This window comes from Siphateles boraxobius, unplaced genomic scaffold, assembly GCF_051911475.1.
Source record: "Siphateles boraxobius isolate OS27281-9 unplaced genomic scaffold, OSU_SipBor_1 41, whole genome shotgun sequence".
NCBI lineage: Eukaryota > Metazoa > Chordata > Actinopteri > Cypriniformes > Leuciscidae > Siphateles > Siphateles boraxobius.
In genome coordinates, this window is record NW_027509042.1 from 22,178,482 (window position 1) to 22,250,570 (window position 72,089).

General features: G+C 39.5%; 1 protein-coding gene across 2 annotated transcripts; it reads right to left on the reverse strand.

Annotated features, from left to right (window-relative positions):
• Positions 1 to 19,226: 19,226 nt before the first annotated feature.
• On the reverse strand, positions 19,227 to 51,719 carry znf644b (zinc finger protein 644b). 2 transcript variants are annotated; one of them, XM_077198935.1, is made up of 7 exons: positions 51,574 to 51,719; positions 27,809 to 30,534; positions 27,481 to 27,650; positions 27,102 to 27,408; positions 20,959 to 21,084; positions 20,759 to 20,864; positions 19,227 to 20,675 (listed from the first exon to the last, which is right to left on the reverse strand). In XM_077198935.1, exons 2-7 carry the CDS (start codon positions 30,516 to 30,518, stop codon positions 20,462 to 20,464), a joined length of 3,633 nt encoding a protein of 1,210 aa, XP_077055050.1. In that variant the 5' UTR covers positions 30,519 to 30,534; positions 51,574 to 51,719; the 3' UTR covers positions 19,227 to 20,461. The 2 variants fall into 2 exon arrangements, with proteins under 2 accessions (XP_077055050.1, XP_077055049.1); XM_077198934.1 differs by having other exon boundaries at positions 27,102 to 27,650; positions 51,574 to 51,717.
• Positions 51,720 to 72,089: the final 20,370 nt, after the last annotated feature.

Sequence of the window (72,089 nt, forward strand, 5' to 3'; positions counted from 1 at the left end):
TTTCCTTGGTGTGGTCTGGGATTCAGTCACAATGCGAGCCGTTCTATCACCCGCTCGTGTAGCTGCTATCCTTACAGCCACGAAAGAGCTAAAGCTAGGCCAGTCACGCACTGTGAAACAGTTCGAGAGACTGTTAGGTCTTTTGGCAGCAGCATCCAATGTGTTACCCTTTGGCCTGCTGTACATGAGACCTTTGCAGTGGTAGCTCAGGACCAGAGGGTTCTCCCCCAGGGGAAACCCACTCCGTATGATCAAGATCACGCGGCGGTGCCTTGGTTATATGGAGGAAACACTGGTTCTTGACCCAGGGTCCGGTGTTGGGAGCTCTTTGCCATCAAGTTGCTATCTCGACAGATGCTTCCCTCACCGGCTGGGGAGCGGTAATGGAAGGAGATCCCTTCCCTTGGAGATTCCGATCAGGAGAGACCTTCTGTCTCAAGCTGGGGGCACAATATTTCACCCCCAGCCAGAGATTTGGAAACTTTGGGTTTGGCCTCTGAAGGGGCCCAACTCATAGAGAGTGGTCTCTCAACCGAGGATGTTGAGACCATTCTAAGCTCCAGAGCTCCTTCTACGAGGAAACTTTATTTATTAAAATGGAGAGTTTTTAGTTCTTGGTGTCATCAGCGCCAGTGGGACCCTTTTAACTGTTCAGTTAACACAGTACTTGAGTTTCTACAACAACGTTTTACATCAGGTTTATGTCCATCCACGCTTAAGGTCTACGTGGCGGCCATTGTGGCTTTCCATGCCCTGGTGGGTGGTATATCTCAGGGGCGAGACCCCCTGATTACTTGTTTCCTTCGTGGCACCTTGAGGCTGAGGCCTTTATGCTCCCTTCGAGCCCTTAGATTCGGTTTCAGAACAATTTTTTACTCTCAAGACCATCTTTCTGCTAGCTATTTCATCCCTCAAAAGAGTCGAAGACCTTCAGGCCCTTCCGGTTTCCCCCACCTGCCTTGAGTTTGCACCGGGGATGGCCAAGGCTTTTCTATATCCAAAACAGGGATACGTCCCTAAGGTGCCGACCATGATTCCGAGGCCTATTGTGATTCAGACTTTCTGTCCTCCTTTTTTTACCTCTTTGGACCAGGAAAAGCTGAACCTTTTGTGTCCAGTGCGTGCACTGTACACTTATGTTCATCGGACTTCTCTGTGGAGAAGGTCCGATCAGCTGTTTGTTTGTTTTGGATCACCTAAGAAAGGTCGTCCTGCTTCTAAACAGACGGTTAGCAAGTGGCTAGTCGAGGCTATTTCACTTACTTACGAGTCCTCTGACCTACCATGCCCCTTGGCGGTCAGAGCCCACACTACGATGAGTATGGCGGCTTCCAAAGCCTTATTATGTGGCGTTTCTTTCCAAGACGTTTGTGATGCGGCAGGCTGGTCCTCACCGCTCACCTTTGTGAGGTTTTACAGCTTGGACCTGGATGCTGCCCCAGGGACCCAGGTGCTTGGCGATTTGGGTATTCTCGTTCCCAAAGTGTCGTTGACGCATCGCGAGTTCCCTCAAAAGGGAACGTCTCAGGTTACGACTGTAACCATAGTTCCCTGAGAAAGGGAACGAGAAGATGCGTCACCCTGCCATACTTCCTGCATCCCTGTGATAGGCTTGCTTCGGCAAATTTCGAAGCTAATGCCGGTTTGCACCTAATCTGCTTTTATCATATCCTGGTCATGACGTCACCCGCCCGTGACGATCATTCTTTCCATTGGACTAGTTGGCATAGATGCTTCAGACGCATTCACGCTGGGGGCGTTCCCAAAGCGTCGTTGACGCATCGTCTCGTTCACTTTCTCAGGGAACTAGGGTTATAGTCGTAACCTGAGACGTTTTTTAGGTATTTTATTATCTAAAATGAATATTTTTATTCATAAATATGTCTTCAATGGTGTACAAATACCTCTGCTAATTATCTGACTTATCCTCGTAAACGAAGAAATTATTATTTTTATATACATGTGACGGGTAGGTCCATGGAGGCTTCCATGTCGTTCCGCCATCTTGAAAAACTAAAATAGCAGAAAGGGTCAAAAAGTACTAGGCCAATGCGTTTCCACAACGCGTTTTCGTTCAGAGCCAGCGTCAAGTAACTGAAAGCAGCAGAAACGGAGGAGCAGTGCAGTGATAGGCGCTTGTCACTGCTCCGGCAAGTTTAAAAGGCTGCATTGCACTGTTATTATCCATACTGTAACATTTGTTTGTTCGTTGTGTCAAGTTGCAGTTTGTTTGAAATAACAAACCTGTTCACCTGAAGGAAAACTCAACGAAGTGCTGTTAGAAGACATCCTATCAGAAGACATCCTGTCATAGCTTTATGGTACATAACAGCCAGGCCCGCCGACAAGGGGGGACAAACGGGTCTGTTGTCCCGGGCCCAGGGTAGTGGGGGGGCCCAGAACTGGGCCCTCATTAAATTATGGAATAATTGTTAAAAAATAAATAAAATAGGCATATTTGTGGAAAAAATATCTAATATTTGAGTTACATAAAAGCTTTTTATTTGTTTTCTTCCTAATTGTCCTTGAAATAGTGGTAAAGAATCCCCCCCACCCCCAAAACAAAAATGGTTTGGCCACTGATCAAAATTTGATGTTGTCATTTGATTTGAAGTTCAATAGGATAACGTTACGCTCAAAATGTCCGGTCAGCACAAGTCCGGTGCTCAGAAAAGAAAAGAAAGGAGAAGAAGAGAATAAGAAAATAGAGGCCTTCGAGATGTCCTAAACAAATATTTTAAAAAAGGTGGTGACGGTGAAGCTGGAACTAACGTTAGTAAAGTCAACGTAGAGCAAGGTAAGAAACAGCGCAGCCAACGTTTTTGAGTGTTGTCGAAGACCCGGTACTTCGGTACCAAGTCGGTACTATTTTTTTTTTTAAACGTCACGCCACAGTACCAGGTTTTCTCAAACCCGGTACTTGATGAGCGTGCATGCCCGAAGCGCGTGAAGTTGCGTCCTCTTCATAAAAGTGCTGAGACATTGCGACCGGCGGTGCTGCTGATGTGGTAGCTGTAAATCCACTTGTTGATAAGAAAGGAGGAAAGAGCCACATATGGAAATATTTTGGATATATTTATTCATAATAGCGATGCGGCGCGCACGTTTTTACAGGCGCGCCTAAAGCCCCGTTCACACCGCCAGCGACTTTGTCGCTGTATGTCGCTAGGCTCTGTACTGTCAAGTCGCTTGTGGCCGTTCGTAGTGCTGTCGCTCTAATGTTATTGGTAGACTGCACGTCTGGCCATATCTATACAAAATACGATCACAAGTGATATATACAACTATACAATTTTAATTTGACTATGAATTAGGCTCAAAAGAAACAGTATGCTGTTATATGCTGGGAGAGTGTTTTTATATTACCACAGCAGTGTTCAGTAGATTAAATAATTTACTAGATTAACGATCGATCAATCAACAAATTAAACTGACTCATACTGTCATAAATTACTAAAACGTCATTCGAATTTGATGAATAATCGATTTTCTTGTCCCTAATAGACAACATACTGCTGGGGAAACTTTGAAATGAACTGCAGCAGTGCTACACTTGCATCATAAAACTACACCACTCGAACTATAAATGTATGAATTAAACTCACTGAGATGTCCACCGTTTCTATGCCATGCATCATTTTATTTGATCCATATATGTGGTTACAGTCAAATCATATAAAATAGTGAAATCGTCCACGAACTCTTCTGTCTTGCCTGCACTCGAGACGGTGATGTGAGCTCCACTGAAAGGCTTCTTTCCTATTGGTTGTCGCTCGCGAAAATCGCTTCTCATTTACATAAAGTTGAAAATGCTCAACTTTTGTCGCTTGTCTCTTGTCGCTTGACACGCCCACATTCTGTCGCCAACGGTCACTGTCGCTTTCCCAATGAATGGGATCATGTCGCTTTGTCGCTGCGTGTCGCTGGCGGTGTGAACGGGGCTTACGGTACTGATCCACTTTTGCGACACGACTGAAGCGTGGTGTCGCACGCCTCTCCACATTTGTAAGTTGATGGGCGTTCCTCAAGTTTACCGTTATGGGCGTGGTTTTGACCCAGCGGCCAGTCTAGAACAAAGGCCCCTCGAGAGACTACTTCTATTGGATAGACGCGTCGCGTTTGACGGATTCATTTGCATAAAGATGGGTATCGGCCAGCTTTTTGACGCGCAGCATTTTTCCCAAATGAAGCGCCGCCTTCCCGGGATGCTTTGCGGGCGCTTTAAAGTTGCGTGACGTCACCCATAGGAATAAAGCGGAGTGCGGCGCGACTGAAGTGTCGCACGGACAAGTGGATCAGTACCGTAAAGTTCATTGTTGCATAGCAACGACAGACGCCACGGGAGAGCACGTGCTCGTGGAAAGGTGAAAGCGGTGCGAACTGCGCTCTCCATGATGACGAGGAAGTATTAGCAAAGAATTGATTTCTAGCCCTTGCATTAGCTTTACTACTACATATATTTATGGAGATGAGAAATAAAAAGCCGGCTGAAATGCGTTACGGTCATCATCGGTGAACAGATAATGGGCCAGATCCGAGTCTATTTTTGCTGCGCAGCATAATTAAAAGTGAAAGCACCTTTTTGATGGACAAAAAATAAATATGATTTCACACAAAAAGTGCCCAAAATGCACAGATTTTGCATGTCTGTGTTTTAACAAGAACTGTAGTAGGCTATGTCAGAAAAGAAAATGAAGTCATTTATAGAAAATGTACCCATTTAAACGTGTTTTTATTATTCAGTTTGGGTAAAAGTATATGGTGTTTTATAAAAATAAAAAAAATCGTGGGGGCCCATCTAAGATTATCTTGTCCCGGGCCCGAGCAAGACTGTCAGCTGGCCTGATAACAGCTACCGTAGATACAACACGCATTTGAAAAAGCGAAGCGCTGGAGAGTACGATTCGTTTGAATGCAAAATACAATTTCACCGCTAGATGGGAGAAATTCCTACACAATGTCACTTTAAGTGAACTTAACATTATACTTATAGTTATACTATTTATATATTATTTTTGCACTTGCAGTGGGCCTATACTACTATGTTCAATTGTTATTTTTTATTCTTGAAAAATATCTTTAACTGTACTTTAATTTTAAAAACATTTTACTAGCTTCATGCATCCTTTTTTATCAACACTTGAATGTTTGTAAGTTTCATAAAGAAAGGCAACATTTTAAACAAAAAAGTCTACACTTTGATCAGATTCAGAACGATGATCTAAACACAGATGGAGTAGGTCGAATCCAACAACCCCAAAGCTTTACAGTCGTTTCCTCTTCATGTGTAACGCTTCATTTCATTTGGAAACATTAAGCAGTTTTGATTTACACGCTGTTTAATGTTTGATGATCACGTTATTTTACATTTGAGTGAGCAATCTTCTATCAAATGTTTCAGCTTCTTCTTCTCCTGTGTTTTGATCCGAAGATTATGTACTAGAAGATGTGTCATATCGCCCACTACCGTATAACAGTGAAAACATGGATAGCTGGAAAACACAGTCAATGGTGGGGAAAGAGTAAAGTAGAATTAAAGTAAATTCACTACCAGTGGACTAGCCTACACAAAAAAATTCAGATACGCAGAATTAGAAACATACCTGTTTTATATCAATATTTTAATCAATATTTTCAAACAATGTAAGTTTCATAAGACTGTATATGAAAAACTATGTAAAAAAAGTATATTTAACAGGCTACTCGATCAAAAGAGTTAACACAACTACAAGCCAAGTGTACAGTACTTTGAATACTTAATTATACTTTTAAGTATATCTCGATCAAAAGATTGATTACAAGTATAGGCCAAATATACTTGGACCTTTCTCTCAGTATCAAGTCAAGTATTCTGAAGTGTAATTTTAAGTATATTTCTTAGTATATAAAATGTAGACTGAAAGTATGCTTTCTTATTTTTAGTTGAAAAGAAGTATACTAATAGAACACTTTAATAAACTTATTTTTCGTCAGTTATGAAGGACTGATTTTAGTCCCACTCTCTGCCGAGACATAATTCATGAAGAGAACAGATGTCGGGAGGTTAATGTTTTTGATTACGAATGCACATGAATTTAAAAAATAATAATGATGATGTGCATGGATAAACACTGCAACATAAAAGAATAACTATATAGAATTGAATTTTGATTTCATGCTGACATCTTCAGGCTGACTATTTTGAGAGAAGACCATCTGTTGCGGAAATCAGCATATTTCAGATGTCTATATTTAAGTTTTGTAAGTTTTGTAAATGATGTTTTAGGCAAATCACCCAACTTTTGATTTTATGTGCCCATTCAGGCAGGACTAATATGTTTATTACAGATGTGGGAGTGTGTTTTTTCTACATGTGGGCATTACAAAATGTCATGTATTGTGGTTGTGTGCACCACCTATGACATTTATGACTTTTTAATTTAATATTGATTTAAAAATTGATTTTAAATGTAATTATAAATAAATAAATATATATAGAATATATATATATATATATATATATATATATATATATATATATATAATTAATATGATGCAATCCTAATAGAGAAAATAAATCTAGGCAAGTATCTGTCAGATACGTAAGATATCAAAATGACTTTGGTCGATTCTGTGGTTTTAACTTTCCTCGTTATTTATTTTTTTCATCAGATGCCATCCATATATTGAACAGGGCACTATGCAGAAGATTGGCATGCAAATGTATCTCAGGCAGGTAAAAATGCAACCTATAGGCTCATTACAGAAACGTGCCTAAGACAATTTTGCAAAACTTTAAACTCAATTTCTAGATTAAACGACCTTTTATCCTTCTGCGCACAATCATGATTACAGGGCAGATTATCGATTAATAAAGACTTATTATTGTGTGGTCCTTGCACAATACTATGGCCTCAAAACACTTTTTCTTTAGTGCATAATTTGTAAACTACTCCCTGCACATTTAATTTCTGAATCTTTACACTATACGTACAACAACCAACGTGATAAAGAATATCTCAATCGCTCTGTTGCCAGATTCGCTTTCATTTGTTTAGAATAAAACTAAATGTGCTCTTAATGCAACTCACTGGACATTTCACTCTGAAGTGTCACAAAACACTGAAAACTTGTCCCATCTGAATTTCCAAACAAATTGTACCTACATACTTTAAATATTATTCCAATCATTATTATTAGTTACCCCTTCACTAATGCGCCAGGTATGTTCATATTTTTTTTATTCATGTTTTTAGTTTAATCAAATCCTGCTCCAAACACTTAAAAAAATCCACTGGAAATACAGTAGACTGTGGATGGGCAACTTCAGTCCTGGAGGGTCACTGTCCTGCAGAGTTTAGCTCCAACCCTGATAAAAACTCACCTGCCTATATCTGTTGTGACGTCTGTCCGTGTTCCCCTGTCCTTTCTTGTGTAGCAGTTCCCCATTATGTCGTTTAGTCTTCCCAGGTGTTTCAGATTAACCACGCCCCCTTGTTATCTTGTTTAGCTTGTTTTCTTTTGTATTTAAGCCCTGTGTTTTAGTTCAGTCTTTGTGAGTTCTTGTTTTGATGTCGTAATGTTGAGGTTGGTTGTTTTGTTTTTGAGTCCTGTTCCTAGCCTGAGTCTTTGTCTAGTTTTCAGTTTAATGAATAAATTGTGTGCTGCATTTGGATCCTGATTCCTCCTTGCTTCAACCACACCGTGACAATATCTTTACGCCTGCCTATATCGTACACTGTTACACACTTCGGGTCTTCACTAACCCTGTACAATTTTTACAAAGAATAAATAAATAAATTGGGAAAAAAGGTATTCTTTTATTAAAAAAAAATCTTGTTATATTGTTTATAATGAATTGATTGAGGAATACTAAGAAGGTTGATGTCTTACTTAAAATGAATGAGGAGGAGGGTAGTGAATGATGTCTTGGGTCACTAAAGACCCGAAGTATGCATTTGGGATTTGTAGTTCCCAGAATGCTATGCTTGCAACGTAAAGGTAAATCTTGAAAATAAATAATATTGTATGCGTTTTTGATCAAGATGAGACCTGATAGTTTTTACATTGTGCTGAATTTACTTGAAATAACTATATTTTCTGATAAATGATTGCTGGAAAAAAAAAACATTGATGTAACTTCATTGATTTGTGTGGTGATATACATGATTAGACTGATTTACATGATTAAATCATGTCAATTCAAAGCACTTTTTCATAATAAAAATGTCTCATAAAAGGGACTGATGAGAGAACGTTTTGGTGAGTCTGTTATTCAAAAGAATAAATTCTTTTAGTTAAATTATTATTATAATTGTAAAAAACAAATGATTTTGCTATATCATATTCACTATATTGAATACATTCCTGATTTGGTGTCAGTTAAGCGCATTTGAGCCTTACTGATGGGGCTGTGCGGTTAAGAGAAGGTGGGCAAGCCCTAGAATTGGGAACCCGGGGTCAAGAGCTTCACACCAAATCTCACCAGAGACATCATTATCTATCTTCAACACACAACACACCAAATAAACACCAACCCCACTCCAGCAGTGACCAAAGCCTCATGATCTGTGCTCTCCACAATTACAATCTCAATCGCACCATTGTTACAATCTGACATACATTTTTTTTTTTTAAAGATCTCCAATCTGGTCATTTCCAGTGTCAGTTTAAGCCTCAATAAACTTTAAGACCTCTGATAAGTAGATCATAAAAGCAACATTCATTCAAAGAAACCCCGGTTTTGTAATATACAAGACGTTGACAAAGATGTAGGTAAAAAGCATGTCTTTTCCTGTGAGGTCCTTTCAGGTGTTCACAGTGTCTTACATCAATGACAACGTCTCATCAACCACTCAATGGCAATAGAAAGATACAGCTGTCGTAAAACATTACTGTGCTTTGTCATCGAAGATGCAAAGCTCGGTAACGGAGAGCAAGGATTAATAAACATGTTGTCCTTTGTGAAGTGAGGTGTTTGTCCCCTCATTGTAGTCTTTGTGGATGGTATTGATGACTGCTCTAAACAGCTACCATTGTGTCTCCTTTCATATGAGAATGCCTGTTAAATTGGTTTAGCACTTTGAAACATCTCATTCACGTATCTTTGACCAGTCACAGCATGAAAGCAGTTGTAAGGAACGTCAGACATTGACTGTGATTAAAGGCAAAGCAAGAGATGTGAAGCATCTGTCTCGTTCTCTCTTTTTGGCAGTGTGGTATGAGTTTGAACAGAGAGATGGAAAAAGCTTTCTCTTGACATGTGTCTTTGCTCTGGCCATGCTTAGGGAGAGAACGGAGCTTTCACACAAGAGAGTCTGGCCATGTCGAGTGTATGTTAGCCTATCAGTCAAACATGACAGCTCTTTCCAGACTGACTGAGAGAGATGAAAAGACAAGAGAGAGAGAGAGAGAGAATTGATGAGTCTGTTGAATCCATCCAATTCTTCTCACTGGTGCCCACACTACATGCTCAAAAATACCAATCACAAACACGTTGTATTCCTATCAGTCTTTTACTATGCAACACCACACATCATACGTCAAAAATATCATCACAAAAACAATATTTGGAATGTTTTACTCAGTTGCAAACAAGGTACAGGGGCTAATGAGATAGTGTCCACGATAAAGAAAAGGAAAAATCTAGTTTAAATTACATTTAATGACTTGTAAGGTTAAAAGTATAGCATTTTGTTTACACCTATAATACATGCGAGTCTTAATGATTATAAAAAAAAAATTTTTTAAAATATGTCAAGGTCTCAGATATTTAACTAGTCTTTGTATTAATTAAATAAATTATAATTCATAAATTGTTATGTTTTTGGCACCACATGACATTTTACGACCCAACTGCCCTGATTGAACTAACCTTCCTTGTCATTTTTTTTTAAGTCAAATTATCTTGATATTAAGAGACTTATTGATCTTGACAAACAGTTTTTTTCTGTTTCTGGATGTTGTATGTCACCCCATGACTTTGATTTGGAGTTTTCAAATATTAATAAGCATGAAGCAGTATTATTAAATATGTACTATGTAAATATGTACATATGCCAAACAAGTTTATTTTAAGAGTTTCATTCTTTAATAATGATTTTTTTTTTCTTTATTATGATATCATAACATTCTCATCATTAGTGCATTCAAGTCATTGTATGAATTGCAATTTTTAACATATTAAAGTTACATATAAAACATTATTCACAGGCTACAAATCTGTTACCTGTGCCAAACTGTAAAACCATTTCTAACATGTTATGCATATTCTATTAGATGTGCATCTGTTTTTGGAGAATAGAGAATCTTCACCTCCTGCATGTTCATATTTTACCCATTTGCTTGGAACGTTCTGGGTGAGAGCTCACACTGAGACCAATGGATTAGATAAGCGTAAAACTTATACATTTATCACCAATAATCACACTTCTCTCTGTGTGCCAATACTTCCAGACAGGAATAATGAGATGCCTTGCCGGGACAGGTTTTGAATGTAAAACCTCTGCGTGGATGCGAACATCCTGGGACTCTCGCGCTGAAGGTGAGGAAAACACTATTAGACAGCTGTAAAGCACCGTCAACAATTTACCAGATTAAAACGCCTTTCCAATCGATATATAAATAGTTACGATTTTGGGTGCCTACTGTTTCTTGCAAGAACTGCAAATTATAACATTCTGTGTGAAATGGAGAAGCAGAGTCATTTTGAATTACTGAAATATTTTCTCAAGGGTTGAGGACCTATACTTAGTTCAACCCTTTTAACTCAGCAGTGAACTCAAAACCCTTGCTCCTGTGGGGTCAGGGCTTGTTTACGCCACCTACTGGCAATGGGGTAAAATGCAACTGTTGTCTTCACATATACATTTTCGAAGGTCATTTTTAATCGATTGCTTTGCATTTACCAAAAGGACCATTTAGGCCAAACTGGAAGCGTGACCCAATATTTTCTGATGAACATGTCCATTACTTCGCCCACTAAATAGGACTTCATTTTCTAAAGCCCACCTTAATTAAAAGTTGTTTGCTATTGTGAAGCAATTTGAAATCAAAATTAGCTGGCGAATATGATAATGTAATACCTAGAGATTTGAGGCAATATCGAGACTAATCCCTAATATAAATTAAATCAGCACTTTATATTTCCCATAATCAAATGTTTCAAAAAAGTATAACACAACTTATTAGAAGTGTAATGTAAAACTCACATAGTTTATGATAAAAAGAGGGGCAGTATGTCTTTCTCTTTACAGAACGTCTCTGTGGTACAGTGGTTCTTCAGTATATATTGCTCTGAACTCCACCAACTGGAGACTAATTTGCTGCGTTTACAACCAGAACAAATGGGCAGGGTACTGCTGTGTGCTGTGTGACATACGGACAGCCCTTTCCCGCTGAAATGTGAATCTGAGGGACTTTATGGAAAGGTGTATATCACTTGCCACTTGATCATTAAAGATATGATTACCATTGAATGGGCTCAGACGGCAGAACATTCATTAGTATGGCAACAGATGGGGACGTACATTTTCCCCGCACATACTTCGGAAATGGCTCTTCGGGTAGCCATATAAATATGATGCACTGCTTCACGTCTCACTTTATAGAGGCACAAAGTCAAAGCAACTAGGTATTCACTACAGGGGACAAATAACACCATGTAGTTGGCAATCCTATCATGAATGATCTATTCCACACAATGGTATGGTTTACTAGCTGTCTTGCATATTTGCATTTCTCATATAGTGGGTTGCGAGGAATACAGAGTAGAAACATAGCAGGCAACACTGATTTCTTCCTTCATGGGAAGTACATCTCCCAAGTGAGAATACATCATTTTCTATTATATGAACAATTTTCACTGTCTGTGAAAATATAGGGCTGTAAAAAAGTGGGATGGGGTTTGACATGCACATCAGGAGAGCGTATCACTGTTGTCATATACATTGTTAAGCCAGACAAACTGAAAGCTCAAACCAATATTCATTACCATATTGATTGAAATAATTCATCATAGTACGATTTTAGGTTTAGTGGTTGAAGGGGGGTTGGGGGGGGGGCAGGCAGTAAAGAATTATCTAACAAAAGAACAGCATTGTACCACGGGGACGTTTCTCTGTTCCAGTTCATTGATGGAGTTGATGAAGTTTAAATGAAGCAGACACAGGATAAAAGTGAGGGTATTGACCAGCAGGCGCTTGAAAAAACCTGATACATACGCAAAAGCAAGATTTGCTAAATGCTCTAATCTTCAATCAAATCTAACATCAATACAGACAAAGTTTGGTAATGAGAGATTCAATGAAGCATGAAGGAGAGAGAATTAATTCCCTTCGCCTAAACTGGGTTCAACTTTGAAGCTTTGCTCTTTGGGACAGACAGTTATCTAAATGCTAAATAAGAAACGTATTGTACTTTTCACAGTATGCTAATCACTTGTTCATTTCATCTCCATTATTTGTTCTCCCGTAGATTTGAGTTGTTGATCTAGTGATTAGAACAACATTGGACAGCGTCTGGAAGTGGGCAGAATACTTAACAGTCAATTCAACAAGGCCCATGTGCCTCTAATTTAAAATCTCAATATTGTTCAGCCTGACTGACTCCAATTACGAACGTGACAAACTACAGATTGTGTGTCCATTGACTCCATAATATCGATCAACGCAAAAGCCATATTTAATTTTCAGTTGGAACAAATAATACTTATTATCAACATCAAATAAATACTCAATACTATTTATTAAAAATAGGCGCTAAGGTATTAACTGATAACATGATGTTAATTTGCATGACTCAGTTATTAAATATGCAATTAAAATGTAATATGAATATTGTAATTTAAATGATGGTTTTCATCTTTTAAATTATTGTATTAAATATTGTATTGAACCATGTATCTTTAGTGATGCTGTGTCGAGTGTGTTTTGGCCTTTTTCCAAATTTTGGACCTTGTATGTGAAGATGTTATATATAGCCTGAAAAATTCTGAAATGATAAAAATATAATTAATTCGTTGTCACCTCTTACAAACTCATGGCAGGTCGACATGTTTTGGCATGAGTCACATTTTTTTACAGTCCTAGAAATGTTTCTGAACTTTGGCAGGATTGAGCAATGATCACAGCTCAGGATGTAGCTAGTAAGTCTGGAGGTGACAGACGCATAACAGGTGACAACTCCCTGGACGAGCTGTGATATCTACACACACCGTGTCAGCTATATGACTCTTAACAGAACCAGAAAAAAAAGAACATGGAGCACATTGTAAAAAAAAAAAAAAAAAAAAAAAAAGCCATTTCTTTTTGATCATGTCAGATTAGAGCAGTTTAACTTGTTTGTCAGTGATTGCATAGGCTACCACCTGCAATGTTAGCCTCTACTCCAGCAAGTGAAATATGGCAACATTTTCCAGGCACATATATGCACCACCATCTTTTCAGTTGAATAAGACATATGTTTGTGCCATGCAGAGCTCCTCCATTTTTCCATAAATAACATGACATAGATAAAACCACTTAATATCAATGCCTAAAACAAAATGGAAAGGTTATTGAATGATATTTAAATTAAATACAAAACAATAAAATCTGTAAGTACAAAATTTTGCCATAAAATAAAATTTCAGTAAACTTACAAACACGTGTTATTAATTACCATTACTATCCTGTGCTTACATATTCAATTTACCTGTAACATAAATAATGTTAACACACACACACACACACACACACACACACACACACACACACACACACACACATATATATATATATATATATATATATATATATATATATATATATGTATATATAGCCTATATATATCTTGCTGAAAGGCAATAGCCTACTAGTACCTAGTCAAGCAGGTTCTGCTGCTTATTTGTGTTGGTAGCTATACGCGCGATGGGATCTCGAATCTGCAAGTAAAGAGTGTCTGTCAAACCCCTATCTAATCTGCATGTTTGTTTCTTAAACAGGGCGTGTTAGTTTCTTTCTTCAGCCCGGGAGATGTGCGCTAAAACAAACTGCGCTCTCAAAGCTCTGCGCGCCTTTGTACTACTGCGTGTGTCTTTCTACTGTCACTTATTCCCCCTCTGTTTCTGTCATTTGCTCTACTCACGTGTCGCCTGACACATTTCTCAACAGGAGTATACAGTTGGGTCGCAATTATATATATATATATCAACAAAGCAAAAAGCAAAAGAAAGCATTGCTTACGGTGAAGATATTCCACGTTTAAATGGTAAAGGATTAAACACACGGCAGGATGACGCGCGCGAGCAAGTTTGTGTTTGTTTGTTTGTGTGTTTGTTTGTTTGTTTGTTTGTTTTTGCACCGAAACAACAGGCATGTCATTGCAGTAAATGCAAAAATTATTTCGTTTTTCTGCGTGAGGCGAAGCTTTCTAAAATTAGACAGCACTATCCCAAGGTGGGGGATTGAAAGACAAAATTAAATATTTGGAGTTCATTCTGCATCCTCCTCCCAAATCATATGGTCTAGAATGTTTTGTGGCTATATTAAAGCAGGCTGTAATATATGTATAGATGTATATATATATATATGTGTGTGTGTGTGTGTGTGTGTGTGTGTGTGTGTGTGTGTGTGTGTGTGTGTGTGTGTGTGTGTGTGTGTGTGTGTGTGTGTGTGTTACATTAGGCTGCATATAGTAAATGCATTAATAACTGTACGAACCTGATACATTAATAGCATTAATCATATTCTTACTATTACTGATACACGTTCTGGAAGGATTGTGTAAATCGAAAAAAAAATAGGCATGTAGGCCTAGGCTATTTGAATGTTGCTTCATTTTATTTAGCGTTTAGATTTGTGTAAATCACAACTGCTGAACTACTACTAAATATTTTATATACTACAACTGTTTTAGGTGAGTAGCTAGATAGGTTAAAAGCCGGTTAGACAGACTCATCTCAAACGTTTAATGTTGACTCAACAATGCATCTGTAGCCAAGTGTATGTGGATCTTGCAGTGCAGTGACTCCTAGTGGCCAATATCTGCACTGCGTGGCCACTGCAGTTTTCGTTCCAAAATAAATAAATAAAATGCATGGCAAACAGAGGCTTCAAGACAAACTCAGCATACGCGATCTTATTTGATTGGCTCAATTCTCTCTACATTTCCATTGGTCTGAAACGATCAATTAACACTCGCAAACGGAGCTGGGAAGACCAAATTGGCGCCGCATTTTATTACAGAAGAGAGAGAAATCTTGCATTTTGATATGGTTGTTATTTCCCCCAAAGTGTGAGAAAAGCATAACATGTTTTTTTTTTTTTTCATCATGAGTTAACCCATTACAACCAATAGCCTACATATCGAGATTGTAGCCTAAGCAAGTTATGCACAGTTAGGTAGCCTAGCCTACAGCATCTATGAAGTCGCTTGGTCGATTAATTAATCTATTTTAACACATTACGATTTAGGTAATACACACTAATTAATCTTAGACCAATGGCACACACATGTTATATGATGATTTATACAGAGGGAAATATGTCGACTATTTATTTATTTTTAACAGGCTACATCCTATGTGCTGCTGGACAATTATTTGAACGGAGAATGTTTCACGCGTGATGTCTCATGACCGGGATACCCGTCCGACTCGTCATATTTGGCTCTTATTCTGCATTTCTTCCCCATTCCAACTCAAATCACTTTCATTTTGTGGCTTGACAAGCCTCCAATTTAGTGTGGAAAGAAAAGCAGGTCATGGTGCGCCCGGAGGGATGAGCGCCAGCTGCTCAGTGACCAGTCACACCTACAGCTCTGCAATAGGCCTACGGCCATTCATTCTTCAAACAGCCCAACAGCTTTTCAAAGGATTATTATTATTGGCCTATTATTATTATTATTATTATTATAGTTGCTGTTGTTGGTATTTTTTAGCTTGTTACACACCGAGCAAGGTATAGCTAACTGACACGTTGTTCATATTGAATGGAATTAGGCTATATTATGATTGTTGCTGTTATTATTGCCTTAACTTTATCCTCTTCTGTAACTCGAATCCAATCATCACATGCCGGGTTTATGTCAATATGTCCTATTTAAACAACGGTGACACATTAACACATTAAGTCGCTAGAATACAGAAACGCTTTAATCAAATTAAATAATAATCATCTTAATAATAAGAATAAGAATAAGAGTATAGCCTACAGATTGTAATGATAATAACTTATAAAAATAACAAATAATTGTGTTTAATTAAAGAATATAAAAATACTCAAAGATAAAGTTTGGCTTTTTTTCATTAGCCTAGGCTATACATAATTAATGCTATATATTACATTTCAACCTGTCCCATTAATTGGAAACATTTTAAAATAGACAACTGTAATGTCGTCATAATTGTACGTAATGACGTGTCTTTAGGGCAACGGATGATTAGGACCTGCTGTCAGCTGCTGAAATGAACCGAACCAGCCGAGCGTGCACAGCGACATGACTCGCTATTGTTCGAGGCTTGTCAACATATTAACCTGAATTCCCTGCAGTCATCCACTATACCAAATTAGTGCAGTAGACAAGGAAAGGGAACTCAGGGAAAAAAAGAAGGCGGACTAATTGAAAAACAATTGGCGGGAAAGCGCATTAATTAATAGGCTCTATGTACAGCATGTCAGATGATGCCCCGAGAGCTTGAGGCCTTTTGGGGAAAAAAACCGTCCATTAGAAATAATTTAGAGCGAATGGGCGAGCTAATTTCTCATTAACCTTTGTTATAAGACCTAGTTCCACATAATTAGTAATGATACAGTTGCAATTTCACCTTTATGTTTAAGAATAAACAGTGTTTAAAATCACAGTAGTCTACTACAAGAAATACATATATAAACACTGAGAGAGAGGATAGGATTTCCTGCTCCATATAAGCTGACTGTGGTGAACCTCAGACAAGCCACAGATATAATTGAATGTGACAAGGGCTAAAGCATATTTTTGGAGCACAAAAATGGTGCATCCGAAACAGGTTGCATCCTTGTCAAAATGTATTGATTTCTCAGGTTTTGTGGAGTGGTTGATGTCTCTCTTAGCGGTCAGCAGGAGAGAGTTTGGTTTAAGAGGGTTCAAATAGAGGGCTGATACTAACACCCCATAACGAGTCTGTAAAACTTGACTTAACGTATAGGCTGTATCTCATTGTTCTAGAGATACTCTAGAGGCAAAGTCCTCTAGCTTGTCTTTTTTTTTTTGTTTGTAAACTACACTTAATTTGCTGTGTTTGTACAATTGATTTCTCCAATGAATTTGAATAAAATGTAAAAAGTTATGTTAACTTTTGGGAGTAAGTACAACTCAAAACAGCCCTTGCTAAAAACAGATTGAGTTTTTTTTAGATATTTTCAAGCATCACATTAAAATCATGAGATACTTATTGATTACATTTAAGTTTATTATTATGTAAAATTATCTACATTCAGTGACACAAAATACACCTACATGCATATTTAATACTATCATTTTTATTATTTATTTTGTGGGACAGTGAGAATGGGTAGCAAAGGGGGGAGAATGAGAATGAACGGAACAGAGAGCTCTTGTGGCAACAACGAAGGTGATGAATTTCTCTTGGCCACAATCAGTGCACCTGGGTTTCCTTTGGTGTATCTAGAGGTAAATAATTGATGCGAGGATAAAAGTGATTGTGATGGGGAGTGAGACATTCAGACAAGGGGGTGAAAACCCGGCCAGAGCCCCCTGTACCATGCCCCCCTCTGAGCCTGAGTCTGGCCCCTCGTCGTTTGGTGGCCCCTCACACCGCCCCCTCGGACGAGCGCTTGAAGTGCAAATCTGTGTTCTGACTTGTTCCTGGTTGCTGTCAGCATGTTTCCCTCTTGTCAGTGGCGATTGACTGGGGGCTCGTCTCACCCTTGTGCCGGGACTGTAGCGGGATCATTGACAGGCCAGTGACACTGCCCAACCAGATAATGGAAACCTATTGATTTTTTTGTTCTCACACTCTCTCTTTTCTTTTCTCTTTTTCACAGAGGAAGTGTAGGCTCTTACACTTTAGGAATGACCGAAAGCAAAAGCAAGGGCACGGTCGACAACGGCGAGGGCTCGGTCACTGGTCCTGATCCCTGAGTCGCGCCTGCCACTTCAGAGGAGGGAAAAAAGTCAAGACAAGTGACAGTCTTAGGAGACAAAACACTAAGAAAGGGTAAAAAGAGTGTCCGTCAATCAATCAATCAACAGTATCTCCTCAGGTGCACCTGAGACTATGATCGGGAGATAAATGTAATGTGAGATAAACCCTCTCTATCTTTCCTGAGGTCCCTAGTCTGCCTTGGTCACAATTGCGCCAATGAAATATTAAGAACGTGCTTATCCGCCAGAGGGCGATTTTAATTACCACCTAAGGTTACACCATTAATATGAAATAGCATAGCATGCAATCTCTTCCTTAAACAATGTGGAGGTTCGATTTACCAAATAAAATATGGTGATTAATAAAAAGTCTCTTTCTTGTTTTCCAGAGCCGAGTCATTATGCCTCCTGATTTCAGATTAGATGTGCTCTCTTGCACACCGAGAAGTGATGACACTTGTATACTGTTTTAATGGAGGAATCTCCAGAGAGCAGGCCTCTTTGATTCACTGCCTAATGATAAGCGTGCTCTGGTCTGTCAGCGGCACAACCCCGTGGCAGATGGCTGGTGTGGATCTTACACATTTCTTTATGTTCCTGCCTCCCCCCTCGTCCACCTCATTCTTAAAGCTGCCGATGGTATAATGGAAAAACTCAATCCTGGTCATGGTTAGCTCAATCTCATTATAATCCCTCGTTTTTTATTCATTCGGCCCTTTGGGACACTGTCTGCCCACCATGCAGCTTCCAGCCTTGGTGGAGTGCCTTTTGATTTGTCCAGGAGAGCCTAATGAAGTCACAGAGAGATACAATTATTTCCCAAAGCAGGGGCATTAATGTACTCCAAATTCCCTCAGGAGGAACGTGATGACAATTGGTTTGTACAGCTTTGATCGCCAGTCTAAGCCCTGCCCGGGACAAACTGTGAGGTCGCCTCCCGGTCCAGACGCTTACTGATGAACCCCGGTCAAGCCGCTTTCTCTGATATTATCAGAGCTATTCCTCTACTACACGAAAACAGAGCTGATAAATCCTTGATACTTACATAACGACAGTGTTGGACAGAGCCTTTGTCAACAAAGTGGCAGTGTAAATAAATATTACAGCAGAAAAATATACAAAGGTTTGAATCACAATTACATTTTAATTGGCTATTAGTGACTTAACAGAGACATAAATACAACGTGTTAACGCTTGCTCGGCTCATTAACACATTGTATACCTTAATTGATCGGTATGTGCTTGCACATTATCATCACCAAGTAATGGTACATAGTTACATGGTAACTATTTGAAGGGCTGACCAAGACGAGGAGGACTATTCCTCCAGTCGGTCTTTACCAACAGCTTTATTTACAAACAAATGCAAAGAAATCATTTACCTCAAATAGAATGAGTGGTAAAGATTCCCTTTAGTATCCTAAAGTAAAACATGATAATTAGTTGCGTTATTATGCATTTGTGTGACATACCTTACATTGTAGCACCATAAAATGATGATAAAAAATAGCATTTGCAGAGGTTTCAGCAACTTACAACAATAATATAGAACAATGACATTTTTCTGACATAATATAGATAGAACTAATTAATATTGCATTATGACAGTATTGCCCATGATATTACTATTACTAAACAACTAGAAAGCTTTTAAAAATAATCATTGATATATTAATACAGTTCACAGTTCATTTCTTTGATAATAGCATTAAAAACAAAAATAATAAAAGATTGTGTTACATGTTTTATCCATAATATGATTTGTTTCCCCTAATGTGTTAAATGATGCATAAGAGTAAATATAATAATTTTTAACCAGAAATAAAGCACTACAGTAGATATATTATAATGTTAATATACTCTCTTAAAAATTGGTTATACATGTGTTTTTGTCAGTGTAAATAAACTTTGCGCTGCAAAATTACAGTAAATAGCATTAAATCAAATTATCTTGATCGTCATAGTGCCATTTTCTAAACAGTGACCTCTGAATTCTATGATCTGGATAGTTTCTACAATCTAGCTGCTGGATTTTAGACTTGCAAGTCACAGCAGCTGAGAACTGCAGTCTGCAGCGAGAGGCTGCCTAATGTGCACATCCAAGATCTAAATATAGCCCAATTCTAAATCTATGATGCAAATAGCATGCCCGTAAGAACAACCGAAGATCGATACAATTAAATCGGGAAATAAAACGATAAGAAAAATGAATAATATGCAATATAAGAAAATCTTTCATTTATATTATATTTCTATTCTGTATTCATATAGAGATGCATATCCAGTATTATATGTGTATTTGTTTATGAACATGTGCAGAACAGGTGTACAGTGAGCATAGCTGGTGTGTAAACGTGGCTTAGGAGACCCCCTCAGGCAGACTGAGAGGAGGGTGTGTATCCAGGAGCAGGCGCTCGGGGGGAGATGGGGAACACAGCTCTTTACACAGCGCTGAAACCTCCACCATACCTGCACCCATGCCGGGGATACTCGTGTGCATAAGATGCCTCTGCAAGTGCTTGATCCAGTCTTCCTGAATTGACTGAGGACCCTGGAAGATCAGATCGCAGAACCTAAGGGAAATAAAGAAAGATATGAGAGCTGGTTGAGAGTGTGAGAGAGTGTGCTGATGAAGTACAGGAGTGTTGTAAAGTACCTGCAGGTCATTCTGTAGATTACTTCAGAGACGGCGTGTGAAGATGAAAACTCCTTCCTTTTTGGCCCAGGCCTTGATCTTGGCCTCTTCTGTTTACAATCATATGCTGTGAAACAAACGATGTAATTATAATCAATTAAAAGCTGGGTGGCAAGATGATTAATTTAGAACTGATAGAAAGAGCAAGTATGAAACCCTACTTGTTCCTTCTAATAAGGCGATTTCCTTCCGTCGCTCATACGCTCGAAGATGATTGGACAGGCTTACGGCGCTGTGGAACGCCGCGTTGCAGTGGATGCAGATCTTCTTATTCGCTGCAAACTTCTCTGGATTACACATAAATAAAAAAAGTTTTGAGCTAATGAGTATTTCAACAAGTTAGATGACCTCATGCTTTTTTTTCTGTAGCTGCACTCCACTCATGACTGCTCTATAAATAGCAAAAGCATGGTTATACGGCTATATGAGTGTGTAATTTAGAAAAGGAACACAGCAGCTTGAAGAAAATAAAACTGTGATTCCCTTAGTGTCATCACCTCCCACTCCATCTGTTTTCATATAATAAAGATCGGCTGTGCACTGTTTATGAGGACATGTAGTCGTACTGTATGTTCTCAGCAAGTATCTGCAATCAGTTTGATGGTTTGTTTGTTTTTTAGGGGCAATGTTTGAAACTACTCATGTACTTTTAGATGAAATGTGTCCAGTTAATGCAATCTACAGCTGTGTGACAACCCAGCCTAGGCTGTGAGTGTGCGTGTGGTTGGTGTGTGTTTTTAGGTGCCGTTTGGAGTGGACGTGGCCGACACACCTGACACTTCAAACGCCGAGTTAAATGTTGGTGAAACGGTTCATGTGGGAGCATTGTTTTGGGTGATCATCTCCAGCATGGAGTTCGACGGTCTGCGCTGTGCTGAGTGTCCTGCTGGCCCCTGACACGTTTCTTTGCTTATGTTGTATTTATGTTTGTTTTCCTTGGGTTAAAATAAATGTTTTTTAAGGTAATTGACCCGTCTGATCTACTTTTTGTTGCAGCCTCAGAGCCGGCTGTTACAAATGGGGGCTCGTCCGTAAATGTATAAAGCGAATGCGTTATATATGTTTGTTATCATTTAAAATGAAAATCTGATGTTAACGTTTGCAATAATGGCATTGTAAATGGCGTTTCTGTAATTCTGGGGAATAATTTGACAGGGAGGCGAGTGTGTAGAGAAGTTGTTCCTCCACCTGTAGTTTCGTTTACTCATTTGAAAGAGCAAACTGATGAATTGGTACGTGAATTCCCTCAGGTGTTTGTGTCTTTATCGTCTAAATGTGTCCAAACTTGAGGTACCAGATAAGGATTTATTAAGTCCACGTGTCATGCAAACAAGAAACCATGCTTCTAACCACAGGTCGAGAGCTGTCGTTCCAACCACACAACTTCGCAATGCTGTTTGCAAATATTCAACAATCTGTCTGCACTACTTTTTAATGGTTGGCCATGTAGATGTCAAAATGATGCTGTTTTTTTTAGCATCTTGTACCATAAAACACTGTTGAAAGTTAAGAAGGTTTCAAAACTGCGTCTCCAGACCCCAACATTATGTTCGATTCCATGGCACTCAGTTTTGATGTTTTTGAACACAATAACGTATCCTTTGTGGATGGTTTTTAACTCGTTCATATCAAAAAAATAGATTTGCGTTACTTTCTTGTATTGTTCTGATAATAGGACGATTTTATTATTTGTATTATTATTTATTAATCTATTGTACCAAATCATGTTGAATTGATAGCCCTAATACAAACATAATGGAAGATGGAAAAAAAACCAAAGTCATGGTCTTTTGGTCGCTCTGGGTAATAGTAACAAAAGGACATACACAAAACTCCTTTTGAGATGACAGTTTCTTATTGAAATAGCCTGCAAACTGCTTCACAGACACTGACAGATAAAAACAGAGTCACCAGTGCATTACTGAAAATGTCAATGCCCAAGCTTGCCATCACTGCTGGCACACTTTTGAGAGACAAAATGTTTTGAAAAGTGCGGTCTGGAACCAAACACCCTCATAATGTTCCTGTACTCGGCCTCATCCTGAAGAAGTTCTGTCAGAATGCGGAGAGGTGGCTTGCTAGCGCCCGAAATAGGCTTGCCTTATTTGATTAAGAAAAAATATCACAATTTGAGTGTCACCATTTACAGGTGTATCTATCAAAATGACTCTGAAAATCACAAATGTCCCTTTTTTTCTAACTGGCCTCAGTGAACTTCCTTCAACAGTTGTCAGTTCTGCATCTACAATCAGAGAGTTCTAGCAAAACATAAAAGCAACAGACCTGATTACATGAATATGGCTGAACAATCAAATCAAATTTACTAATCACTGTTTATCCAATTAAAACGGACAACCTGTGAAATAAATTTGACTGTAAAACTTCATTAAGTAGTTGTTGTTTTTATAGCTATTAATGAAATGAGAGTTTTATATGGGTACGAATGAAACAAAGACGTGCAAATACAGCTGATGTGTTTCCAGTACATAAAAGAGAGCTATGTGTTTTACATTTGAATTTCAAAGCCACTTTTGATGACATTCATTCTTTTTGTACCTGCTACAATATTTCAATGAGTGGCAAACTTTCACCCTGCACTCTCTGAATATTGTGTTACCTCTCTCTTTTAATGGAATCAACTGGCAACTTCAAGGTTACAGGAAGAGAACTTTGTCTTAAATATGAGGCGTCTGCCATACATATTTAATATGGAGTGTATGACTGAAATTGGGTTTTAAGGTGCACTGTAAATAATGAAGGCAGTAGAGGTGGAAAAACATATGAGAGCGGCTGTGAAACAAGGCTGTGCAGTCATGCTACACTGTATTGATCATCTCTACCCATGCTTACTGTAAATATCTCAAATCAATGCTAGAGCACTTATACTACTTCATTATTTGCACTTCAAGGGCTATAACTATTAACAATAGACTAACAACAATAAATACCCTATGTTGTGGGAAAAAAGAATGTTCAACGCTGGATTGTGACCCAGATATCTGAAACCTCACCTGTCTGTCACTTTCAGAGTCTTTGATTCAACATCACTCGAAACAAGACAGATCACACACTCAGCTGTCAGAGAACAGGCAAAAGATTCTTGTCATGGAGGGGTTTTGTTTTTACTAAAATTGCTCAGTATCAATGGTATTTCCAAGCTCTCTGTGTCCATTCACAATGCATGAGAAAACAGAAATTAATGGTCAATTACAAGCCTAATTATTATTCAACCACAAAACTTGAAGCTAAATGGGCATTTGTAATTAAACATAAGTAAGGTATTGTCATCTTAAACATGAAATTAAAATTTTCGAGCCACTATAGGGACAACAAAAACATTTTTACAAATAATAACCTCTTTCTTTTGTTTGCCAAAAGAAAATTATGACTTGTGCATTATATTTAAAGCTTCAGTAATGGTACGATATCTTTGTGTGAGGAACAAACAAAAATTTAAGAAAAAAATAGTTTAATATATATATATATATATATATATATATACAACCCCAAATCAGAAAAATCAAGAATCTGTTATTTGTTCATTCTTTTTAACCTTTTTTAACTGACAAAAGTACAAAGAAAAGTTTTCCAATGTTTTCACTGACCAACATAATTGTATTTTGTAAATATGAAAATATTTTGATTTTGATGGCTGCAACACACCCCAAAAAAGTTGGGACAGAGGCATGTTTACCACTGTGTCACTTCACCTTTCCTTTTAATTACACTTTTTAATCATTTGGGAGTTGAGGATACTAATTGTTGGAGTTTTGGTAGTGGAATATTTGCCCAATCTTGTCTGATACAAGACAGCAACTCAACAGTCTGTGGTCATTGTTGCCTGATTCTCCTTTTCATGATGGGTCATACATTTTCCATAAGAGACATATCTGGACTGCAGTTAACAGGCACATCCATTCTATGGTGCAGAGTGTCTAGAAACCACTTTTAGCATGTGCAGAATGAGGCCTGGCATTGTCCTGCTTCTCAGGAAAGACGTCATCTTGATGGCAGTTTATGTCTCTGTACAATCCAAATATATGCCTCCGTGTCAATGGTACCTTCACAATAATGCAAGTTACCCATACCGTTTGCAATGATGCACCTCAATACCAGCACAGATGTTTGCTTTTGCACCTGTCGCTGGTGAAAGTCTGGTTGGTCCCTTTCGTCTTTGGGACTGAAAACTCAATGTCCATTTTCTCCCAAAAACAAGCTGAAACATGGACTCATCTGACCACAGCACACATTTCCACTTTCTTCTAGACCGTCTGAGATGAGCTCAGGCCCAGAGAACTCGCCGGCATCTCCACATAGAACTGATGTAAAGCTTTCTCCTTGCGAAACAGAGATTCAAGTGGCATTTCTTATTGCAGAGTCAGACTGTGTTTAGTGAAAACGGTCTTCCAAATTACTCCTGAGCACATGTGGCTGTATTTAACGGATTAGCATGATGGTATCTTGTGCAATGCCATCTGAGGGCTCAAAGGTCACGCACATTCAACAGAGGTCTACTGCCTTGCCATACACAGACTGAGATTTCTCTGGATTTCCCTGAATCTTGTGACAATATTATGTATGGACGATGATGAAAGGCATAAATGCTTTGCAATCTTGCATTAAGAAATGTGATTTTTTAATTGTTTGACAATTCTCTCAAGATATTTGGCACAAAGTGATGAGACATGACCCATCTTTGCTTAAAAAGACTGAGAAGCACTTTTACACCCAAACATTATACCCTCAACTATTGCCAATTGCTCATTGTGGAATGTTTCAAAATAGTTGGATAATCTAATTTGGATAATCTTTTCCCTTTTACTTGGTCTCTGTCCCAACTTTTTTGGGGTGTTGCAGCCATCAAAATCAAAATTTGTTCATATTTACAAAATACAATTATGTTGGTCATTGAAAACATTGGAAAACGATTCTTTGTACTTTTGTCAGCTAATAAAAGGTTAAATAGAATGAACAAATCCCAGATTCTTGCTTTTATTGCATTTTAAAAAATGTCCCAACTTTTTCTGATTTGGGGTTGTATATATATATATATAAATATTTTTTATATATATATATATATATATATATATAATAACATGATTTTGATTTGGACAAAATGGAAGCTTGTTTCCGCATATATATAATAAAATATCATATAATAAAAAATAAAACATGTAATTGTGACTATTTTCTCTTGCAAATCCAAGGAATTGAGATATAAACTTGCAATTAAAAAGGTAATTGCGTTTTTCTCGCAATTAATACTTTTTTTCACGCAATTGCAAGTTTATATCTCACAATTCTGACTTCTAGTTTATATTGCACAATTCTAGGGACAAAAAAATCGAAATTGTTAGATAAAAAGTAATAATTATCTTTTTTTATATTTATTCAGTGGCAGAAACATGCTTCCATAAAACAGACAGGACACTGGGATATATTCATATTTAGATGAACTATCACTTTTTATGGAAGTCCATGTACAGATTTGCTGGCATATAAAACAGGGGCTTGTTGGTTTGTTTAATGCTATGTACCACTTGCACTGAGCGTCGTGACGCACTTCCGTTTGGAAATAGTACATCTCACTTATTTCCGGTTATGTTTACTTTCAATGTACAGTGGTCAATGAGTTGAACAAACGCCACCAAAAATGAGTGTCCGAAATAAGATCTAAAAAAAATTGAATGTATATTCTGATGTTTACTGTGTGCAGAATTTTCCAAACTTATCGGAACAAAAAGTTTTAATCCAACCCAAGCCGACCTGAGAAAGCAGCGGATGTTAAAAATACACCATTATTTCACCACAGGGTGTCAGTGTTCGTCTTAGTGACCGCGACGTTGAAGTACAAACCACGAACATTTTATTTATTTGGATTAAATATTTTAATCATTCTGTGTCATTTTTCAATGTCAATCTTTTCACTATGTACATGTGTATGCCCAAAATGCTATAACATTCAAAGTAGTTGACTGTCATTATCCTCTACGCTGTGTGCATTACTGATTAAATAGCCTAGCCTATTTAACATCGTTACAGGTACGTTGTGAGCATTCATTCATTCAACTAGTTTAAAAGACTGGAATAAACACCAGCGCACACAAGCAATCCTTTTAATAGTCAATTTAATTTAAAAATGTAAACCCAGCATGTACGAATATGGGGGACAGCTGCATGCTGTTTTTCTATCTCAATTTCAGAGGCTGACATAAAATAGGCTTCCCTATGTAAATTAATATATTTTTTTTTTTTTCAGGATAACAGCAAATATACACAATTAAGTGATTGTGTGGTTCCTAACCTTGGCTCCAGGTAGGATCCAGCTGCACAGATGGTGATCTGGGTATATTGCCACTAGTGTAGGAGATGGTCAAAGGAGTACTGGCATCCTCTGAGTGGCCTTCGACCTCCATTTCCTGCTCCACTTTCCTATTTCCCAGCAGATCCTCTAAAGTGCTAGATCGGACCGTATTGGTTCTCTTCCTCTCCCTGTCAACCTGGGGGCGCCTGATCATAGTCCATTGCCCTTCGTCTGGTGTGCCAGTGGCATGATGGATCTTCATGGGAATGCCAGAGGATGTAAGAAACAGTCCATCACTGCTGGCAAACTTTTGAGAGACAAAAGGTTTTGAAAGGTGCGGTCTGGAACCAAACAGCCTCATAATGTTCCCGTACTCCACCTCATCCTGAAGAAGTTCTGTCAGAATGCAGAGAGGTGATTTGCTAGCACCCGAAATAGGCTTTCCAATCCGCTTCAGATGACCCCGCACGTGATTGGAGAGGCCGGTCTTAGTGTCAAACCAGCCCAGGCACAGGGGACAGGTGTGCTCGGTTTTAGACTCTGGCTTATCTGCCATGATGAAAGCACATAATTACTTTAAATTAATAAGTTACATGTAGAAATGTTTGTACACATACATAAATATGGGTTATGCATGTGTGATTTTAGCTTGAGAGCATTCTCTAAAATCACAATGACTTAAACAAGGAAAGGTGAACAATAATCACCTTTTCTGATTCTGCGATTCACTGAGGGAATTTTTCTGCGTATGCGAGGCTGGCGGTCCTGAGATGCCACTTGCTCAGGTGGCACCACGTGACGAGCATCATAACTCAGCCCAACCCTATGTAAGTGTCCTCTCACATGGTTAGACAAGCCCACCCCAGACTCAAACACTGCGGGACAGTAAGGACAGCACTTCCTGCCCACCAAAGACAAAGGGTTGACAATATACTCTGCATAAGGATCGCTTTGCTGATAAACAACATGATCAGGGTTATCCTCACTTATTATACTTTCAACACACTCCTCCTTCACTATAAAAGTACAAATATCATCACTGTCCTCCACTCTACTATTGTCTGGATTAGTATAATTGTCATAGTCCAGAATGTTTTTGTGGAGAGGGATGAAATATTCACTGGGGGTATTGCTATTACACTGATCCGGAGACTCTTTGGTGCAGTCGCTGAAATCCTGAGCACCTTCATTGTCATCTCCCTCTTGTGGTGTAGTAGAGTCCCATTGTTGAGACTCTAGCTCAGATTTTGGAAGACCCACATGAGTAATATTGGCATGGGTGTTGCGATACGGGATTGACATTTTTCTTTTCGACGGTATTTTGTGCCTCAGCGTTTGCAGCGCTAAAGTACTGCCAGTTAATGGATCTTTGGGATGGCTCTCAGTGCCAGGGTTAAGACAGGATGCTTTACTCACGATCTCCGTTTTTGTTGTAAGATGTACGTCAAAGCTGGAAAGATATTTTGTCCTCTTTTCGGAGACAGCGCTTTCATATTCTTGATTGTCTTCTTCAACGTACGGGAGACCTGTAGTCACGTCTATTTTCTCTGTAGGCAGAGGGGATAATTTGCTTGGCTTGTCACTTCTCAGTGAGAATGGTGACAGCTTGTTTGCAGGGCTGCCAGGGCTCCATTTGATCAGGGAGGAGCTGAAACCGTCACAGGCTTTTTGTGTTTCTTTGCTTCTCAAATTAAGGTCAGCTGAGCCACTGGGCCTAAAGGGCAGCTCACCTCTGTCCCTAACATACCGCTTCTCTGTGCTTTGAATCTTTGGCATCACTAAAGATGAGTCCTTGGTTTTAGGTTGGTCAAACAAACATTTTATGCGATCGTCTACATTGTGGTGTGATTGAGGTTCATAATTCTCATAAAATGGCTGCCCGTGGATGAGCTCCACATGCTTTCTGAGACTATATCTATTCATACTTCTAAATGTGCAATTTTGACATACAAAAGAGTTGCCAGTCTTGCCATATGTGGTGTGATGAGCTGTATACGCATGTGCCTCCATTTCAGTTGTAGTCATGTGATCACATTCCTCACAGCTATAAGACAACTTCTCCTTCTCATTAGTTTTGCCATGATGGACGAAAGTTTTGGGGCATTTCGTTCCAAAGACACACTGGGGACACTGAAGACAAGCTCTTCTTCCCTCGACATCTATCTTACTGAAACCTTTAATCTCTTCCATCAGCCTCTCCCTCCGCACCTGATGGATTATAATGTGCTTTTGCAGAGAGGTTATGTCTCGGAATGAACGGCCACACTCTCTACATATAAAGGGTCGGGGAACGTGTTCCTGTCTCACCTTTTTATTCTTATCTAAATGATACATCATATGCCTATGCAAATGCCTCTCCTCCTTGAAATTATCGTTGCACTTTGAACAAGGGAAAAAGGAAAGCTCTTCGTCTGTTTTTGTCTTTGTCTTTAACTGTGCCGATTTTTCACCAAGGCAGGTGTTTGTTTCTATGTCGCTGCCGCCCTCATCACATCTCTCTTCCTTCTCAGTTGAAATTAGCTCCTGCATGGTAGCTGACTTGTCGCAAAATTTCTCCAGGCGCAAGCCAGCATATGCTTTCAAACTTTCCGGCTCTTTCCGGAAGGCATGTTCTTTGTTAATGGACAACTCAAAATCTTCGTCAGATAGGGAATTCTGGGATGTGTAATCAAAGCCATCATAAACCTGTCCTCCAGTGTCAGCCCTCTCCATGGTACGTTTTTTACGCATCCTCCGCCTTTGGTTGGCAGGTGGAGCCCCATCAATCTCCACCTTTGTTCTTACCCCATCACCTGCTACACTACTTTTCAACAGTATCCGCATGAACTTCTCCTGCAAGCCCCAAGTTAGACCATCACAGTCATCAGAAGAACTCTCTGACAACTCAGAATCAAAGTCCCATAAGCACCCTGTTTTGATTCCCTTTCTAGCCAACAGTCGGCTGATTGGCCTGGTATCCAAGCCTTCCCCCACCAGCACATCTAGGGGGGCCTCACCGTCACTGTTTGATTCAGATGAGGCCAGTGCGGGCTGCACTTTTAGGGCGCACCCTTCTGCTTTCTGCCGGGTGTCTGATTGAAGCTCACTGGGAGGCGGTAACACCTCAGGGCTAGTGTCTGTCCCGGGCAGAGGGGACACGTCTTTGTTGTGGACGCAGGACTCCTCTGAGGTACAGTGTGAAGCAGCTCCATTAACAAGTGCTCCTGAAGGCAATGAGTCGTTTGTGCTAAGGGCAGCAGGGATGCTACCACAGACAAATGGGTTCGGCTGGACTCCATTTAAAGGGTTTTGGGGACTGTCCAAGGGCAGGGGCTCCAGTGGATCCAAGTTGTTATTGTTGTTGTTGGGAGAAAATGTGCTTGTCAACTCTTGAGTGTCAGAGGAAGATTCTACCTCTTTGTCTTTTACTGCCGCCATAACGGAGGAAGACGATCTATAAAAGAGAGACAAGTGATCAGTTTCAAATCTCATCACCATATAACTTGTTTTAGGGGTCAATGACATGATGGAGTGTGTCCTTGATAAAGAAAGGCCAAGTTCTTAGAAAAGTACTATTTGTATTCATGTTGGTTTCATGTGGTTTTTAAACTTTTTAGGAAATATTTTGATTTAATGATTTTTTTTTATAAAGAATTGTATTAAAATATATTTTACAAGATAATAAATAGCAAGAATATTCATGAAGAAGGTACTCTCTATGATATAATTTCTTGTTGCATCTTTTTTCCTGCATATTTCTGAATGTTGTTAGGAGCCCATGACCTTGTAGGATGGACCACATAACTTTTGCTGCACAGAATGATTTCAAATAAGGCAGTCTTGTTAAAATATTTTAATTAATTATGATATAAGAACAGTCGTTTCAATGATTTTTAATTCAGAAATTAAAAAAAATCTACATAAAAGAGTTAATTCATGCTTTAATGTACATATTCATTCATGTATTATTTGTTTCATATAAATGCATAGAATCTATGAAAAAAAATGCATCCTGAAATATAGGGAGCATCAAATAATTTAGAGCTTTCTAAAAGGAACTAATAGTGGCCTAAAGAAGATTGCGACTTTTTTGTGTGTTTTTTTGCCACAATCCCAAACACCCACTGTCAACGCTTCTTTTCACAACACACCCCAATGTTAGCCCTGGAAGTCCTGGTGAGGAAGCTTAATTATGTGAATGCACCTCTGGGATCTAACCTTCCTGTTTCTCCCACCAAAGTTCTCAGCCGCCTGCTAAAATTGACCAATTTCCATGGGAACAAAGCACACCACCAATAAGATCATATTATTCTGTCTTATCACTCTCTGATGGTGCCAAAGCACATCCCAGCACGAGACTGTTGTTGCTTCAAACCTGACAAATTGGCACACTGCAAAAACATACACAGAGACAGACACACACACACTCAGGTAGAAACGCTCCCGTCCATGACTAGCCAGAGAAATATACCTCAGGTGTCATCAGCCAATCTAATTATATTTGATGGTTTTCAGCAGCTCGACACCAGCAAACCTGTGGGACAACAGGAGTGTGTTTAAAGGGTGTGTTAAAGGGGCCCAGGCTTGCTGTTGTCCTGCTAGGCCACAGTGTATGCTCTGAGGATTTGACATTCAGCACTAGCTGCTCTCAACAGGAAGCCGCGTTGCTAACGAAGTGTTAAATTCAGTGTTAATGAGTGGCTTCACTGTTACCACCTCCTAGGTAAACCTTCCGAGCTCCATATTCTCTCCATCTGTTGGGGTGTGAGGGGCTTTCGGAGGGAGAACAGACGCTCTGCATTTAAAAACGAACTTCACTGCAAACCCCTAAACAGCAGGGTGGCAAAGCCTCAGAATATGATTTTAGCTTTAAATTTACAGGCCTCATTAAGCTTCCAGTTTCCACACTGATCTGTTACATACATAACAAACAGGGTTCAACTGCAATGCGTCTTTTAAAAATTCATTTGCTTCTATTTACTTCATTTAGTCAATGTTAAAAGGCTGCCTTTGCCTTGCTGGAAGCTATTTACAAGGATTATGAGCTTAAATACATTTACGCTCAGCGCGGAGATCAATCTGAAGCGATTAGCTCTTTTTCTCAATCTCGCTCTAACTCTCTTTCTTCCCTCCTTGAAATATGCTCAGTAATGAACATGTTTGAATTCACAAACAACAATGAATCAGAGGAGGTCCCCCTGTGATCAGACTAAATTAACTGCACAAGTAAAAGAGCACTTAACACTTACACGACACACATATGTCATGTGCTCTCTCTCCTCTCTTTCTCTCAGCCCCTATTCTTTCCATCAGCACTTGTTCTAACACTTGAGTTGCACCTCATCTTGAGGTTACTGCTGAAAAAATAAGAGGTGATAATTGCATATTATCATTACATATTATTCTAGAACCCCAGAAGGTAAACTTTTCTTAGATATTTATTAATCATAGGAGAATACAAACTACTTGCTATGTTCCACTTTGGTGTCTTCAACTTTTTTTCCACCAACTAGACTTATGTGTTGGTGACAAAAGGCCAAAAGTTGGAAGTTTATGTTCCACGAATACAATTATATGGTGTACTACAAATGCAGAGAACCATAAAGTATGTTCTATAAATATTTGACACCTTCACAGAACTTGCATTAATCTCTATTAAAAAATAACTTCTTGAAGTAGGGTGAAGATATTGCATTTTCCCTTTGTATTTTTTTCCCCTAATGCACGCAAGTGAAAAGACAGAAATGGATTACGCAATCACTTCTAACCCTAGCTGTGAAACCTTTCATAATTCCTTTAGACTCTTCCCTAAAAGAGAGCACTACAACAAAAATCAGAAAGACCAGGTGGGAGAAGATTTTCAGAGCAGTTAACTGTCTATGTGAATCAGCAACATGCCCAACTCCATTTCACTTTATTCATTACACACTCTCTCTCTTTCTTTCTTTTACCTGTCTTTCTTTTCCCCATACCCTCTTCCTCTATCACAGGAAAAGACACATCTAAACAAAGAAGGAAGGCCAAGGCCCCTCAAGTACAGAGCAGAGAATCTTCCTCGGTTAATGGGAGTTATTGATTTGTTTGACACACTGTGAATTTATGAAGCCGCCTCTCAAGTGTGAGAGACTAACAAAGCACATCTGTGAGCAAACAAACAGGTAGCTATTCAACCTGGCACCACACAGAGACTGAGGAGAGCCTGTCTTTCTCTTCTTCTCTTGCCATGTTGAGGAAAAGTGTTGACTTCAACTCAAACAGTCTCCTTAACACACAGAGCAGCAGTGACAGGAGGAAACTCTTGCTGGGTTTCACAGCACATGCTACATAGGGCAGGGTATCGTAACAAAATTTTCGATACCGATACCGAGACTTCGATGCCGGTTCCTGAACGATACTTTTTTCGATACCAATTTTATCAATATAACATTACCTAAAAAAACACTTTTATTTTTTCAGTTTGTTGACTTTTTTACACTCATATTTTGAGTCTGTAAAAAAGCACCAATGCTAAAGTTTTCTATGTTTCCTAATCATTTAACAACATGTATTCTTTACTTCAATGAGCTCATTGTTTCTGCCTTAACTTAATGCATTGTTTAACAATGAAACTGAATGAAAATTAATTGAAATGCATTACACACAGTCACCCCTGATAACAGATCACTCTAAATTGTAATTTAGACACATGCATTTTCTGTAAAGCTCCTTTGAAACGATATGTATTGTGAAAAATGCTATACAAAAAAATGTGAATTGAATTAAATATAGGCTACTGGGGTGCGGTATATATGCCTCGCGCTCAGCACACATGAAGCTTGTGCAAAGCACTGGCAAAAGTAGCCTAATGATTATGGATGTGTCGGGAAACGATAGCAAGGAGATATTTTAATTGTTTATTAATGAACAAGTGGTTACTACTTGTTGGCTGCAAAGATGATTATTGCGAATTTGCGATGCTGACTCGTCATCCCTGCAGTAGTGAACGCGCGCGCCCGCACCTCTATGGAGTAGGTAATCAAACTATTTATTTCTAATTGTTTCGTTTAAAAGTAGACATATTTTGAACATATATAGAACTATTTCTCATGTCTGTGAGGCAAGTATCCTATACGCTGAGTTTTGGTTTATATGTGACACGCTTCAGTTCTTGTAGTCGAAGGCGGATAAACTTTCTACTCTTGAGTGTATTCTGTGCGCTTTTAAGTGCAGATTTACCGTGTTACCGCTCTTGGCAGCAATTATCTTGTCAAAAGTATTGCATCGTGTGCTTATGGCATCGAGGCGGGTACATAGGTACACTTTTGATCATTTCCACATATTTTCTATCTATCTGGGTTGGACGCTTACGCTCACACACACACACACACACACACACACACACACACAGTGCGACTACAGCACTACAGCCTCACGTGCGACGAGGCACTCTGGGCAGCCGCGTAAACTAGTGTTTTTCCGCCACAGCCAATCATGCTGGATGTTTATTGTTTCACTGACGTTGACGAGATTAACCACTTAGGTACCGAAACTTGGTACCGAAAAACAAGACATGTTTCGATACTCGGTAGTATCGAGGCAATTCGGTCGGTACCTAAAAAGTACCGAACTCGGTACCCAGCCCTAATGCTGCAGCTGACGGGAGAAGAGATGTTTTGGGAAGGATTTATTTATTTATCTATCTTTTGCAAGGGAACGCTCATGCATATTATATTTTGATTAATAATGAAATAAAGGATTCGAAAAATGAGTTCAGAGGTCTCAGTGTCTGACTATTTAACCATCAAACCATACATTTACATGCACATAAATCACAAATTTTAATGTTTAAAATGGAATATCTAAAACTTGACCTCTGTTCTAACCTTTCCACATAAACAATGCTGCTGTACTGTCTGAGTTATAGGAAAGCAAATATACGTCGGATAGCTGTCATATGTTGCTCACAATACAGGTACCATACATTACAACCCTTGAAGATTTTTGAGTTTGTTTTTTCCCCCATCTTTCCCCATCGTTTGGAAAAGAAACTAAGATGCGCAGAGAGTGGCAAGAATCCAATTTCTTTTGAACGCTGTGTGGAAATTGAGAGCTCAGCAATAAATCTGCTTCAATACACAATCTCCACAGAGTGCAGGGGCAGCTACCTTAGCCATCTCTCCCTCTGTGTCTAACAAACCGCTACTTAACCAGGAGCCAAGGCTGCCAACTCTAAGGTATTGGTTGCCACAGCACTGCAAAAGTTGCATTTTCCAGAGGTTGCCATTCATAGCAAAGATGATGCAACATTGCGACTCTGTTAACTAACCCAGATTAAAAACAGTCCACACAAATTTGGCTCTGGATTTCAAAACAAAAGAACACATCCTTCCTCAACCCAAATTAAAAGAACGCCAACACGTTCTCAAAGACTCGATCACACATCTCTCCTCAGTACTCTTTCTTAAAATAGAGCAAGTGAAATGGCTGTTCCTCCTGATGGTAGATTTAGGATCGGGGAGAGGGGAAAGGGGGGGTCACTGGGCATGATAAAAGGGGACAGGGAGTGAGTGACAGTTGGGTTAAGACAGAAGTCATGTTCAATAGCAGGTAAGGAACATCAAAAGGCGAGTTCACAGGAAACCTATGCAACCTTATCTAGAAGGAGGATTTTCTGTTGTGTGAAGTAGATTAGTGGTGCCAGAGCTGCTGACATGGCCTCATTTGCTGCCCTGTAGTGTTAGAGGAGGATTAAACCATATAAACTTTGAAGCCTTAAACAATACCTTTCAAAATTAGACGGATTAAGGGAGGGATGTCTGATGGGGATATCCCGCGGCTTTGTCAGTTTAAAACTTCTCTTATTTAAAAAGGGAGCAAGCGAGCAGGAAAAAAGCTGAGCAGGTCTGGGGTTTCAGTTTTAATGAGGGCGCTCTTATCGTGAGCTGGGCAGTGGGTGCGAAGTAGCGCAGGTCGACAGGCCTTTACACCAGCAGCTTCTCTCACATTAAAGAATGATGCAAAGAGTTTGTCATGTAGAGGCGAAAGTTTTCTGGCAGTTGCATCATTCCGCTACTTTAAAGTGGCAACACATCTCTTGATGAAAAATAAACATTGATTGTTGCATGTTATCCTGTGTAAAATAAGATAGCAATATGCCATGAGATATACTTCCTCTCAGGTCATGAGTTGCATGCGCTTTTTTAGCTGTTGTACGGCGTTGATTTTTTTTCATGTGAAATGTGATGATTACTGGAGATCTGATTTGAATATGACGGGGCTGCACGGGCACGTATCTGCCGCTGTGATCGAGGGCAGACTCGCATACATCTGTCTTGCTTGAGTAGTGTGAAAGAATAAAGCTAACTTTGTCACTGCCGCTTTGCTGAAGACACGTGACCAATCAGATGAAAGCATGTCAATGTCAACGCTTGTCTACACGCTGAGGACGGGATCGGGTCTAAGCGAGCAGACATCAATACGCTTAAATTTGGAGAAATGTCAAGCGGCGCAGGTTTTGGGATGAAACAACTTTTATTACCTTTTCTTAAAACGTAATGTGCCGTGCAAGCTATAAGACATGAGCAACATAATAAAAGTGGAAAAGGGCAAATAGTGGCAGAGGATTCCTGTCTAAATCAGGACTAAACAGATGGATGTAAACACATTCAAATTGACTTTTTGTTTAACCAAAACTTAATCTAAAATAACATTCTGCTAATGAAAAAAAAAGACCCATTCTCAACCGCATAAAGCAAAGCTTGCACTTTGTGTTCCATCTCCCCCTGAACAGGCTCCCTTAGGATATTAAAAAATCATCACATTTTTATCAGTCCCTGCTGCTTGTCAATGGCATCTATTAAAGCTGAAAGAGGGGGCGGAGCTGCATCCAGACTGGTCATTAACACCAGAGCCCCACTCAATCAGAGCAACTCCCAAACATATCAAAGGGGAGGTGGGATGCATACAGAAGGAGAGGTAGGGGGTGTGCTTGGTAGCCTGAGAGAGAGCCCCATGGAGAGATGTAAATAACCTCCCGAGAGACTCCCGGCGGGCTGTAAAGAAGATGCTAGCTGGGAGACAACGGGAAGCTAATGAGTATAACAGTAATGTATACAAAAGACAGAAGAAGAGGCCCTCCTTCTTTATTCCAATTAATGTGCTCCTATCAATATCGGGGCACCAAAGCCACTTTACTTAGTGCACCGTCTGGTTGTACTCAATGAAGTCAAAATGCAGCAAACCAAACCAAAAACGAAACAAAATGTGGTGCAAGAGATAAGACATTCTCTTTAAAAATATATATTGAACTATACAAACAAACAAGCGTGGTCTAAGCATATGCATTTCAGAACATATGTAAATAAATACCAATTCTAAATTGATTTTTAAAGCATCAAATAAATATATTTTTAAAGTATCAAGTTGGAATAAATATCAGGGTTTAATGCTTATTTTATGGAATCTGTTTGAAAGTGGGACTCAGCATAATAGCTAAATATGACTGTGTCACAGATGTAATCTGCACAATTTTAAATGTAACTGTGGTTCCCTTTAGCCACACAAAAGTGTAAAGTAAAGATCATATTTTATATATATTATAAAATTATATCATAAGTCTCCGATCAATCAATTAATAATAATAATAATAATAATAATAATAATAAAGCCACTAGCTGGTAGGGGTGTAACAATACCCTCATGTCATGATTTGATACATATCACAATACTGAACTCACAATACAATATTATTGTGTTACTCCAAGACATAAGATAAAAGGTTGACAAAAAAATTACAGTTTTTTAAAATGCTAAATTTGGTATTACATTGGGGAAGTGTAAATGAATTGGCTTGGACTTGGTGCTGGTAACCCAATGCACAGGACAATGGTGACACCAGAATTACAATATTCATGATTCTGAAGCTGAAAATACAAAATTTATTTAGACGAATATGCTTGCACTCTGTCTAGACTAGATATATTTAAATTAATGTAGGCCACTTTTTACTGGTAACATAAGACATTTGGCATTATCAGGATTCAGGACCCACAAATATTCTCCCATTGGAATATCATGCATTATATTCAACTATAGTAGTTTATAGTACTGACACTAAAACTCCGTAAACCTACTTTCACACAGTAATTTTCATTTTGGGTGAACTATACACATTACATATTGTCCCTATCCACGATACATATTGTTGCATTTTTGTATTGTGATTGTGATACGATATTGTTTCACTAGCTGGCTGTATCAGTATTTCCTACTGGTCACTACCAACAGTAGTGACCAACAGATGGCCTTGGCAACTTAACATTAGTCCAGACATTTCTATAACCGAGATAATATGAAATATATAGCCTATCCAAAAAATAAAGAAAGAGAAAAAGTTGGGGGACAACCCTGAAAACTAAATATTTTAAAAAGTGTGTGTGTATGTGTTAAATAAAATTTCAAAAAATAAATAAAATAATTGTCCTTTCAAGCATGATTTTTTTAGTTTTCAAGTATTTCAATATTTTTTATGTATTAAAAAAGCAATAGGTATTCTGCTTTTACGGCCTCCCTCAAAATGTGGTTGTACAAATTAAGTTTTAGAACCTGCTTGTGATCAACACATCAATAAGCTGAATATTACTATATGTGATGACTGCACAGGAAAACCTTTCACACACTCTCATCTAGTCTCTAAATACCACATGTAATTCAGTGATCTCTTTCTGACAGAAATGCTCTATTATCACACATCACCCTGCAACCTCTTTTCAAAGCTCTAAAATATCACATTCAACTGCAGGAATAATTGGAAAATTTAATGAGATTGGTGAACCACAACCTTGAAGGATTTCGCAAGAAAAAAGGTTTGGGGGGCTTGACAGATAATTCTCAGGCAAACTTTTGCCTTTACCCTTTCAATCAATAGAAACAGTGGATTTAATTTTGGTTAATTGGTGCTCAGTAAGAGACACCCTTCAGCGTCGATAGAACATTCTTACGGCCTTGGTTCTATTGATTCTAGAATCTCTTGTAGGCGCTTACAAACACGACTGTTCCGACGGACTGTGTTCCTCTGCGATATTTTTTTTTTTCGTACAAGAACTTGCAATAGACACAATTTCACTCAAGCATGTTCAATTTCAAAAAAGTTCAAAAAATAACAAAATACCAAGCAACTTTCATTTTCCATGTATTTTTCTGCTGTTCATAAGAACATTTCATACTGATACAACTAGGATTTTTTAAATCCAGACTATGACTGGCAGAGCAGTAACTGAATCTTCAGAGAGATGCATTCATATGTTTAACTGTAACCAAGTTTAGCATCCCACTGAGCATTAGTGATCAAATCCTGGCCCCTAGTGGTGAAATCATCAGTGTGAGATCTGGAGCCCGAGGCAGATGCAGTCTGTAGCATTTGGTGAGCTGAAAGATTTTACGTGTGTAACTTCCCTCATAAGGTCTTTAATAGGAAGAGGTGTTCTCATTTGCTTATCCAGGGTGTGGATAATTGACTGCTGGGACACCCATGCCATAACTGTTTTAAAGTTGTGAGAATTGCGCTAAGAGAGAGGCAAGCTCTCAACTTGGAACGAGACTAACCGGTGACAATCACATCTGTCAAATAATTTTGGAACACATCCCAAGACAAACTTCAGAGACAAAGCTATCTTTTGAATGCAGAACGCAGACAGGTTAACATTTTCCGCATTATCATCTCGATTCTATTGGATCATTGTCCAATTACACAAAATTATTTTGGCAGTTTTGCTCACACAACATTATACCCAGATTCCCCTTTTTTTGGCCTTTTTCTGGAGGGCTGCTAGAGGAAGATGAAGGTTGCCAGGTTTCCAGGCTGACGGGAAGTATGCCTCTGACAAGCGTAACTGACAGCTCTGATTTAATTTGACTGGTGATCACACCCAGCTATAGTATCAGAGCAGTTCACACATCTGTGCCTCAGCTCAAGGTGTTGAGACATGCCACCAAATATCTGGAACATTACACACACCCCTGGTGCTGTGTACAGACAGCCAGAGCGCTGTCACTCCAGCTTTCCAGCAACATTATGGAAGACACAAATCTTAAATTCACCGTTTCCACCCAAATTCTGTCAGTATTTCAAAAAAATTGTAATGAAATTTCTAACAACATTCATCATTGCAATTAACTTTAATACAGAAGAAAAATGAAAATACACTAAATGATTATTTAAATAAATTAATACATACAGCATTTAACAAAAGTGAGTACACCCTTCACATTTCAGCAAACATTTTAGAACATCTTCTCAAGGGACAAAATGAAACTTGGATATATCTTAAGGCCTATTCGGATGGGACTAGTTTAACATGGAGAGGTGGGATAATGTAATTTTAGTACAGGACGTCTGTAATAATAATGGCCAATTCGCACAGGATAAGATATCTCAGTAAAACTAGAAGAAGTGGGAGGAGTAACTCGAATTACTCACCGCCGTCATGTGCCTATTACGTTGCTTCCTGATATCATGTTGTGCGCAAACACACACACACACATATATATATATATATATATATATATATATATATATATATAATAACCTATATTTGTATAGACCTAAATAAAACAGTTAGGTCCGGTCGGATGTATTAAATAAATTCAGATTGTATTATGTTGGTAATAGGCACTTATCTAACGCTAAAAGAAGTTTTGTGCCTCTAAAAAGTTCTTTCGACCTTCTTTTTGATCTGAATGGTGTGTGTAAAACACTTGAGTTTTGCCACAGTCAGACTTGACGTCCCACCGCCTAGAACACAACTGAATGATTTTTCGAGCACCTCAACCCACCTCAACCCGAAATATATACATACATATTTACAGCGGGTCTATTCGTACGGGATTAGTATTACCTGAGGTAATTTTTCCGGAACTTTTTACTGCAGGTAAAAGTCACCGTTATCTTTACTGACATTGTCTGGAATGATTACTGAGATGGCACATTCGGACGGATTAAAATCACTTTAAAATCAGAAGCTCTGGTAATAATTACTTTACCCCATCTCTCCATGTTAAACTAGTCCTGTCCAAATAGGGCTTTAGAGTAGTCAGTGTGCTGCTATACATTTACTGTCCTCTGAAAATAACTCAACATAGAGCCATTAATTTCAAAAAAGCTGGCAACAAAAGTGAGCACACCCTAAGTGATAATAGCTGTATGTCGTTTAACCATGCAAACATGGTTTGCACTGCCTTAATCCTAGGCATTCAACATGGCACCTCATGGCAAAGAACTAGAATTAGAATTGTTGCTCTCCACAAAGTTGACCTAGGCTATAAGAAGATTGGTAACACCCTGACACTGAGTTACAGTACAGGCCAGGGTCATACAGAGGTTTTCCAAGACGGGTTCCACTTGGATCAGGCCTTGCCAGGGTCAATCAAAGAAGTTGAGTCCTCATGCTGTGTGTCAGTTGCAGAAGCTGGCTTAAACAGACGCATAAGTGCTACCAGCATTGCTTTAGAGGTTGCAGAAGCGCAAGGTCAGCTTGTCAGTGCTCAGACCTTACGCCACACACTGCAACAAGTCTGTTTGCATGGCCGTCGTGCCAGAAGGAAGCCTCTTCTGAAGCTGGCTCACAAGAAAGCCCGCAAAGAGTTTGCTGAAAGCAACCTGTCCAAGAGCATGAATTACTGGAACCATGTCCTGTGGTCTGATGAGACATGAGACTAAGATAAACTTGTTTGGCTCAGATGGTGTCCAGCATGTGTGGTGATGCCCTGGTGAGGAGTACCAAGAACATTTTGTCTTGCCTACAGTCAAGCATGGTGGTGGGAGCATCATGGTCTGGGGCTGCATGAGTGCTGCTGGTACTGGGGAGCTGAGCTTCATTGAGGGAAACATGGATTCCAACATGTACTGTGACATTCTGGAGAAGAACATGATGCTCTACCTTCAGAAACTGGGCCGAACGGCATGATAACGACCCCAAACACACCGCCAAGATGACAACTGCCTTGCTGTGGAAGCTGAAGGTGATGGAGTGGCCAAGTATGTCTCCAGACCTGAACCCTATTGAGCACCTGTTGGGGCATCCTCAAGCAGAAGGTGGAGAAGCACCATGTGTCTAACAGCAAGCAGCTCCATGATGTCATTATGGAGGAGAGGAAGAGGATCCCAACAACAACCTGTGCAGCTCTGGTGAACTTCGTGCCTAGGAGGATTAAGGCAGAGCTAGATAACAATGGTGCTAACACAAAATATTGACACTTTGGACACAGTTTTGACATGTTCACTTAGGGTGTACTCACTTTTGTTGCCAGCTATTTTGACAATAATGGCTGTATGTTGAGTTATTTTCAGAGGACAGTAAATATATACTGCTATACAAGCAGCACATTGACTACTCTAAAATCTATCCAAGTTTAATTTCTTTAGTATTGTCCCTTGAGAAGATATACTAAAATGTTTGCTGAAATACGAAGGGTATACTCACTTTTGTGAGATACTGTATTTCTTGCACTGTGTTTAAAACCCTGTAACACCTTTGGTGTTCCCAGTCAAAAAAAATTACTGGTCTACAAAAAAAAATAACTTGTAAATATCTTGTTATGCTAAAGTGTATTATCACCAAATATTGGTTTAAATCTATTTGTCAACTTGTTTTCTTTGAATTAGGGCAGGTTTTGTGTTTATTTTTGTGCTTAGATCAATGAAGCCTACGATCAATCAGTTCCAAAAAAATAAATATATATAAAAAATATATAAATGTATTTAATAACTTTTCTGGGCCGGCAAGTTTCAATCCCATAGAAGCCTATGGAGGAGTGATCCAGCTCTCAGATTTAATCAAAAATAACTTAATTTGTGTTCCGAAGATGAACGAAAGTCTAATGGGGTTGAAACAACATGAGGGTGAGTAATTACTGAGAGACTTTTAATTTTTGGTTGAACTAACCCTTTAAGGTCAACATCTCATTTAAGATTCCTACAGTAGTAGAGCACATTACATTGTAATATACTAATGAGTCTGGTGGCTGTAATGAGAGGTCATGCTGGAGGTTAAATGATATGGAATGAGCAGCTAATAGTCATAGCATGACATAGGATAAATAGGCCTCCCTCTCTCTCTCTCTCTCTCTCTCTCTCTCTCTCTCTCTCTCTCTCTCTCTCTCTCTCTCTTTCTCACACACACTAATAGATTTATGCAGGTCTCCATGTTCTGGCTAGATCAACAGCTTACTGAAATATCTCTCCGGCCCAGCTGCAGTAGTGCTGGCTTGCTAATTCAGGCCAGTGTACTTCCATTAAAACATTCCCCTGTGTCTTCATTTAGAACACTAAGAACTGGGAGCCAAGCAAAAACAGGGAAGATGGGACCGAATTTTAGCATTCTGCACATTCCACAAATGCGTCTCAGTGAAAATATTTGACCTTGCTGAGTGACACATAATCAATTTGTGTGAAATGTAGTATTTAATTTACTTAGTCGTGCTATGTAATCTATTTTTACAGGATTTAATTATGAATTTGTGAGAGAGTGGGTTGCAGATTGCATCAGCCTGAGCCTTGCTCCTGGTCTTGACCTTCTTCAATTAGCTTTAGTATTCAGATCTTTTTCCCCTTAAATCTCTGTTAAGACTCTGTTTACATTATATTAAGGTAACTATCAAATACGCATGGACTGAGATAGGACTATGTCATGAACTTTGAATTGACTGGAAGTTTTCTCAGGACAAAAACAAAAGCAATGCGGCTTTTAGGGGAATTAGTGTGCATTATAATATTCTATAGCTCTCTGGTATTCTTGATACTGGTTGGTCAATCTCAAGATTCAGTATAGTGAAATATGTCCAAGGGATCGTTGTCTTAGCATCAATTTATAATTGATTGCTCATCTAGGAATTTATTGCTCATTCAGACATCCACAGACTCCACAGTCTCTACAAATAAATGAAAACCAAAACTCAAATCAATATTTAAGTAGCTGTACATTAAAGCAGCCATTACCACTTTCTTATCAAAAATCAAGTACAGAAAAAAAACTTTCTTTTATTTTTAATTGTTGTTTAAATGATCAAGTAAAGAGATTATTCTAATGGGGAAATGACCATTAAATCTGCTTAAGTCTGAGAAACTAAAACTGTAATGGTGCTTCACCTTAACGATAAAAACTAAAACATACGCCATCAGCTTTATTTGTAAACACCAATAAAAAAATAAGTAATTATCCTTGTGTTTCCTGGGCCTCTTTATCCAGTGTCTATGGTAACCATACCTTTCAAGTATCCCGTTTTGGCCGGGAAAGTCCCGTATTTAACCCTTCTTTCCCGCCGTCCTCCCGTATTAGTATTTTCCCGTAAATCTCCCGTATTTTAACCTGCGCTATTAAAAAATAATAATGGCCCGGGCGGATAAAAAAAAAACATTCCCAATCTGAGCTCTGTCACTAGCCACGCGATAACTGCCAACTGCAGTAGCCTACTACAGGTACTGTGGGTACTGTAGGTGGCAGTTGTCGCGAGGTTAGTGTGTGAGGTAAGATGATGAGTGACAACGCGGGGGGGAAAAAGAAAAAAATCGGAGACGGATGGTGGACGCTACGACAGAGACGGAAGGCACTCCTGCCACAAAACCAAAACGCTCATGTAAATAACGCGATCAATGGGACAGCGAATTTATTTTCTGAAGAGGAGCAGGGTAGGGGTCAGTCACGCGTTTTGTAACTGCGACTTTAGCATCTTAAAACCTGTTAACCGTTGCCAGTGCGCCGACACACTGAAGCGTTTTTTTGTTTGTTTAAATAGTTCAAAGTTACTATCAGATTTAATGTTATTACCTTGGCAAACTATACATCATTAATGTTTAATGATGTATGATGTTTCATACAAAATACATTTCTAATAACTTTACAAAACTTTGTAGCTATTACTAACTATTTTTTTCCATTATGACAATAATTAATTCTACATTTACAATAAACTGCCAGGTGTCAGCTTTCAAATGAGATCATACTTGTGCTTTTAGTGCAAAGTGTTTATGAACTGTAGGCTATCTGTTTCAGTTTGGGTATGCCATTTCTGAGGATTTTTCAAAAGTGGGGTTGCAGCCTAACAGGTTAAAGAATGCAAAGTCCGCAACAAATTTGAACAACAACTCACTAAAAGAGTAAATAAAAGTTATGTGACATGTAAAGAAAAGCTGTAAAAGAAAAGCAATATGAAATTAAAAGAATGTGTGGAATGAAAATAAAATGTAAATGAGACAAGCAATGTTAAATGAACAGAAAATATGCAAATAAGCCTTTAAAATAAATGCTCTTCATATATACCCTTTTGTGTTTTCATTTAAGCTATAACACTTGTCTGAAAATGTAAGGGATAACGTTACTGGAGCTTGGTTTGGGGTGGTGGGACTGCTCGCGGTGGGCGCCGGAAAATTTCCCTTATTTTCAAATCCAAAACTTGACAGGTATGATGGTAACAAAGCATAAATATTGGTGTAAAATAGCTTCATTGTGAACATATGCTTAGATAATTTAGAATGAGAAAACATAGTTGCAAAGAACTAATGATCAATAATAAGGGTATTTAGATCTTTTTTTTTTGAAAATTATGCGACTCAATACAAGGGTCAGTCACACATTTGCAATAACACTCCACAGAAACACCAACAAAGCAACAACCTGGGTCATACTTTCATACTTGTTGCGTACAAAGCAACAAACCAAACTGTCCTTGCTATTAAATATGCTCATACAACAGGAAGTTTCAGTCCTCTATTCTAATTGGTCAAGCAGAGTTCAAAGTGTGCTGATATGCATAGCCTGACGTCATCATACTCAGATTCTAGTCAGAATGTGAGTCTGAAACTACTCTATTGGGCTGTGATTATGTGGCATGTGTCAACCGAACCAGAAAAAAAAGGCCTTTGGATAGACCTAGAACCAATCAGAGCAACGGAGTAAGTGACGTATGTTGAGAGATAGATTAAAGTTGATAGATTAAACTTTTTCCGAATCCCGTAGGAAGGAAGGCAAAAACGTCTTTCCCATTCGACAAATGCCTTGATCACGGCTCTCTGTTCCTCTTCTAAAATTAATGCGCTGTCTATATCTTCTATAACACAAGCGATAGCGGAATACACAACTCAATTCTCCAGCGGCTGCCATGAATTCAACCCAAGCACTCTGATGACGTGGATGGTTACGTTACCGTTGCTCTGCTCACATAGATATGATGTCTATGGTTGCTCATCTGTCCATCATCGTATAAAACCCGCCCTGACAATTTGATTGGTCAGAACAATTTTTGTTCGGGCATAATAGCTCCTCAACGGATAGAGTCCAGACCGAACTTCCCGTCCAAAAAATTTTGTGGGCGGGGTTCGGCCTGGTATCCAGGGTAATGTTTACAAGAGTTGGAGAGTGAAACTGAAACACTGGCCAGTATGGTGTTGGAGATTTCGAAAGCTATGGTATCCAGGGTAATGTTGGCATACCACCACGAAGTATGAACCGACAGGAGTAACAGGAAGCTGTGAGGAATGTCCGGGTACTAACCCGGATTGTATCCAAAAAACATAAAACCACAGCTTCCCAAATCACTGCAGAATTAAATGTGAACCTCGACTCTCCTGTTTCTGCCAAAACTGTTTGTCAGTTTTATCATGACATTCCCAACTATATTGTAACATTCCCAACTGTGCTTGATGGGTGCGTCACTGCCAAGAACTACTGAACCATTTTGGAGGACCATGTGGTTCAAACATTGTACCCTGAAGGGTGTGCACTGTATTATCATGATAATGCACCAATACAAACAGCAAGACAGGTAACAGAACGGTTTGATGAACATGAAAGTGAAGTTGGACATCTCCATGGCCTGCCCTGCACAGTCACCAGATCTAATTATTGTTGAGCCACTTTGGGGTATTTTGGAGGAGCAAGTTAGAAAACGTTTTCCTCCACCAGCATCATGTAGTGACCTGGCTACTGCTCTGGAAGAGGAATGGCATAAAATCCCTCTGGCCACTGGCAGGACTTGTATCTATCATTCCCAAGTTTATGCTGTATTGGCCACAAAGGAATGCCCCACACCATAAAAAATCACTGTCATCTAAAACCAGTTTCATTGTCCAACCCCTGTCTATTTAGTATAACAGCACATAGATATTTCACTCCACTTATCTGTGTTCACTGCTTTCAAGAGCACACTACTTGATATTATTTACTGTTGATTTTACTTTTTGACATTTTTTAATAACATAAACATCACATTTACAGTCATACGGCTGAGCCGTGCTGATAATACAGTCCAATAGCACTCTTTGACATGATTGATCCATTTTTTAATCTATTCAGTTTATTTGTAGTTTTTATTAAATAAATAATCAAAGGTGCAATTGTATGTGTGGGTAGAAAGTCTCTTGAGTTACGGCTGACGAGTCACACAGCTTTATGGCTTGCAAGTCTAGCATTGTGAGTAACTGACTAGAGAGCAAATGAAAACACTGAAACTTGACATAGTTAGCAAAGAGCTAGGGCCGAAAAAAGGTTAAAGTCAGCATAAAACATAAATTGTGACATACACTATATTGCCAAAAGATCTGGGACGTCTGTCTTTACATGCATGTGAACTTTAATGACATCCACTTCTTAATCCGTAGGGTTTAATATGGAGTTGACCCACCCTTTGCAACTATAACAGCTTCAACTCTTCTGGGAAGGCTTTCCACAAGGTTTAGGAGAATTTGTTTTTATGGGAATTCTTTTACCATTTTTCTAGAAGCGTATTTGTGAGGTCAGTCACTGATTTTGGACGAGAAGACCTGGCTTGCAGTCTCAGCTCTAATTCATCCCAAAGGTGTTCTATCGGGTGGAGGTCAGGACTTACGTTTATAGACAAATTCTACTTACACGATGTTGATCAAATTTCAACAGTGTTGGGGAAAGTTACTTTTAAAAGTAATGCATAACAATATTGCGTTACTCCCTAAAAAAGTAACTAATTGCGATAGTAACTTTTTTAATGAAATGCAATGCGTTGCACTACTTTTGCATTACTTTTTCTCACCTGGGTGAGCTTGCTTGTTTGTTTTTTCATTTTTCTATTTTTGGCAAATGTAAAGACACTTTCAAATCAAAAGTGAAATGAATAAGCCTCAGGCTGAAAGAAATGCAAAATCATGCCTGTATAGTAGAGGGCGCAGTTAAAAAAAATTGTTTTGTTCTGTCATTCTGGATTGAAGAAGAATAGGATGCAGGAGAAGAAAGCTTACGCTTACTTCAGCATTAAAATGTTTAAAAAATTAAACTCAAACTTAAAAAATACTGTTTCCTGTACAGAAACTATAGGATGTTGCGCATAAGCGTTCAACACAAAATGAATGAATCACTGTGAGAGCCAACTCATTGTTCCTGAGTCATATTAAAGGGGTGGTAAAATGCCCTTTTCACATGATGTAAAATAAATCTCTGATGTCCCCAGAGTGTGTGTGTGAAGTTTTAGCACAAAATACCCCACAGATATTTTTATATAGCATGTTAAAGTTGTCACTTTTTGAGGGTTAGCAAAAACGCACCATTTTGTGCCTGGCCCTTTAAATGCAAATGAGCTGCCTCTAGGGCTGGACCAGAATATTCGAATATTCGTTCGGTGGGTTGGTATTCGATTTGAAAATTTGACATTCGAATATTCGTTTTTTTTTTTTTTTTTTTGCACACCTGGGATCCCCCGCGAAACGGTTCTCACTCGCGCTTGAATAAGGCCGGCGACACACTGGCTGCATGGCGTGAGCGTCTCAGCTGTGTGGCATGTACGTTTTTATTTCAGCTCCCATGTTAACAGGTTTGAGTTTGCACACTGCCTGTGTGAAACACGCGTCTCAGGCGCGGCTCGAGCCACGCGGAAAATGCGTGCATGCTAGAAATAGAACCGACGCCTAACTGCAACGGGAGTGTTCTCTGGCTAGAGCGCAGAACAGCGGAGTTTGTATGGACCTAAGTGCATGCCTGAGCTTGTGTTTTGGGTTAAGCTGCGTTGCTTTGACATTGTGGAAAATAGAATAATAGAAACAAAATGTATTAGCCTTTTACCCGTTATTATCAATCTAAATTAATCTCGTTTTTAATTTAACTTAATTTCGTTTTTCTTTATTTAAATTTTGTTTTTTCTTTATTTAAGTTTCATTTTTCTTTATTTAAATTTCGTTTTTTCTTTATTTAAGTTTCATTTTTCTTTATTTAAATTTCGTTTTTTCTTTATTTAAGTTTCATTTTTCTTTATTTAAGTTTCGTTTTTCTTTATTTAAGTTTCGTTTTTCTTTATTTAAATTTATTTTTTTCTTTATTTAAATTTCGTTTTTCCTTATTTAAATTAATTTTTTTCTTTATTTAAATTTCGTTTTTCTTTATTTAAATCTACCCTTTACTGTGACAGTAATTTGTTAGTCAGAAAAATATTAGACTACCTTAAAAGTATTGCTTAATTTAACAGACCTGTGTGTGTGCGTTTTATATCATAGTGGAGTGTCCGTTCTCGGAGCATATAAACCCTGCCCGCGTGAGGTGCGCTGCTTCCCGCTCGCGCTGTTCTGTAGCTGACTAAAAGTTTATTAATTCTGAATGTGTCGGGTCTCGCGTGTCCATCTATATTGCACCAAATGCAACACTGCACTCCCTTGTGAAGTCGGTTGGATGAACGGTTCTCGAAATAATCAAAATGCAAAAAGACAGACCAACACAGAGATTCCTGCCTTTATTAGTGAAAAGAATATGTTCAGCCCCCTCTCGCCGAAGCTTCGAATATTCGATGTTCATTACTACCGAAGCTTCGAAGCTCAAAAAATGGTATTCGGACCAGCCCTAGCTGCCTCAGAGGGCGGGGTTTCAAGCGCTCTTAGCAGCTGCAATTACGATTACCTCAGGCAGACACACTAAAATGACAGAAACTGTTTTGCCTTTAATGTTAAAACAAAGTTAGACAAAGATGGAGAGACTCAAGAAGAAGTGACAACATGTAGAATGCAACAGGACGTCTCTGAATGGTTAGTTGATGAATGTATGTTGCTGATGTGGAGTTAACTATCTTCAATTAGCATAGTGTCATGATAATCTATAAATCGCTCGTATAGGAACTGTTGTGAGATGCACACAGAGTGACTTTTTATTGCATGTGAAAAGAAGGATGCTAAAGTTTGAGCTGACTCACAAATGTACTCTTATACAACGACTTTTCCTCTTCTCAACAGGGACTGCGTGTTCCTGGGGGCGGGGTTTATCTACATTTTAGGGTTGCTGATGTCACTAAACCAGGAGGAATGTCGTGTAGTCCCTACCAGACGTTTGTTGTAGTTCTTTTCTTTAAAAGCAAATATCCCCATTTGCTTTTAACTTTGAGCATTGTAACTTTGCAGATGTTGTTTATGCTCAAACAGCAACATTTCACACTAGCTAGAGTTAGAAAAGTAAAATTGTGTTGGACCACCCCTTTAAATATTCATTCAAAATGAAAGAATCCATCATAATCGACCCATTGCTACCGCCCTTGCGCCAGTGAACACGTCATCAGAGAAGATATGTTGTTGAAAGTAGAAGGGTAAGTTATTTTGATAAAAGATTGAGGGAGCACATGAATTAAAAAAAAATAATAATAATAATGTCCACATACTGTATGATTTATAATAAAACTCCAATATTGCATTAAAAAATCGATTTTGATTTCATGGTGACTTTAAAGCAGAATTTTAGCAGAAAAAGTTGTCATGCGACAAAAGAGACTTTGTACATCAGCAAGTCTGGAAATAATGGAGGTAAAGCAGAATTTATAAAAATGATGTCTACGGCCATACAGTAGGCTAGGCCACACATTTATATCAGTCCATTTGAAAGACTAGGCCTATAAAATGTGCGTTTACAGCTATTAAAAGTTCAGGGGACATGCAAGAATCTTTCACATAGGACCTATTTTTAAGTACCATACAAAATGATCGACTGTGGTTTTCAAGTGAAAGCAATAGGCTGGCGGCATGTTTGTTTGCCGCGGTGCGCAAACGCGTAGCGATCATATTCCCTCCAATCAAGGTCGCGCCGAGCGCATTCATGAAGAGCATCTAAACACGTCTGCGCTCTTCAAGTGTCAAACCCGCGACTAGAGGCCGCGACACAAACTCCCCGCTGACACGGAAAAACGGCTCGTCTCATCTAATGACTGACACCACGTTGGATCGATTCTGACACCCACCTTGTAAAAGTGTGTATAAAGTGTTTTGCAGGGGGGAAACGAGACAGCTCAGATGGCAGAAGAGCGTCCAACTTTCCCCCAAATGCAATACCATTCAGAGCAATAGCGTGATAGTGGAGGGGTGAAATGTTAGCTTGCAAGGTTCGTGACTGGCACGGTGTTGACATACCTGATGCCCGTCTATAAGCTCTCGTGCCCATGCAAGGACTCACTGTACCCATCGCGCACTCTCTCAACACGGTTAAACACACATCCAACAAGGGAAGACGTTTGTAAGCTTTAAACCTACCTTTCCAGAGAATGACACTATAACATGGGACAAATTTGTCATGGTACTTGATTACACTCCTTTTTCTCGTCCTCCATCTGTTACAATGTCGCCATTTTGCCTAAAATTCTGCAGGTTGAACTAAAACTGCAGGAGGGATGTTTGGTCTGTGCGTACACAAATCACACCATATACGAAGAACAAAATATATGTTTACGCTCTTTAAAAGGGAAAGTGAAACGGTAAGGTAGTGTTAAAATTCACGGAGAAATTGTGCTTTGGGTCTTAATAAAGCGGGGTGATGTGGAGACATACTGTAAATCCCCCGCTCACGATATGGATTATTCCAGAGACAGAGGGTGAATTCTTCTTAGGTGAAGTTACTGCTGGTGTTACAAAAAATAGAGAAAAGATGGTGGGGAGCTGGACTTGCACACCTAGTGATTTGGTGAATAATAATATCATAATTTGCTGGAAAAATCGTTTTATCGGAAAATTATTGTAAGCATTTCTTGTTGGAAATTGTTATACTTTTAGTGGAGATTGCAGTTTTAAGTTGTTTGATAATAGATACAGGCAACTGTCTTGTTTATGCATAATATAATGAATTCCTGAATTGCATTTATATTGTTGTTTGTAATGTGAGATTACACTTAAAGAAATGGAATAAGATCTTTTGCATATCATTTTTGTTACTATAAAGATGTGTTAAATGTATTTTAAACCACATATTTAAACTCTACATGCAGTGATTAAGAGTTTAATTGACATTAAACGTTTTCTTTCATAACATTGTCAGTGACAATGTTTGAATCCTTTAACAAATTTTAATATATATATATATATAATTATAATGTATGGTGTTATGCCCTAGAAGCTAGACAAATGCCAACGTGGACAGTTGTGTGACATCCTTAAAATCCATGAACAAAACTATGCAAGGTAAAAGCAAGATGGAGTGGGGTTCTTATGAAGATGGAGTTGGACATTTGCAACACATGTTTATGCAAAAGGGTTTTACAATATGTCCAGTTATAAGCATAGTTATACAATTACCATATTAAATTTGTTGACGAATTTGAGCACACAGACTTGTCTGTTGTGTGAGCTATAATTGTGTAAAAAAAAATTATTTAGACCTGAATGAGGGTCTATTTATTGTATTAAAAAAAAACTGTGTTAAAAGTTAACTAACCAAAGCCAAAGTAAAGAATCTAAAGTTTTAATAAAATGTAATGTAGTATATGTGAATCAATATTATTCTATTTATAATCTTATTTAATACGTCTTATTTTTATAAAAAACGTCCTCAACTGATTTTTTCCTGCAAATTTCTTAGCATGTACATATAGTTGGGCATTGTTTGGCACTGCAAGGATGATCAGCTGTTCTTCCAGTCTCCCTGTAGCACTGTCTTAGGCGTCTCGGACATTGCAGTTTATTGCTCTGGCCACATCTGCAGTCCTTATGCCTCCCTCTTCACACAAGTGATCGAGGACCCTGGACATCTTTCTTCTGGTGTTTTTCAGAGTCAGTAGAAAGGTCTCTTAAATGCCCTAAGTTATTGGAACTGTGACTTTAAATTGTCTACCGACTGTAAACTGTTAGTATCTATAGGATTGTTCCAGGTGTATGTGCAAAAAATCCTGTAAACTGTTAGTATCTATAGGATTGTTCCAGGTGCATTGTCAAAAAATCCAGCCACTCCTCTTTTTTTAAATCCCCATAAATCATCAGCAGTATCTCAGAACAAGCTGTTGCAGATTCTACCTTTTGTGATGTCACAAAATTCCTATGCCTGCCCATGACTGCTGATGGACCCCATCCTGAGTGAGCTGTGCCAAAGTTCCTTTCAAGGAAAGTCTATTCACTCTGCGGCCATATTTGCAATGCCTCCAGGCAGCTATTTCGGGCATCCAAGTCCTGTGAAATCTCACAAACTGATTGACAAACACAATTAAATAACATATTCTAAATCACAAAATACGACATGAACTGTTTCTTATGCTCAAATAGCGTTAAAAAAAGTTTACTTTTCAGGCTAGACCAGCCTATTTTTCTTTTATTGTTTGAATCATATTAATAGCAGTAGGTACAGGGCCTGAAGTTAACTTTTTTGACCACCAGCCACGGTGGCAGGTGGATTTAAAAAACCACCTGCCACAGTAACTTTTTTACCAGCCAATTTTTTTGTTTGTTTTGTTTTTTTGCCTCATAAAGGTGAAAAATAGAAATCACACAAACATTGTTCTTTAACTTGTAAGAATTCACATTTAAGTGCTGTCAAGTAATTAACAAAATCATTATAAGTAATAATAACTCTTAAGGGGGTTGCACACCGGATGCGCGGCGCCGCGTCGCGCAGAACCACGTCTTTAAAATTCGAACACACTATTTTCTATCAGTGTACACACACCAGCGGCGCCACTCGGCGTCTGTCCGCGGCGCCCAGCAACGGCTCAGTACCTTGTTCAATATCCTGCCGCGCCACAGAGCGCCGTTTACATAGTTTTACATTAAATGTACATTTATTTGTCTCAAATTGTCGTTAATGTAGCCTATATACTGACTTCACCCTGTAATGCAATATACATTTACTTTTACTTTACATGGATTCACAGAAATCAGCTGCTTAGATGAAAATTGTTGATGTTATCGGACAGACGAAAAAAATAATAATAATGAATCACTCAATTCTCATTGGCTACCTGCCAATGTGGCAGGTAGATTGACAGTTTTACCCGCCAATTGCAAAATTCACCCGCATTTGGCGCGTGGTCAGGTGTTAATTTCAGGCCCTGATCAGGTACTATATATTTAGTGTCACGTAACCTTCAGACTGATGGCAGAAGGTCTGGACTCCATCTGTCATTGACCAAGGACTGCCCAGAGGGGCAGTGAAAATGTGTGCAAAACTCTTGGATGTATTTTAGAGAATCTATGCTGCAAACTTTACATACTTCACATACTTTTGAAAATCCAGCATTTAGATGATCCTGAAAAGCGCTCATTGTCACAGTTGTAAACACGACGGCGTTCTTCTTCCAAGAGGGGGTTTTGCGCCACGGCATCTTTGTTTCCATTGGGCCGTTAAAGAACATGACACACACGTCTCCCGGACATCCCGTAGAATTCAACCAATTAGATGACGACTTTGAAAATCCTGAAGTGTTTCCTGTTAAGTGTGCCATATGTATCAGACGTTCAGCCAACGGTCTATGGGCGTGACGACTGAGGCTGAGATAACTATATGGCTATTAGGCTACGCTCCTTTCACTTTAATACACAGACCTAATATACAAATGAAATTTCTTTACTTGCTGTTTACGTTCACAGACATAAACGACTGTGTTTATGTGAACTTTGTTCGACATAACCTCGTATGTATTTGACAGTTTAAACGCAATATGATGTGAAAGAAAACCTAGTTTAATACCTCTGTACACATGCTTTGGATGTGCGCACTCAGAAAACCAGAAATTTTAGACTGATATGGCTTTAATACGCCTGCAGATAATAAACTTTCATGATGACGAAGAACTGCAATGTCACGTGAGCTTGACCGCGATAGAAATGATGATCAAAACCAAACAGAAGTTTTAGTTTTTGGTAGAGTGTTGGAGGCATGAGCTGTAAAGGCTCCGCCCTCTTCTGGAAAGTGGGATAGGGAGCAGCTGCTCATTTGCATTTAAAGATAATTTTTTCTTTCCACTCAAAAAATGTTTACAGCATGCTATAATAAATGATATGTGGGGTATTTTGAGCTGAAACTTCACAGATACATTCTGGGGACAACTGAGACTTATATTACATCTTGAAAAAATGGGAATAATAGGTCCCCTTTAAAATGCAGTATACTGAAAAGGGGACATTTCTTTTTCTTTCTTTCTTTTTCTTGTTTTCATTCTCTTAATTCACAGTCTTGTACAGTTTAACAATTTAACATGATTGAGATCCCTTTATTTAGATTAATAAGCACATGACAACTTATTGCATCATATGCATTTGACATCTGAACTGTGGGTTCAGAGAGATATGTGATGAAGCAAACAAAATCAAATAAGTCTTGTATGTGAATTGATTATAATAAATCATTAATATAGTAAAATAAAAAAAAATGCCTTTTAAAAGAAAGTTTAAAAATATCTAAGTCCAATGCTGGAGCACCTTATTTTCTTGCAGAGAACATTAAACACAGCAAAGTTGATTAATCTGGAGAGTGAACTGTACGTTTCTGATGATGAAATATCCAAATTAACATTAGGCCTCTGTTTTCAGAGCATGAAGTAATTCTTTTAATGGCCTGCCAAGCATAGGCTGAAAAGTTTGATATTGGTCTGCTGGAACAAGAGCAGAGAATCTCTAATAATTTATTATGCTGTTTGTGCCTCACGTTAGTAGTTATCATTCCCTACCTTGGGGTACAATGGGCCATTTTTATCCATTTTCTGGCTCACATTTTTTCTTGATCCTGTACGCTGCCGACTAAGCTTGAGCCTGGAGCAATGGTGTCGAAACATCACAGGAAACTGCATTATTATACTGCTGCCTGTTAACAGGCAGAAAAGAGACAGTGTACCCGTTTAAATCTGGGGGCAGAAGAATGAATACAAAGGATTAGAGAGTTCATCATTTCACCAGATGTGGTTTGTCTTTAAAGCAGGGCAGCGGAGAGAGCACATCGTGTTTCATCAATCCCGTTTCACTGCCAGCTCTGAGACCTAAACATATTAATGAAAGACTATTTTTCACTCGCTTCGCCATCAATTCAAGGTCACTCGTCTGCATTCACCTGTCCTTAAGGGAGATATAGGAGAAGTTCAATGGTTGTGGGGGCACTGTTTAATAATGTCTTTTGAAGATCTAATCACTTTGAATATAGATAGATAGATAGATAGATAGATAGATAGATAGATAGATAGATAGATAGATAGATAGATAGATAGATAGATAGATAGATAGATAGATAGATTAAAAAAATATGTCAATATCCTAAATCCTTGTCCTTGTAGGGACATTTTTGGTCCCCACGAGGAAAACAGCTTATAAATCAGACTAAATTATTTTATTTTTTTTAATGTAAAATTGCAAAAAGTTGTCTGTGACGGATAGGTTTAGGGGTAGGTTTTGGGTTAGGGGATACAATATACAGTTTGTACAGTATGAAAATCATTATGTCTATGGAAAGTGCCCAAACATAAAAAAACAATGTGTGTGTGTGTGTGTGTGTGTGTGTGTGTGTGTGTGTGTGTGTGTGTGTGTGTGTGTGTGTGTGTGTGTGTGTGTGTGTGTGTGTGTGTGTGTGTGTGTGTGTGTGTGTGTGTGTGGAAATTATGGAAACATATAAGTGGATGTAATGTGAGCTGCAAAAACATTTATTCCTCTTCTTTGCAAAAGATGACAAAGCCACAAGGTGGCAGAATGTCTCAGTGTATGAGTGGACATGCAAATCCTTGGAGGACATGAATTGAATTTTCTTCAGAAGAATTCTAATAAATTATACATGTATAGCCTAATAGGGCATCAGTCTTTCCAGTGTGTTAATGCAACAATTCAGATGTAACATTTTGCAATAGCTTTCATGTTTTTAAGGAATACGATTAAAGAAGTACAGGCAATTTTTCTTGTCTTGTGTGCCATGTATCAAACAATATCATTTAAATTCCAGCATTTATTATTAATAACCATTTCATTTTATTATAATAGAAACATGACCTTCCCTCACAAATAGCCAAAAAGAATAATGCTCTTATTTGCTTTCTCATGCTTCTCCTTTCAGTCAGTCTGCGAGTTGTTTTCAGTGTCACTATCTGTAAATGTATTGAATTCATCTCCACTTAACTTCCTGGAGTTTGTTGTTGTGTGTAGTGTTGACAGGATTTTTTGGTATAGGTTTGATGCTTTTTGTTTTCATTCGTAATCATTCAGTATTGTCTCTCTTCCTAGTTTGAAAGTGTTCTCCGAGTTACAAAACTCTGAAAACTTTCCCTGCCAGAGGCTTTCTCTACCTCTTTTAACTGAGTATTGCATGTGTGTAAACTTAGCAGAACTGTAGTTGATATTCTTTGAGCTGCGCTTTGTGAATGTTTTTTAGCAAAGCAATTATGGAAAAACAGAGTTTAAGGTTATCACGCCAGTTCAATTATGCATGTCAGAGAGGTAGTGATGTCTTCCCATGGAGTTTTGTAGTTGATCTTTCTGTAAACAAGTTTTAAGAATGCGGGATTTGAAGTAGATTGCAAAGAAGGAGCTGTTTTGAGCGCAAGGCTTCGGCTTTGATGTTGCCTTTGTTGGGGGGGGCCAAACAATGTTCATCAGAAAAGGAGAGACCTTGGGCAATAAGCGGAGACTGATTAGTTCTGCACACTGGAGATTATGGGCAATGGATGTTTTTGTAATATTTGTTTTCATTCCTCTGAGTATCTGAGGAAGAAGAAAAAGAGAGAAGCTTTACATACCACCAATTCTTTTTTCTCTTCAAAAGGCTGAGAAAATCTTCTGATTCTTTTGGTATGTCCATTGTTAATGCTCATTACTACAATAAGCCGTATTGCGCCTCTACAGATCATTCTAGAAAGAGAATTGTCAATGACCCACTGCTGTTTTCCACTTAATGTATTATTACAAAAGAATAAAAAATGGTGGTGTGTTTGTACCAAGGCTACAGGAGCACCGTCCAGAAAAAAAGACCTCTGGCTGGAATGTTTGTTATGGGGTCCCGTCAAATAAATTGAGTCCTTTGGTAGATTGCTGTGTTTTAAGCAGAAAGCTAGAGATTTGCACTGTCTGTCCATCTCCATTCGTTGACAATTAGAGGCAGCATTGTTGAGAAACAATGATTTTTCTTTTTTTCTTTTTCCAAAGAGAAAAATAATTAAAGCAAGTGTATCATATGTCTGTGTAGATGTGTATTATTTGGTCTGAGATCTGAATAACTACATTGGGGGATCAAAGTTGAATCAGCACTGCCTTAGGAATCCATGATGATGTATCAAGGCGCTCTTTTTATTTTGCCCGCTTTTTTGTTTTTGTTTTACCATTTTTTTAACCCAGCTCTCTTCATACAATATCATACAATTTTAGCTTTTCAGTTTAATTGGCAAAGTGTGAAATAGAAAACAACATTACATAAATGGGAGACATAGGGGTCCGTGTAAGTTGCGTTCAATCGTTTTTTTATTTATTTAATATTGAAAGTAGAGGCTTGTTGTCACTTTTTACCTCAGTGGGAGGGGGGGGCTTCTTCTTTTTGTTTTTAACTATTAAACAGTTTAACTATTATATCATTAAACTTATACAATTCACTAAACACACTGACCTTTTGTGATCAATAGCATGCTGTCATATATGGGGTAGGTTGTCAAAATATTTAATATTTTGCATATCACTGCATATTTCAGGGTTTTCATAGATCTGACAGGAAATATAAATATTATAAATAAATAAATTTCTCTCTTGGCTTTATTGTGCTCATTTTTTTACTCAAGAACAAAAATATGATGATAAGCAAGTTTAGTTTAGTTACACAGATCAATATCCTAATGTAAAGCACTTTTAAATTTTTGAACCCTACAATCACTGCTAGAGAAAGCAAAGAATTGTATATTTTGGACTTAAAACCTTATAGTTACCAAAATATAGCCTAATTCTTCCGATAACTTGCCACAGTCTACCCTACAGCACTTTCCTCACAATGTGAATATCAGTAAAATGAAAAATTGCAAGTTAATAATAGTAATTCAGGTTATTAATTCTGATTATCTACTGCTGTTATGGTTTAGTTTTTAAAATAGATCACAATTCACAAGTTATTGTATTCCTATATTGTTATGACTCTTGAAACAGCAAGGAGACCAGTGTTAGAAAGTATTGACATGTTTTGATTTCAACAGCTTCATTCAGACATTAGGTCTATAGACCTATTTCTCATATAAAAGGCAATTGTGTCTAATATGGGCCACATATTTAAAGCTGGATACAACAAGGCTACAAGGTCTGTATATCATCTATGAAAACTGACCTTGCACTTCCTGATAACATTCCCAGGCAAGAAGTAGCACATAAAAGCTACAACGGTGTATTTCACTTGATACAGCTGACATATTTGAAGCCTACAGAGATTCTTCAGTGGTTGTCTCATTGTGCAGAAGAATGGCAGTTTATTCAGTAATTCGCCCCCTGTCTCCTTCCACTGGCATTGGAAACAATACCATCCAGCCAAGTAGCATCCTGTACAACCAGCTGCAAATGTGCACATATTCAGGGAGCATACGGCAAATGACTGGAATGCAGACTCTGGCATGATGAACACACACTCTCTCTTTCTCTCTCTCTCTCATAAGCGACTGCACTGCCAGAAGCACATAGCTGTTAGAAACTGTCTTCAAAATGACAGTTGTGAATATGAGCTGATGACCACTAGAGGTCGCTCCAGCTAATAAAATCAGCGTGACTGCATAAAAAGCAGGCAAAGGCTGACAACTCATAAAATACACTCTATAATGTTGCATACCTCTGCTATATAACCATAAGATATTAAATGCATTCATAATGCTTAATGTGTGAGTGAATACAAAAACAATTTTATTGTAGAAGAGAGTCGAGACCTCTAAGTATTTTATTGACTTGACACAGGCCTTAATTAAAGTCAACTTGAAATAGAGTTTATGTTTCATTATCTAGCTTGAATATTGGCCTTGAGAGAACAACAAATTAGCTCATACTATTTCTTCCACGCATACACACACGCATGGACATTGTCCAGCTGTGAGGGTGTAAACAGGAACTCACCAGAGAAGGAGAATCGGACACCATAAAACATCATTAGTGCTTAAACTATCCCCATCCACCAGTCACATCCTTCTAGGGAAGAAAGACAGTAGATGAGAAGAACACATAGAAATACTGGAAGAAATAAGACATGCAGATAGTTCTTCAGTGAATAAATGGTCCTAATGGATACAGTGATCCAATGCAGGTCTGTCTCACAGACAGTAGGTCTGCTTAACCAGGGGTGACACTTATACTGCCCTGTGCATGGTGGCCGAGTTAAATTTCTGATTTTAAAAAAATCAGCCAGTAATAGCCTAGCATTTTCAGGTTTGGGAAACAACTGAAATATTTGTGTATCATGGGGGGGAAAATCCAACTCAAATTAAAAAAATATTATTATTCATAAATGATAAATACAAATTTACATAAAGCAACTGAAACTTCATGAAATAAAACCACACATCTTGCTGAACAACATTGTTTTGGTTATGCTTTGCCTCTGATGAGTGTGGTTCACGGCACCGATGTACGTTGCTAACCCTTTACAAAAAAGAAATGTGCTATTAATATACTTATTTTAAACTAAAAATAAGAAAGTATACTTAATGTCTACTTTTATGTACTTCTCAGAAATATACTTATTTATAAAAGTACTTTAAAAAAAAGTACTTAAATATACTTAATATACTTATACCTAAAATTGCACTTACGTAGCCTATGCTTCAGTACAAATGTCCTGCAAGGTTATCCCGCTAGACCCCGCCCACGACGAGGCCACGCCTCTCGTGGAGTGCGCTCTGACACCCAAAGGACACTGCAGGCCCTTAGAAGTGTAAGCCAGCGCTATGGTATCGACTATCCACCTGGATAGGCTCTGTTTTGATGCGGCTAGTCCCTTAGAACGCCCGCTAAACAAAACAAAGTGCTGCTCAGTCTGTCTGAAAACAGACGAGCGGGACACATAAGTTCTCAGTGCCCTGACAGGGCAAAGGAGACTCGCATCCTTCTCCTCGTTGTGAACCGGAAGGGTGGACAGTGAAATGACCTGGGCCCTGAACGGTGTGTTAAGGGATTTAGGCACGTAACCGTGCCTTGGTTTGAGTATGACTTTTGAGTCATTAGGCCCGAATTCCATACACGTCGCGCTTACCTAAAGCGCTTATAAGTCCCTAATGCGCTTCACTGAAGCGAGAGCCATAAGAAACACTGTCTTGAAAGACAAATGTTTCATGTCTGACAAATGGATTGGCTCGAATAGGGCACCTTTCATGGCTGCCAAAACCGTAGAAAGGTCCCACACAGGGACTGAAGGGGGTCTGGGTGGATTCAACCTCCTAGCTCCCTTGAGGAATCGCACGACCAGATCGTTCCTCTCCAGTGACTGGCCAGACGCCGGTTTAGTAAACGCTGCAATGGCCGCCATATAAACTTTGAGCGTGGATGAGATTCTGCCCTTATCCAGTAGCTCTTGAAGGAAGGAGAGAACTTCCGTAACCCCACAGTCTAGGGGGGAAAAGCCCTGAGCTTGACACCAGCCAGAGAACACAGACCATTTTGAGGAATAGAGCCGTCTAGTAGACGGGGCTCTAGTCTGCGTGATCGTGTTTAACACTCCCTCTGGGAGGTTAGTGGGTACCCGTTGATCGCCCATGCATGTAGGGACCATGGTTCCAGGCGAGGATGCCAAATCGAGCCCTTGGCCTGAGAGAGGAGGTCTTTCCTCATTGTTATTGGCCACGAGGCAGTGCTGGTCAGCTGCATCAGGACTGGGAACCAAGCTTTGGAGAAAAACTTCGGACAGTGAGCGTTTTCTTGGGACGCGAACAGGTCCACCTGCGCTCTGCCGAATATCTCCCACAGCAGTCGGATCGTCTGCGGGTGCAGCGACCATTCTCTTGCTGGAACATTGTTTCTGGACAGTCTGTCCGATCCCAGATTCAGGCAACCAGGCACATGCGCTGCTTTCAATGAAAGCAGATTGTGCTGAGCCCAGACAAGGAGGCGTTCCGTCAGCCTGTAAAGGTTTTGGGACCTGATGCCACCCTAGTGATTTATATATGCCACCACTGACATGTTGTCCGACCGGGGTGACATTTTATCTGGGGACAGAAGCGCCTCAGCGCGTTTGTCGACTGCCATCATTTCTAGACAGTTTATGTGTAGAAGCTTTTCCCGTTCTGACCACTGGCCAAAGAACGGTCTGCCCTCGAGCAGCGCTCCCCATCCCGAGGTGGAGGCGTCCATGGACACCACCTTCACACTCGAGAAAGTCCCCAGGCTCACACCTGACTGATACCAGTCGGTTGCTTTCCAAGGTTCCAGAGCTGAGACACATTTCAGATCGACCTTGAGGCGAAACAGGCCGGAGGCCCATGCCCGAGGTGGAACTCGCGCTTTCAGCCATAACTGCAGTGGGCGCATGCGAAGCAGACCCAGCTGGAGTACCGAAGATGCTGAGGCCATGAGACCCAGCATTTTCTGAAACCTTTTGAGCGGCACTATAGTGCCGCGGCAGAAGGATTTCGCGGCGCGCTGAATGTCCAGTCCGCGCTCCGGCGACAGACGCGCTGTCTGCGAACTTTTCGCCAAATTGACTGTGAGACCCAGATTCTCGAGATGCTCGAGTTATATGGTCCTGTGTTCTTTGAGCTCTGAGTGTGATCGAGTTAGAATCAGCCAATCGTCCAAGTAGTTCAAAACTCGCATGCCCCGTCTCAGGGGTGCGAGAGCCGCGTCCATGCACATCGTAAATGTACGGGGTGCCAGGGACAGGCCGAACGGCAGGACTGTGTATTGATATGTCTGGCCCTCGAAGGCGAATCTCAAGAATCGCCTGTGACGTGATGCTATTTGTATTTGGAAATAAGCGTCTTTCAGATCTATTGATATAAACCAGTCCTCCTGCCGAACTTGCCCAAGGATTTTCCTGGTTGTAAGCATTCTGAACTGGCGTTTCACAAGCACTCTGTTCAGCTGTCGCAGATCTAGAATGGGTCTGAGACCCCCGTCTTTTTTCGGTACCAGAAAATATCTGCTGTATAGACCCCCTTCGCTCTGAGCCTGAGATAAAGTTTCTATGGCCCCTTTGCTCAGTAGTTTCGCTATCTCGGCTCGAAGTAGATGAGCTACCTCGTTCTTTACCGTAGTTTCGACTCGCGCCGTGTAACGGCGGGGACGTCGAGCAAACTGCAGCGAATAGCCTATTTTTATAGTGTTCAGCACCCATTCTGACACCCCGGGAAGCTTTGCCCACGTATTTGCATGAATAGCTAGAGGTAGAATGAGATCTGGGCTCTGGCCGCTACGTAGTGGCGACCGGAGAGCTCCGGTGTGCTGAAAAGTAAAGGTTCGAGGTGGGGGGCGCTCTGATCACAGCGGGCAGCCTGGCCGCGCTCGACTTCTCTATGACAGTTTGTGGAGAACGAGCGGGACGAACCCCGTGGGGTTTAACATGTCTGTGAGGGAATGTGGGCGCGGGACAGCGGGCACACTCACTGCACTGAGAACACCGTCGGCCTGAGCTGACTGAATGTGTGTTGGTTTCGTTTTTACAGAAACCGTGGGACATGCATTGTGTAGTGTTTGTGGGCACTGTGTCGTGGGCACATTCACTACATTTAATGCACAATCGACATGAGTCAATTTTATTTGTGCGAGCCCTGCACTGTGGCTGGCTGTGTGTGTGTGTAGGAATGAGCACTGAATTGTGGGCATTTTTATAACACTCATAACACAATCGGGCGTGGCCGGAATACCAGAAAATACACTCTTTTTGAGATTTATCTGGGTCGCCGTAAAAACGGCGTTTGTGTGCAGACAAGCGGGCTGTGGTACCGGCATGTTTACTGCTAAATACACTGGAACAGTCGCATTGTTTGGAACTGAACGAGCGAGAAGTTTTGGTGAAAATCCAGCCGCAGCGGGATTTGAACACCGTCGTTTTCCTAGGGAAGCTAGGAAGTTTTTGAGAGCTCGGGCTTTATCTCAATCCTTGGCCGGGGCCCGCGTGTAGGGGGGCGGCGGCCAGCAGAGCGAGAGCGTGGTCTCTGGTCCCGGGCCGGCGGGGGGCGGAGGCTGAGGCTGGGAGCTCCGAGCAGACGGCTGTTTTGAGCGACCTGCTAGAGGGCTTCAGCAAGAAGTGCTTCATTGCCTGTGACGTCTTCTGAACCTCGACGAATCTGTCAGCGAAATCCTTGATGGCAGATCCAAAGAGGCCAGCTGAGGAGATGGGCGCTTCGAGGAACACAGAGAGAAGCCATGTTTCATCCAATGGCCTGTGCAGCAGATTTCGCAGCGCGTAGAGCCAGGTCTGTAGCGTGATAGCTTCTGGTCCTTCCTCGTCCATTTTATGGAGAAGGTTGGCCTGGAAGATCTGCAGTATTGCCATAGTGTGCACTGTGCAGTGCTGATACAGCCTGCCCAGTGGCGGTGTAAGCGCGAATGTGCATGGCGGAAGTCACACGGCAGGCTTTAGAGGGTAGCAACGTCTGAGCACGCCGTCCAGCAAAGGACAGGCAAAGATGGGCTGCTGCAGCTGCTTCCACTGGAGGAAGAGAGAGGTATCCTCTGTAAGCATTCTGTCCGAGAAGGGGGCGTTCCAAGACTTTGCGACTTCTTCGAGAAGCTCAGGAAGAAAAGGCGCGGGCCTAGACTGTGACAGGGCGCGGCCCTTTTACAGGAAGCATCCGTCCAGCTGGTTGCGTGCAGGCTGCGTGGGCTCCTCCCACTCGAGGCCGAGGTTGTCAGCTCGCAATTAGGGCATCCGCCGTCAGCCAACGCGAGAGCCGCATTATGCTCACCCAGGCAAGAAAACGCAGATGATATGGCGGTCCCCGTCGCTGAGTGCGGCTCGGCACGGGCCACAGGAATTAGGCATCTTGAAAAAGACGCTAGCTCTTTTAGAGAGAGTAAGAGAATGTGAGTCGCGGCGGCGAACACACACTCTCAGCCAAGGTAAAAGGATATAACGCCGGAAAGCGTAGCAGGTGTGGCGGCTGAAGGCAGCGAGGTGAAGGCCAGCGGCTTCAGACTCAGAGGCTCGTCCTGCAGAAGGGTTGTTCTCAAACGGCGCGGCTTCTCACTCTGGATCCAGTGACGCGTGAGCTTCGCTGAATTTGATTTGATTTATTAGACAAATTAGTAGTGAAAAATACACTCATTTGTCAAGGATAACACAATAAAGTAAAAAAAAAACTTATTTCCATTGTGGTCCTTGATGTAAAGCACAACTTCACTCCTAGAGACAGATTACCATGGCACTGCATACTGGTATATTTACAACACTACAATAAAAATACACATTATCAAACTATACATCATACTTAGACATCATACATCATAATTAGACATCCACCAAACATTAATACAAATAAGTCACAAATACAACTTATCCAATAACCAACTTCTGACTTTCATGCTAAAACCAACCGTATTTGACAAACTCTTTATATTTAGAGGCAGCTTATTCCATTCCTGGACCCCTGAGTATTCAAAAGACCTTCGACCATACATTGTTCTAAAGCGACATAATGTAATGTCCATTAAACTCTGCCTAGTATTATAACAGTGTGTCTCACTTACCCTAGAGATACACATATTAAGATACGAAGGAGCTCTTTTATTAATTATCTTGTGTACCATCTTTAATTTAAAGTGCACAACTCTACCTTCTATAGGTAACCCTTCAAGATGTCTAAAATGGGAGGCATCAACATGTGTAAAACTATTAAAACCTAAATCCAACTGTATCAATTTATTTTGAGATTTCTGTAACTTAACCAGCCAAAAACGAGACAAATCGGACATCCAATAAATACATGCATACTCTAGATGACATAACACTAAACATGATGCAAGTATTTTTTAATTTTGCTTATCCAAAAAACCAACACATCTAGCAAGAAATTTTGTCCTAGCATTAACTTTCCCTAAAATTTTCATAGCCATGCCTGTACCCCTTAAATCATTGTCCAAAACACATCCAAGATAATTAACAGTAGTTCTATTTGATATTATATAATTGTCACGATGTGGGTTTGTGTCCTGTCATGTTCTTTGGTTCCCTGTCTTGTTCATTAGTTTTCCCAGGTGTTTCTGATTTTCTAACGCCCCCTTGTTATCCTGTTAGCTCGTTTGTCCCTGATTATTTAAGCCCTGTGTTTCTGCCCTGTCTTTGTGAGTTGTTATATGTTCCAGGATTAACGTGAGTGTTGGTTTCTCAGTGTTAAGATTCTTGTTCCGCGTTCTGAGTTTCTGTTTGAGTTTATTTAAATAAAGCGTGTAAACTGCGTTTGGATCCAGCCTCCTATCTGCCTTCACTGCACCGCGTTACAATAATCCCTTACCTTGATAATCATATTAGGAGCTTTATTCAGTTTACTTCTCGTCCCAAATAATATGGACTCAGTTTTTCCTAGGTGCAAATAAAAGTTTGTTATCAGAGAGCCAATCTCTTACCCTGCAAAGCTCCTCAGCTAATCTTACTTGAATTTTAGAAACATCCTTATCAGAAACCAGTAGAGCAGAGTAATCAGCATATAAAAACATTTTACAATCACAAACAGCTTGCATGTCATTTATGTATAAGATAAATAAAAGGGGACCTAGGACACTTCACTGAGGAACTCCATTATCAATATTTGTCTCTTCAGAGAGTACACCATCAATTACTACCCTTTGAGTTCTCCCAGTTAAATAAGAGTTCAACCAGCCTATGACCATACTAGAAAAATCCATGACACTTAGCTTATCCAGCAATAATGTATGGTTCACTGTGTCGAAAGCTTTTTGAAGATCCATTAGTACCATTCCACACATTTTACCTTCATCAATCTGTTTTCTTATAAAATCTGTTAAATAAAGTAACGAAGTATCAGTCGAATAAGATCTTCTCAAACCTGATTGAAAATCATAAATTAGTCCATTCTTACATACATATTGATACATCTGTTTATGCACTATCTTTTCTAAAATTTTTGATGCCACACTAAGAATGGAAATCGGCCGATAATTTCCAGGATCATATCTATTACCTTTCTTGTACAGTGGAATGATTTTGGCTATTTTCATGTCCGATGGAACTATACCCTTTTCAAAAGGAAGATTAACAATAAATGTAATAACTGGAGCTATAGTATCACCAGCATCTCTTAGGAATCTCGCTGGAATACCATTGAGCCCAGTTGACTTGGACACCTGAAGTTCTTCTAACATCTTAGTAATTTCATCTACTGTAACTTTAATAAAAACAAAAGAGTTAGGTACTATTCCCTTTTTTAAATAAAAACTCTTAACAAAATCTATTCCATATAATCCCTTAGACAACGGAAGCTTATCCACTAAGCTCTTTGCAATTGATGAAAAAAAAAGATTACATTTATTAGTAACTTTACTTTTATCAAATTCAATCTTACCATCTATATCTAATCCTAATTTTGATTCTATGACCTTCGATTTACCAACTGATTGGAACCTATTCAGCACTTTCCACAGAGATTTAGGATCTTCCTTATTAATCTGAATTTGTTCTTTTATAAAATTACTTTTTCCCGCCTTTATAGTCTTCTGACCAAAATTTGGTCCAAAATTCTGACCAAAAAAAGTGCTTTAAACTTTTCGTAGTCCTCTTGTTTCTTTGCTCTTCTAAAAATAGAAAGCGCTTTATTCCTACTTCTTAATAATTCCATTATTTCTTGATTCATCCATGGACTGGATCTTTGCTTAACTCCTACTTGTCTAAGGGGGGCAATACTATCCATCAATTTACAAAATAAGACTTTAAACGGTGTTCAAGCATCTTCAACTGTTAAATGTCGTTCCATTATTGAAGAGATGAAAAATCAGTTTGTGACAGCCTGTCGAGCTATATTTATAGGTCAAGGCCACGCCTATTTCGGCGGGACGTGACGTAGTGGGCGCAAAGGGCCCACATTGGATATGGCGTTACGCAGGGACCCTCTCGATAGGCTGCTACTGTTGCCGCAGGTCAGCCAATAGGCACACAAGCCGTCTTGCCTATGTCTGCATGCTGCTACAACGCGTTTGACATTAATTCAATATTAAGGATAATGTTTGGCTTCAATATCTTGTGGAAAAGAGGTTTTCCCCATAGCGTAAGATATTACGCAGTACGAGAGAACCTCTCATAAGAGAAAGCATTATACTCACCAAAACTACTGATTATGTTTTACACAAAATCCATCCTAACTTCTTTCCTCAAAAAGACTTAAATTACTCTGGTGTACAGGTTATCTGTATCGAATAATGTTAGAGTTCCGAGACTCTGCGTTAAGCTCAGGCTGAATAAGGGATTTTTCCGGTAGCCTAGTATTGAACCTGCTGGGGGTCGAGGAGGGAAATAAACATTAATTTGTGGGTTGAAAACTATTAAATCTACAGGAATGTATTTTAGTTTCTCCAGTTCGCTACAGATGCGGCTAGCTCAGCCTCTGACCACCAGTAATAGTACACGCTCTGACCACCCAATCAAAGGACGTGAAAATGCTGACGCCTGCTAGATGGCCCCGGTGCAGTCAAATCGAAATCTGATTGGCTGATTAAATCTGACTGATTATCTGATTGGTTAAAGCAACGGTTTCATTTCCATTCATTTTGAGCTACAGGCGCCCGCACTGTCGATTCTGAGGGCCTCAAGGCAGATTTAGTTTCCCCTGGCAACACATGATGGCTGAAATATAATTGGATAAAAGCGCTAAAATAATTATACAATACTGGAAGCAGTGCAACCAAGAGAAAAGCTGTGAGCTTATAAGAGAATGGACTATTGGGAATAATTAAAAACTCATTCATGGAAAATATATATTAAAGTGGAAGTCAGTGATTCTGATAGTGTTTAGGCCAGCAGAGAAGGCCTTGCTGGCCCTGACGGCCCACCACTGGTATACTTTAATTATACTGACACAAAGGTGTAAGTATATTTGGCCTATACATGTACTCAATCATTTGATTGAGATATTATAATTAAGTATTCTAAGAATTGGCTTGTAGTTGTGTTTACTCTTTTGATTGAAAGTATTGATTTATAAAGAAAACAGATATGTTCCTAATTCTGAGTATCTGAATTTTTCTGTAGGCTAGTCCACTGGTAGTGTACATTGGAATTTACACTTTCCCCACCACTGACTAAGTATTCTGGCTATTTGTGTTTTCACTGTTATATGGTAGGGGGCATTATTACTTATCTTCTGAAATAGAACAGAATCTCCAGATCAAAACACATGGGAAGAAGAAGCAGAAACAAGTGATAGAAGATTGCTTATGCAAATGTAAAATAACATATAGCATATGAATCAAAACTGCCTAATGTTACCGGATGAAATGACGAACCCATGAAGAGGAAATCAATGTGAAGCTTTTGGGTTGTTAATTGACTCGATCTACTCGCTTCCAGATTCAAAAATAAATTTAGCAAAAAAATCAATGGATCTACACGAATCACATACCAAGTGACATATTTTGGCTTCAAAACTGGGAAATTCATCAAAAGATGACAATTTTGGGGCATTATTCATTCATTATCATGGAACTTAATTATTAAATATCGAACTATTATTGTTTGTTTTTTGGAAGCTACATTCAAAATTCACCAAGGGGCATGACTCATAAGCAAGAGAGATAGCCTCAACTACCCACTTGCTCATCCTCTGCTTCGATGCTGAGGACCCATTGCTGGGGGACCCAAAACAAACAAACAGTTGTTTGGGTTTATGCCAAAGGGCAGCTCTGTGGACACAGCAGATTATTTCTCTCCTGGTCTGGATCCTGGAATGGAGGAGGACAGAAGGCCTGCAGTACAATATATCTAGCCACATTAGTGGGGACCATGGGAATGTAACCTGGCCTAGGATGAGGAAACGCTTTCACCACGCCAGGTGCAAATTCCAAGTACGAAGGGGCAACTAACAGAACTTGCAAATCTCCTATCCTTTTAAGAGAAGTGATAGCTGATAGCTAAGGGGAACACAGTCTTGGGAGTCAGAAACTGATCAAGTACTTCTGTTAAGTGCTGATACATACTGATCAGAATCTCCCATGGAGAGACACAAGACCCGAAAACCACACTCGGCCCACCCACCGCAGGTATATTAAGGTGAGACAGACCTTAAACCTGCAAACTATCTCCAGAACTCCTGGGAGCAGAGTGATCGGGGGAAATGCATATTGACTCCGGTCTGAACCATAGCATCTAGTCCGAGATGAGCTGAATGCGTGAATGAGAACCAGAGTAAACAGTGAGACGTCTCTCGAGACTCAAACAGATCCACTTCTGCCTGGCCGAACACCCCCACATCTGCTCCACCACATAGGGGTGGAGCCTCCATTCCCCTGGCCGCAGCCCATGCCTTGACAGGATGTCTGCTCCCTGATTTTGGCACCCAGGGAAGTAAGCTGCCCTGAGTTAAATCAGGGACCACAGGAGGATTTGGTGTACTAGTTTGCAGAGTGGATGCGAGAGTGGATGCGAATCTGTTTTATAATTTTGCAAACATTATTGGAACTTGGAACATTACTTTACTGAATATTCGTGGAACATTACTGAATATTCTCTGAATGTTCTGAAACAAGTAATAACATTTAAGAAAAACTAAACAAAAAAACTTTCAGAAAAAAACATTTCATGAACGATGTATAAATAATGCTACCTTTCAAGGGAACTCGACGCTGCATCGAGACGCGGTGGGAACGCCCCTGCGTGATTGCATCGTGAAGCACATGTATAATCAGTCCAATGGATAGACGTCAAGGGTGACGTCACCGACCAGGAAACTATAAAGCACACCTGAAAACAGATCACGCTAGCTTCTGTGCCTTTAGCAAGCGCTCTCTGTATACTGTCCCTGTCTATTTATTATTGTCTGTCATTGCAAGCACAATATTTATCTATCTATCTATCTATCTATCTATCTATCTATCTATCTATATATATATATATATATATATATATATATATATATATATATATACCATGGCAAGCAAGCAAGATTTTAAGCAATTTGTTGTTCCCTGGCTTCGTTTCATCACAGGTGGAGACACACATGTGTTGCTTGTTTGGGAGTGGAGCATTCCCAGTCAGTTCTCGAGGGGGCTGACTGTGAGCATTGCGAGAAGCTGTCCGTGAGGACCCTCCGTTCCCGCCGAGCGTTCTTCAAGGAGGACGACTTGGTGTATGCTCCCCAGGGTGCGGGTCCCACTTCTGCCAAGGCACAGCGGCGACGCACATCTTGGGGTTCGCTAATGGATCTGACAGCGGGGTTTGAGACGGGCCCAGCCCTAGCTCAGCTTTCACCTGCCAGATCCAGTGCCTTTTCTCAGGGAGAAGCACGCGCTGCAGTTTCTTCTCCCCGAGATGAGGCACCAATGCAGTTCTGAGGAATTGGATGTCGTCAGCATTGATGCGGGGGATTATGAGAGTTCGCTAGCTCATACCCCTGTTGACGAGGAGCTTATGGAGATTGTGACTCGCGCTGTTGCCAAATTAAATATTGACCGGCCAGCCGAGGAACAATATGAATGCAAGAGTTTACTAGATGAAAGATTTTTACCATCTAGATCACAGCCATCTCCCCGGGGTTTGCTGACGCAATTCGAGAACAGATCTGTCTCTCTGGGCCACCAAGGAGATGGCCAAATCAATAGGTCGTCTATGGCAGCCATGGTGGCCACGGAACGTCATTTGTGGCTAAATCTAGCTGATTTAAAAGATAGAGACAGATCTGTTCTTCTGGACGCTCCGCTTTCGCCTTCGG

What these genes read in the sequence shown, in the direction of transcription:
- znf644b (XM_077198934.1), bottom strand. Translation starts at nt 30,518, where the DNA reads ATGGCGGCAGTAAAAGACAAAGAGGTAGAATCTTCCTCTGACACTCAA. An exon ending in GAATCGCAGAATCAGAAAAG is followed by an intron (nt 27,651 to 27,808) that starts GTGATTATTGTT and finishes TCATCATGGCAG; the next exon opens with ATAAGCCAGAGTCTAAAACC. An exon ending in ATCTACAGAATGACCTGCAG is followed by an intron (nt 20,676 to 20,758) that starts GTACTTTACAAC and finishes TATTTCCCTTAG; the next exon opens with GTTCTGCGATCTGATCTTCC.